General features: G+C 34.0%; 3 protein-coding genes across 4 annotated transcripts; 1 reads left to right on the forward strand and 2 right to left on the reverse strand.

Moving 5' to 3' along the window:
- The first annotated feature begins 32,172 nt into the window (after window positions 1–32,172).
- LOC141718616 (agamous-like MADS-box protein FUL-L) lies at window positions 32,173–45,867 on the forward strand. Its single transcript, XM_074520995.1, has 8 exons — window positions 32,173–32,666; window positions 41,794–41,875; window positions 42,060–42,124; window positions 42,758–42,857; window positions 43,022–43,063; window positions 44,997–45,038; window positions 45,125–45,237; window positions 45,552–45,867. The coding sequence occupies exons 1-8, from the start codon at window positions 32,482–32,484 to the stop codon at window positions 45,655–45,657; spliced, it is 735 nt and encodes a 244-aa protein (XP_074377096.1). The 5' UTR covers window positions 32,173–32,481; the 3' UTR covers window positions 45,658–45,867.
- Window positions 45,868–46,179: 312 nt separating this feature from the next.
- LOC141718615 (ultraviolet-B receptor UVR8) lies at window positions 46,180–51,725 on the reverse strand. Its single transcript, XM_074520994.1, has 9 exons — window positions 51,591–51,725; window positions 51,095–51,384; window positions 50,350–50,543; window positions 50,208–50,255; window positions 49,596–49,668; window positions 49,160–49,331; window positions 47,725–48,156; window positions 47,452–47,643; window positions 46,180–46,501 (listed from the first exon to the last, which is right to left on the reverse strand). Exons 2-9 carry the CDS (start codon window positions 51,345–51,347, stop codon window positions 46,444–46,446), a joined length of 1,422 nt encoding a protein of 473 aa, XP_074377095.1. The 5' UTR covers window positions 51,348–51,384; window positions 51,591–51,725; the 3' UTR covers window positions 46,180–46,443.
- A 904-nt stretch (window positions 51,726–52,629) lies between these two features.
- LOC141718619 (E3 ubiquitin-protein ligase At3g02290) lies at window positions 52,630–58,485 on the reverse strand. Of its 2 annotated transcripts, none has more exons than XM_074520997.1 (5): window positions 58,330–58,485; window positions 57,447–57,818; window positions 55,724–56,147; window positions 54,701–54,810; window positions 52,630–52,959 (listed from the first exon to the last, which is right to left on the reverse strand). In XM_074520997.1, exons 2-5 carry the CDS (start codon window positions 57,561–57,563, stop codon window positions 52,933–52,935), a joined length of 678 nt encoding a protein of 225 aa, XP_074377098.1. In that variant the 5' UTR covers window positions 57,564–57,818; window positions 58,330–58,485; the 3' UTR covers window positions 52,630–52,932. The 2 variants fall into 2 exon arrangements, with proteins under 2 accessions (XP_074377098.1, XP_074377099.1); XM_074520998.1 differs by lacking the exon at window positions 58,330–58,485 and adding an exon at window positions 58,199–58,327.
- Between the last annotated feature and the right edge of the window lie 13,604 nt (window positions 58,486–72,089).

Consider the following 72,089-nt stretch of genomic DNA (forward strand, 5'->3'; position numbering starts at 1 on the left):
AGGAATTCATCCATCTACAGTAGAAAAGGTTACTTATTGATATCTTTGCCTGATCAACAAGATATCGGGTTTATGCCACAATTCTTTTCCTTTCCAAAAATTTATTGGATGTTACAAACTCTGTTCATACTTTACATGATAGAGGTTTTCAGGAAATGTATAAAGAGATATATATGCGGCTATATATATCGGGACTTAATGAAGTATCTCATAACTTCATTTCATTCAATAATATTTCAAAGATTTAATCTATTCAAATCTTGTCTTGTAGTCTCATCTATGTGATGAACTGTTGAAACTGATTATAACTTGAACGGAGGTAGTTCAAGTAGTATTCAGATATAGATATATTGGAGTATCTTGTAACTTCATCTTTTAAACTTGTATCTAGTAAATGATTATCTTGTGCATGTCAAAGATTTTCGGAAAAATGTTGAGACAAGGTTAGATATATGAGATCACCTTGCAACGATATTTTATACAGTTATAAACGGGAACTCTGTGTATATTATACATGACAAAGGATTTCAAAGATTGTGAAAAGTATATATGTACATATATACTGAATATTTTGCGACTTTGTCGCGGTAAGATATCAACTTGGTTCATTTCTTCTTGACCAAGACTTTCATGAGTACTATGAGAATGCTCATATATTGTAAATCATTATACATATTATTTTGGTTCGCTTGTTGCTCACCCTTGCTTTCTTCTTTCATCACACAACATCAGCTAGACAAGATGAACAGGACCAAGCTTCCAATTCGCAAGCGGTTAGAAAATATTCCGCAGTTTTCTGGAAGCGTTGATGCCGCCGTAGCTGAGGTAGGAGCTACCAATAGGCTAGGTTTTCTACTATTGATGAACCAGATTTATGTATATTTATGAATTGTAATAATGGCAAAGAAATGTAAATTTATTCAGAAACCCTTTTAAGGTGTATTGGCATATAATTGTGGAATAAAACGACTTGTGATTATTTTTGGATATTCATCTCTGAGACTATAACTTGTGGTGCGTGTGTTTATGGTGGGGTCACAATACAGAATAGTTGATTAATTATTAAGATTGGGTGTTATTAAGGGAAATGGAACTCGTGACAACCCGGGTCCCCGACCCCGGATTTGGGGGTGTTACAGAAATGGTATCAGAGTTAAGCGTTATAAACCTCAGAGATGATATGACGTTAAAATAATAAGTTCACTAAGATAATAAGAACGCTTGCCAAGTTCATAGTCGGACTACCTAACGTAGTACTGACAGTTAAAACCCTTATGGGAACTCTTATAAATATCGTGATAGAAGCGTAGTTCGTTATCGTATATGGTAGCGGGACTCCGAACCTTGAGGTTGAGGAGCAACAACGCGATGATGTTTTATTACTTATTGGAGATCAGATTATGGATCCGATAGAGCGTCCTAACACGGGACCGGATGATGTTCATATTGAGGATGTAGCGGTTGAGGATGTTGTCCTAGAAGGGATTGTTGTTGAGAAGAATCTCGTGGAGGATCCTGACAAAAATGAATAAAGGACCACTGAGGAATTGATGACCATGGTTAGGGGAATTACCAGAGGCAGGATTGGCTGGTCACTACCGGAGGTTCGTTCAAGTTTGTAAAGATAGTAGCCCCTTTAACATGACTAACTCGTAAGACTCAGAAGTTCGAATGGACAGAGAAATGCGAGAACAACTTTTAAGAACTAAAGCAAAGGTTGGCGACGGCTACTATGTTGGCGTTGCCGGATGGAAAAGGAGATTTTGTGATGTGTAATGATGCTTCGAATAAAGAATTAGGCTACTTCTTATACAGCACAGCAAGGTAATCGTGTACGCATCAAGACAATTAAGGGAATATAAAATTTGATGTCCCCACCCATGAGCTTGGGCTCGGGGCAATAGTTTTGCCCTAAAGATTGGAGGCACTACTTGTATGGAGAGAAGTGCGAGATTTACACAAGCCATAAGTGCTCTAGTGCATTTTTACGCAGAAAGAGCTCAACATGCGCCAGAGGAGGTGGATAGAGCTAATCGAGGATAACGATTATGAGATTCTTTATCATCCAGGGAAAGCCAAAATGGTGGCTAATGCCCTTAGTATAAAAGAGAGACTCAAGATGAAACTGTCATTGGGAGAGTTGATAAGAGATTTTGAGAAAATGGAAATAGAAGTGAAGGTAACCGGAGCCGGTACCGAAAAACTGTTGAGATTGCAATACAGCCCGAATTATTGGAAAAGAACATATTGTGCCAGAAAAAGTGATGAATGAAGGCAGAGAGCCAACAAATAGATAAGAGATTAATACCGAGAAAGATGATAAGGGAATAATGAGGTATTCCTACAGAATTTGGGTTCCAAATGTTCAAGAGCTTAAAGATGAGATCTTAGATGAAAGCTAGTTTGAGGAATAAGATTTAGAGCAAACCCTGAACGTGATAGTCAGGGAGGTCGCCATCAAGATAGAAGGAACCCATAACATAATGGAGTGGAAAATGAGGATTTAAAACATGTAGGATGACCCCGATTATGGGGAGAAGGAGGGAACGTTCAGACTAAGGAAACGGAAGTCGAGTAAGGAAAGGAGACCCGAGACGGTACTCCTATACGGCAATTCATGGACCTGTCTAAAAAGAACTTAGACTATTATCCTCAACCACCACCTTGAGGAGACAGTGCGGTGGGAAATTCTTTCAGGACATTTAAGTCGCTAAGCTCTCAGAGTTCCAAAGAACAAGCAAACCCAGTAGAGTAGAGAGCCTGGCTAAAGGAAATATACGAATCATTTGAGATTCTAAATGATGAACGAATCACAAAAGTCTGTTTTTGTCACTTACCCTCCTAAGAGAGAGGCCACCCGCTGGTAAAATGCCAATGAAGGCACGGAGCCAGATGTTATGATAAACTGATTAAAGTTCAGTCAATTGTTTTCGAGAAAGTAATTCCCAAGGTTATGGAGATAGTGTAAAAGCTTTAGAGCCAGAGCAAAGGCGGACGGGTATGATGAATTATGAAGCTAAGTTGTAAAAGTTGTCAAGATTTGTTCTGAGGACTAGAATCCCAGAACGACGTGATGTTTGAAGTCAATGATTAGTGGGTTCATGAAATGATTGTAATATAAAGGATTATAAAGGCAATAGAGTTCGAGGAATAATAAGGGAGTTGGGTATGAGGAAACCCTAAAGACTCGTAGCAATAGAAGTAGAAAAGTATGTAATCGTCAGGATAAGAGTGATTCACCATGAGTTAAAGCTGATGGATTGAAGGAATAAGAGATACATATATTTTATCCCCTATAAGTTGGGAGGATTCGAGGAAACCTTGAGATAGTTCGAAGGATAAATAATGAGACGCGGATAGACTGAGGAGACAAGGAAGTAAGAAATTAGGAAAAATTGGATGAAGGAAGTGACCTTCAAGAATGTGAAGTGTAAGACCGGTGGCTTGATACCCAGAAAGGTAGACGCCAGGTATGAAAGATATCCCAACATTGAGATGACTGTTAAGATAAACAACAAAAGTAAATAAGGAATTATTAAGAAAAAGTTCACGTTGAACACGACCAATATCTTCCAGAACATCCTTGTTATCGTTCCCAAATTAGACAAGAAAAGCGGATAACCGTTGTTATCTTTTGGAGGCCATATTGATTGACCTCATTTTGAATACAGATGTTATTGTGAAATTAGGCATATACTATTGAGGTGGGAATGATTGAATAAGACACCCTTATCAGGGATATATGACTTGATTTATCCATGGAAGGATGCATGTACCTTTTTAAAGGTGGAATCAAGGATAGAACATCGGTAACTTAAAATGAATCCTAGGGGAATGCATAAAGGTTGGCATTTCACCCTTAATAGGGATAGTATGAGTTTTGACAGTATGAATTGGAAAGGATTAAGGTAATAACAATATTTAAGAATCAGTGGAGAAATTTTTCAGAAGTATATAGACAATGATTCTGGTATTAATAAATGGTATCTTGATATGCCCTTTATCTAGGGAATACAGGAGGAACGATTCAAGGATAGCCTTAGAGGTTTTACAAGGAGAAAGGTAATATTCAAAATTCTCAAGAATAGAAATGTTGATAAAGGAAATATGACGTAATTATAATGATGCCAAGTGGGGCACGTGTTAAACCACGAGAAAGTATGGATCGAACCAGCAAAGGTCGAAATTGTTCAGGGCAATTAGGACCTAAGATAAAAGATGTTCTAAGTATGATTGAGAGTCAGTCGTGACAGTGATTAACCTCTAAAGACTGAGGTAATAACTTATGGAAAAATGGTGATATTTTTTTTTACTCATCAGATTTTAAGGAAAATATCTTCACATAAGCAGTGATAGAAATGAGGTAGAAAATTTATTTGGAGGTGGTTAAAATGACATTGACTGTAAGGAAATTTTACTATTAGGAAAGACCAAAGAGGTGGCCTACACTTTAAAGGTAAGAGAATAATTATAGGCGCTTGTGCCAAAGGAATACAGTGATGATGGTTAAAGCTGTGAAGGTTGTATTATGGTTTAGAAGATTGACATTTCTTCTGATGACGGTGCAATACCCAACCGTAATAGTAGTTGGTAAAGGTTTAATTCGTGTAATCGCCATGAGCGGGCTATCTATCTCAGAAGGTACTATCTTGAGATAAGCCAGGACCATGTTTCAAAAAGGACTAGACGAACCTTTGAGTTAAGTCTTCTATTTAAGGCATATGATTAAGAATGGTATTAACCTGCTATAGTTGCTTTGATTGAAACTCTTCTGCAATTTTATCTGCTTCATATCATGAAAGTACGTCAGAATTTGGAGTGTTCTTCATGAATTATGAATGGTGATTATGTTAACTCCTTAGAAGAATTCTATACGACATGTATGGACTCCGTATGGTTAGATATTAAGATTTCATGGAAAGTGAATAACGACAGTATGTCAGTGGTGGACCACAGTAATGCAGCAATGATTTTGCGAGTAATGAGCTGATTACAACCGTGAGAGTTGTATTGGAATGGATGTTGAGATTGAGTACCACTAATCGAGTCGTGTTGACGTATAAGTTATCTTTGATAGAAAAACTAGGTTGATTATTTACCTAGTGAATATTTATTCCTTCTTATCAATAGAGAGTCGTATTACTATACGAGGAAGGTTGCGATGCAAGCATAGAATTCTAGTAACGATGATGTCTAGAATGAGATCCCAGATTCGATTTTCGATATCGAGGGAGTTTCAAAGGTGATTGTGTATAAGCTCGAGGAAGAGCATGGGTCCATAGAATGATGGACGGAATAGCAAAAATATTTAGGCATGTGAAATATGATACTATAATACTTGATGTTGATATAAATACATATATGTTTTGTTCTCCTATGACAAACCTCTATAGTTCAGAGGTAGATTCCAAGCCAGATATTTTATGGCAATAAATTTTTTTACATATATACAATTCTCTTCAGTTCGTTCTTTTCTCTTCTTTTTATTTCATGTAAGCTGAGAAGAACAACTCTTCCAGAAGGGGAGGTATTGCCGAATGACTATCTATCTATGTGATAGAAGCCTAGTAGGATACCACATGTTATTTAATTGCTTGTCAAGTACTAAAGGCTGACCACCTTCTGTATTAACTATGCAATAGAACAAGTGTTCATGATCATAGTGATCTCTCAACAAATTCCTTTACTTCTATATGATTGATCAAATTTTGGAAAATAGAAACAGCTGAAAAAGGAGTAGTAAAGTTATGGTGGTATTCGGAATGGAAACACATTCGTGATACTAAGGTTGACGTGGTTATTAAAAGTTATTGAACGCTAACGAGCAAAAGTATAACCAGTATAATATTAGGAACGGAAGGTAGTAGCGATTATGAACTGGAAAAGAATGGGTATTGAGAAGCAAAAGCTCTAATGCTAAAAGCTATAATGAGAGTCTGTGCAAAAGACTTAAAAGAATTTGGAATGATCACTTAACACGGATTGAGTTTTCTTACGACAATAGATCATATGTCAGTATTGAGATATCGCCTTACGAGATCCTTGAGGGAAGACAATGTCGATCTCCCTTATGTTCGGATGAAGTTGTAGAGCGCAAGATGCTCGGACCCACAGTAGTCCAAAGGACCAAGGATATAATAGATCTAATCAGAGGACGGCTGGTAGTAGCCCAAGATGGACATAAGAAGTATGTTGATTTGACACGAAAGGACAAAGAATAGGAAGTAGGGGACCTAGTGTTTTTAAAGGTATCCCCTTCAAAACCCTTGGAAAGGATTGATGAGATTCGGAAAGAAAGGAAAGCTAAGTCCACAATTTGTCGGACCCTTGGATATACTAAAACATATTGGGAAGTTAGCATATGAGCTAGCCCTACCCACGAACCTGTAGCAAGTTCATAACGTGTTCCACGTATCAATGTTAAGGAAGTGTAATTCGGATGCTAGATAAATAGGGGCATATGAGCGCATAGACATGCAACCCGACGTAACCTATATGGGCAACTAGGAAGGGTTATAGAGTGAAAATGAACTAGTGCTTAGGAGAAGGGTTATCAAACTAGTCAAAGTTTGATGGTAGAACCACAATGAGGGAAAATTAAGTGAAAGTTAGAAAGTGCAATGCTAAGAGAGTATCCCTATTCATTTTCTATCTGATTCCGGGACGGAATCCTTTTAAGGAGGGGAGACTATAATAACCCCAAAATTTGGAAATTTTTTTGTAACCCTTATGAATAGTGTTTTTGCTGATTATGCTGAATGAGAAAACTTTTCATGCCACACTATGTAGGGGTTCTGTTATTGATATTCTGAGATTTTATTAGTACTCTATATGGTATATAAGTGTATGTAAAGATCGTCAGAATCCAATTCCGAACACTTTGATTTTTCCCGGAAATCCACTAGATACGGAAAGAATTGAGTATAAGGTAACAGGATAAAAAGGATTTAAATTAAAGGATTATAAGAGAGGATCATAAAAGGATTATAATGTATTGAGAAAGGTTAAGGAAACCCAAGTAATAAGATCCTGGGTATGATCCCTCAAACGAGAAACGAGAACGAAAGTTAAGCGAACCGTATAACAGATCAACGGTCATTAGGCAAACAATTAGGAGTTAATCAAGGAGGTTAGGGATGATGAGGTCATCAAACCAATAAGAAGAGGGCAAGTAAGGGGTGATGACATAGCAAAGGTGACATAAGCATGACATAGGGGGGGAGGAGGTGTGGTTGGTTTTTAACCACACAATTTTCAAGGTTAATAAGGTAATTAACCAAAATCAAATCAAAAGCAACCAAGCTAAGCTAAACAAATCACAAACACAAAAATCATTTCCTTTCTTCTTCAACATTTGCTCTCGGCTTTTCTTCATTTCAAGAAGAAGAAATTTCAAAGTTCAAGTTCCAAGCTTCCTTAATTAGTAAGGTAATTATCTAGTACTCCTTATGCATAGATATAGCTATCCTATAAGTTTGAGCTCCAAAATCATTCACAATCTCTTCCAAGAAATCAATGAAGAAGATAATGAATAGTGATTTCAAGATTTTTAACTTGATTTTTCTTGTTTTTCCTTTAAGATCCAAGCATCCCTAAGACATCTCAAGGCTTCTTAAGGCTTCCTAGCTACTCACATCACTTCAAGGAAGGTATAACATCTCCAAACCCTAACTTTAATTTGTATATTAGGATGATTTTGATTGTTATGGTAAAAGAGTAGCTTGATGCTTGCATGTTTAGAGTTTGGGTTGGAGTTGTAGTAAATTGGATGTTGAAATCTTATTGATTAGTTAAAGGACTTAAGTATAGTTTTAAATTCATGTTTGAAAATAACATAAATTGGAGAACTTGAGGTGTTGGGGCTATTGTATTATGGTATGGATGGATTTTGGTTGTATGAATGAATTGGGGTTGATTGGTGGTTGATTTGGAATGGTATAAATTTGGGAAATCGCGTAAATATAGCCATCGTAATGCCCGATTTACTTTAGACTATTTTTGCTCTTAAAATTAGGACCCGTGAACTCACTGCTAGGTTTTGACCATTGCCATGTTTAGATATTTCATGTTACGAGCTTCGTTTTGATATGTGGTTCATTTGATTCCGATGTACGGTTTAGGAGAAACGGCCGTTTTAAGTAAAAACGTTTCGCGAACAAACCATTACCCCTCGCCTTACTTTGAAACATAGGTTAAAGACCTTAAAGGACTAATTGGAGTATGAAACATTTATGTAAATTGTAATAGGCAGTTGATAATACACTCGCGAAAGAATTGCCTTAAAACTCGTAACGGTTAATTTATTAAAAACGGTGGATCCGAGGGTACTCGAGCGACGTAAGTGAATCGTTAAGCGCAAAAGCAAGCGTTAGAGTCTAATGGGTTAAAGTCTAGATTCTTAAGCGACTTTGGTTTAATTCCAACTTATATGTTGTTTATAGGTTACCAGACTCGTCCCAGGCCTTTTATCACCCCCAGTCGCTCAGGCAAGTTTTCTACCCGTATAACTGTTGTTGTGATGTATATGTGTATATGCATGATCTTGTGATAAATGCATATTTGTTATTAGCAATTTCTTGCGATATATTGGAGCATGTGATATGGTATATATGCATGCCTGTTTCGTATTCTTGATTTATATATCTGTTGGTTCAAATGCTTATTAGTTGCATAATACCTATGCTAGAGATAAGCAGTAGTTACGTATACCCTGAGTATAGGGGACCCAAAGGTGAACCCTTTTCTAAAACCGGGAGTAGATGTTCCCGAGTATATGATATATATATATATATATATTGATATGGTTTTTAAAAACTATTAATCGAATAAGGTTTATTCGATAACTTTATATTATTTAATGAATATTACTTGAATATTCATTCGAGGACTTATGACTCACTTTATATTATTTAATGAATATTACTTGAATATTCATTCGAGGACTTATGACTCACTTTATATTATTTATTGAATATTATTTGAATATTCATTTGAGGACCTATGACTCCGATTATTTACTGAAATATATTCTTTATTTTATTAAAGAATAAGGCATCGATAATCAAACTTATTTTTGATTATTCAAATAAAGATAGTACTTTCGTATAAGTATATCTTTGGTTATTTAATACTCATTTCAATTGTAAGTTTTACAACTTCTACTTTAAGTTATTTATATAGAGATTATCCTTATGGGAATATTATTTAATAATATTCAGATATTTTCTAATATATCGGGACTGATTTATTTCATTAAATCAGCATTTCTCCAAACATTCTTAAAAATGTTTTCGAGTCTTCAAAATGATTTTTAAAGGTTAGAGCGGATCCCAAAAACTCATTTTTATATTTAAGATCTTCCTTTCAAGGGGATTTAAATACTCGCTCAAAACCTGAGGGATCCGGCTCTGTGGTGTATTTTATATTCGCAACGTGGTTGCTGTTTTGAGACAACAATTTGATTACTTGCCCAATGTTCGGGAAGTAAGTCCATCTGATTGAGTCTGCATAAGCGACAGGCCGGGGTACGGTCTATGAAGGTGTAAGAGGCTGGGTGACAGTCCATCCACGCGTGAGTGGCCGGGTAACGGTCTAGCGCGAGGTCCGAATGCGGCCAGGGTGATGACCGGCGAGGAATTCATCCATCTATAGTAGAAAAGGTTACTTATTGGTATCTTTGCCTGATCAGCAAGATATCGGGTTTATGCCACAATTCTTTTCCTTTCTAAAAATTCATTGGATGTTACAAACTCTGTTCATACTTTACATGATAGAGGTTTTCAGGAAATGTATAAAGAGATATATATGCGGATATATATATATCGGGACTTAATGAAGTATCTCATAACTTCATTTCATTCAATAATATTTCAAAGATTTAATCTATTCAAATCTTGTCTTGTAGTCTCATCTATGTGATGAACTGTTGAAACTGATTATAACTTGAACGAAGGTAGTTCAAGTAGTATTCGGATATAAGTATATTGGAGTATCTTGTAACTTCATCTTTTAAACTTGTATCTAGTAAATGATTATCTTGTGCATGTCAAAGATTTTCGGAAAAATGTTGAGACAAGGTTAGATATATGAGATCACCTTGCAACGATATTTTATACAGTTATAAACGGGAACTCTGTGTATATTATACATGACAGAGGATTTCAAAGATTGTGAAAAGTATATATGTACATATATACTGAATATTTTGCGACTTGGTCGCGGTAAGATATCAACTTAGTTCATTTGTTCTTGACCAAGACTTTCATGAGTACTATGAGAATGCTCATATATTGTAAATCATTATACATATTATTTTGGTGGGCTTGTTGCTCACCCTTGCTTTCTTCTTTCATCACACAACATCAGCTAGACAAGATGAACATGACCAAGCTTCCAATTCGCAAGCGGTTAGAAAATGTTCCGCAGTTTTCTGGAAGCGTTGATGCCGCCGTAGCTGAGGTAGGAGATACCAATAGGCTAGGATTTCAACTATTGATGAACCAGATTTATGTATATTTATGAATTATAATAATGGCAAAGAAATGTAAATTTATTCAGAAACCCTTTTAAGGTGTATTGGCATATAATTGTGGAATAAAACGACTTGTGATTATTTTTGGATATTCATCTCTGAGACTATAACTTGTGGTGCGTGTGTTTATGGTGGGGTCACAGTACAGAATAGTTGATTAATTATTAAGATTGGGTGTTATTAAGGGAAATGGAACTCGTGACAACCCGGGTCCCCGATCCCGGATTTGGGGGTGTTACAATTACTCTCATTATTTATGACCAAACCTTCAGCAACATGGTTAGCCAATAACATAAAGAATCTATCATAGTAGATGTTATGAGGTCTATTAGCCTTGTTACCTAACTTAGTACCCAATTCTAGCATAACATAATTGCTAAAATTAAAGTACCTATCAAAAACCAGCATATAGAGCATATTAGCAAGAGATGAAGTTATTGCATCAAAATTACTAATTTTCCCAGAGAAAACCTTGATAAAGGCATCACTAAGAAAACTTCATTCTTTCCTAAAGCCTTTTCTCTTAATACTGCCTAAACTAGTAGAATTAAGGGAATAGCCTATGGAATCTAACATGCTAGATACATCATTATCAGTGTGTGGTGTCATGGCATTGTTTTCAGGTAATTTAAAACAGGACTATATATCATCACAGTTAATACAGTAATCCTTACCTTTGAGAGAGAAAGAGATGGTCATATCAGTGGGGTTGAACTCAGCAGTTGTCCACATTTCCTCAACTACCTCACAATAAATCATTGGGGCTTCCAATATTGCATAGCTCAGTTTACAGTTTTTGATGAAGTTCATCATCTTGTGATAATCTGAGTGGGCTTCATTCTTTTCCACCAAAGCTACGAAATTGTTTTTCTAATAGACAAATCCAGATTGGGACATTATCTTTACTACTGGTGCCATTGTTGTGGGTAGAAGTTGCAGAGAAAAGTTGAGAGTTTTGGGAGAGAAAGAGTGTAAAAACTTTTGAAAATTGCAAAAAAGCGTAAAGTGAAAATAAGAATTCAAAGGGGCTTTTATACTTTCTCAAATTAAAACATAAAGAGAATGATTAAACAATATTTTTAAGTGAATTACAGCCGTTTGAGAATAAAAGAAAAATAATATGTATTCTAAAAACCGCCTTTAATACAAATACATACAACTGTGTACATATATATGTTTCAACGGTTAAGTAAATAGAATCAACGGCTGTGACTCACTCAAACCGACTAATGTGACACTTCAACGGATGAGGTAAACAGTTATCCGTTGAAGATTAACACAGTTTTATCCGTTGAAGGATAAAATTACCAGAAATGTATTTGTCTTTCAACGGATAATGAACATCCGTTGATAGAACAATTTTGGCTTTCAACGGATAGGGAATATTCATTGATAGAATAAACTTTACTTAAAGATAACTTTGTTCTTGCAACAAATTCATTTCAGGCTACAAGACAAATTACAAATAGGACATGAATTTAGGAATAATTAAGCATACCTAGATCACTTACTAATCTTGTGAATGTTGATTCATCAAGTGGCTTGGTAAATATGTCTGCAATCTATTTTTCACTTGGAACAAAATGAAGTTCCACTGTACCATTCATCATATGTTCCCTTATGAAGTGGTACTTGATGTCAATGTGCTTGGTTCTTGAATGTTGCACTGGATTTTCAGTAATGGCAATGGCACTTGTGTTGTCACAGAATATTGGAATTTTGTCAACATTTAGCCCATAGTCAAATAGTTGATTCCTCATCCATAATATATGTGCACAGCAACTATCAGCAGCAATGTACTCAGCCTCAGCTGTTGATATAGAAACAGAATTTTGCTTCTTACTGAACCATGACACAAGCTTATTCCCTAGAAATTGACAGGTGCCAGTTGTACTTTTCCTGTCTATTTTATAACCTGCATAATCTGCATCTGAGTAGCCAATTAGATCAAAACCAGACTCTCTAGGGTACCAAATTCCTAGATTTGGAGTCCCTTTGAGATATCTGAAAATTCTTTTAATAGCAACTAAGTGAGATTCTCTAGGATCAGCTTGAAATCTAGCACAAAGACATGTAGAAAATATTATATCAGGTCTACTGGAAGTTAAATATAGAAGTGAACCAACCATGCCTCTATAGCTTGTAATGTCCACAGACTTTTCAACCTTGTTCAATTCAAGCTTAGTAGCAGTGGCTATGAGAGTTTTTGCAGATGAACATTCCATTAAGTCAAACTTCTTTAAAAGATCATAAATATATTTAGTTTGACTAATGAAAATTCCACCACTAGCTTGTTTAACTTGTAAACCAAAAAAATAAGTTAGCTCTCCCATCATGCTCATTTCATATTTACTTTGCATTAACTTAGCAAACTTTTTACAAAGTTTATCATCTGTAGAACCAAATATAATATCATCTACATAAATTTGAACAAGTATTGTAGAGCCATTAACATTTCTAAAGAAAAGAGTTTTATCAACAGTACCTCTTGTGAAGGAATTATCTAGGAGAAATTTTGACAAAGTCTCAACCAGGCTCTAGGTGCTTGCTTTAGTCCATAGAGTGCTTTCAACAGATAATACACATGGTCTGGAAAATTTGGATCTTCAAACCCTGGAGGTTGGCTCACATAAACTTCTTCCTCCAACTCTCCATTCAGAAATGAACTCTTGACATGCATTTGATAGACTTTGAAATTGGCATGGGCTGCATAGGCTAGAAAAATTCTGATGGCTTCAAGTCTTGCAACAGGAGCAAATGTCTCATCAAAGTCTATTCCCTCTTGTTGAGAGTAGCCCTTGGCAACCAATCTAGCTTTATTCCTTATGACAATGCCATTTTCATCCATCTTATTTCTGAATACCCATTTTGTGTCAATAGAACTCTTGTTCTTTGGCTTGGGTACCAGCTTCCATACTGTGTTCCTCTCAAATTGGTTTAGCTCCTCTTGCATTGCTAAAATCCAATATGGATCCAATAGAGCTTCTTCCACTCTCTTAGGTTCCTCCTGTGATAGAAAACTACTGTATAGACATTCATCTTGAGTAGCCCTTCTAGTTTGCACCTTAGATGTGCATCACCAATGATTAGTTCAAAAGGATGATTCTTGGTCCATTTCCTTTGAGGTGGTAGATTAGCTCTAGATGAGGTTGCCTCAGTATTGTCATGATGTGAGATAAAGTGTTGATTGGTTGAAACTCCCCCCGAGTTATTGGTCCTTTGCAAGGAATTGGGAGTTCTATCAACTGATGATGTAAATTGATTATCCGTTAATGAACTATGATCAACGGATGCTCCATTATGTACTTCAACGGATGATGCACTTTGTTTTTCAACGGATGCTGCATTACTTCTGTCAACGGATGCTGAATTATGACTTTCAATTGATGCAGCATTTTGTACATTATCCAAAGGCAGATTTTGAATCCTTTTTGAAGTGTCTTCTCCATCATTCTCATCTTCACTATCATCACAATACATCTCAATGTTGTCAAATTTGAGTCCTTCATGATGTCCCTCATCTGTTAGTCCATCAATCTTTTTATCATCAAACACAACATGCACAGATTCCATAACAATGTTGGTTCTTAGATTGTAGACCCTATATGATTTTCCAGCAGAATAACCAACAAATATTCCTTCATCAGCCTTTGCATCAAACTTGCCTTTGTGATCAGGTTAGTTCCTTAGAATGTAGCATTTGCAACCAAAGACATGAATGAAGTTTAAGGTTGGTTTTCTTCTCTTGAACAATTGATAGGGAGTCGTGCCTTTTGCCTGATTGATTAGAGAAATATTCTGAGTGTAACATGCACAGTTAACAGCCTCAGCCCAAAAATATGTTGGGAGTTTTGACTCTTCAAGCATTGTTCTTGCAGCTTCAATTAGTGATATTTTCTTCCTTTCCACCACACCATTCTGTTGTGGAGTCCTTGGAGCTGAGAAATCATGCATGATCCCATTTTCTTCACAGAACAACCTCATGGTAGAATTCCTGAACTCAGTTCCATTGTCACTCCTGATATTCCTTACCTTGAAATTTGGATGGTTGTTGACTTACTTGATATGATTGATAATGATTTTACTAGCCTCATCCTTTGATCCAAGAAAATAGGTCCATTAAAACTTTGAGAAATCATCTACAATCACTAGGCAATATCTTTTCCTTGAAATTGGCAATACATTGACTGGTCCAAAAAGATCCATATGTAGCAGTTGTAATGCTTCATCAATTGTTGATCAAGCTTTTTACTGAATGATGCTCTCTTTTTCTTTCCTTTCTGACAAGCATCACACAGTCCATCCCTTGGGAATTCCACTAGAGGCATTCCTCTAACTAAGTCCTTTTTGACTAGATCATTCATTGTCTTGAAATTCAAATGGGACAGCTTTTTGTGCCATAGCCAACTTTCATCTTGACTAGCTTTGCTGAAAAGACAATTGATTGATTCTGCATCTGTAGAGTTGAAGTCAGCCAAGTACACATTCCCTTTTCTAACTCCAGTTAGAACCACTTTGTTGTCCTTTTTACTGGTGACAACACAGGCTTCAGAATTGAAGGAAACAATATTCCCTCTGTCACATAGTTGACTGATGCTCAATAGATTGTGTTTGAGACCATCAACTAATGCAACTTCATCAATGATGACATTTTCCTTTGAAATCAAGCCATATCCCATAGTGAACCCTTTGCTGTCATCTCCAAAGGTTATGTTAGGGCCAGCTCTCTCCTTGAACTCTGTGAGCAGGGTGAAATCTCCTGTTATGTGCCTTGAACAACCAATGTCCAAGTACCATAGATTCCTTCTTTTTCCCTGCACACAACAAAATCAAATCAAGTTGATTTTGGTACCCAAGTTTCCTTGGGTCCAGCCTTGTTAGTCTTTTTCCTAGACTTCACACTTCCTGCACCTTTTGACTTAGGTAACTTTGAGTCAACCTTGATCTCACATGTAGTTGGTTGAAGTGTAGGGTTAGCCATAGAATCATTTAGCACATTTGATTGAATTTGATAAGGCATAGATTGTGCAAACATATTATTCCACATAGGCATGTTGTATGACATTTGAGGCATACTAAATGTAGTAAAATAAGGATTATTAACATATGGCATGTTTGCAAAATGTGCATGTGGATTCTGTTGAGATATAACAGGCATAACATGCAGTGGTGACATAGACATGTTAGGCATGGAATGAGTTAAAGGCATGGGAGCATTCTTAACAGATTTGCAGTTAGCAGATAGATGATTAACACTACTACAATGCACATAACTTTTTCTAGGAGCATACTTATCAGGTGTGTAGTTGTTGTGTTTGTTAATCCCTACCTTCCCATTTCTATTGGATTTTCTTTTCGTTTTCTTTTTATCCTCATCCAACTTAAGCCTATTTTTCAACTGATCTAAAGTCATGTGTCCTATATTCACCTTACTGGCATCTTTGGATGTGCTAGCTTCTTCTTTGACAAAGTTCTTGGAAGTTGAACCAAACTTTTTACTGTGATTTTTCAAATTATTCCTTTTAGAATCATTTGCCTGTTTCAATTGATAAGCCTTCAACGGATGCTCCTTTTCTTCCTTCAACGGATGACTTTCATCATCCGTTGATTCCACATCCGTTAACAGTCCATCAATTAATTCCATTTCTTTTTTGTTTTTCTTCCAGGCATTCTCACAGAGTGATTCAATTCCTTGAACCTTGACAATTTGAGCACTAACATCCCTAGATGTTTTCCAGGCCTTGATTACCTCTTGCTCACGTTCTAGTTGTTTAGAAAGAACTTCTACTTTCTTAACAGATTCTTCTAGTTCACTCTCAACAGATAAGCATTTAATTTTAATCTTTTCAAGCTCAATTACCTTACCCTCTAACACAGCATTCCTATCACTTAAAAACAAATTATTCTCTTTAATTCTCGTGTTTTCTTTAGCCAGTGATTTAAGGGAAACACGTAAATGATATAATTAATTGGACATATCATTTATAGCTTCATTGCATTCATTTTTAGAAAGCTGAGAGAGGTCAGTAGTGATTACCTGGTTGCTTGAAGAACTAGTTTCATTTTCATCAGAATTAGGCATCAGGGCTAAGTTGACATACTCCATATCATCATCTTCATTGGCTTCATCAGCTGCCCAATCATTTTCCTGAGTCAGAAAAGCCCTTTCCTTTTGTTTGAGCAATTCGAAATATTTCTTTTTGTAATCCACTTGCTCAAATTTCTTCTTTTCAGAAGTTGGCTTTCTGTACTCACTTGCAAAGTGTCCACTTGTGCCACAGTTATAACACTTGAACTTAGATTTATCCACCATGTTCTTGTTTGGTTTAGTGGCTCTAGTGTTTTTCTTCAATTTCATATTTGCAAACCTTCTGGACAGAAAAGCCAGATGTTCATCAACATCATCAGAGTCATCTTGACTGGAATTGTCTTCAACCTCAGCTGCTTGCTCATTTCCCTTGCTTGATTCTGATTTGTTTGTGCCAATTTTGAGACTTGGCATTATCTTTTCTTCATTCCTGGCTTCAGTTCTCTCATTTTCAGCTACAAGTGCAACTGATCCAGCTTTTCTCTTTTCCTTCTCCAACAACTCATCTTGCTCCATCTCAAGTTCATAGGTCTTCAAAATTCCATATAATCTTTCAAGTGTGAAGTCCTTATAATCTTGAGAATTCTTTAGTGAAACAGTCATAGGCTTCCATTCCTTTGGTAGAGACCTCAGAAATTTTAAGTTGAAATCCTTGACTTGGTACACTCTGCCATACAGCTTCAATCCATTCAACAGTTTCTAAAATCTATTGAAGGTATCATTCAATGATTCTCCTTCTTCAGAATGAAAATATTCATATTGTTGAATGAGAAGCTGCATTTTGTTTTCTCTAAATTGTTCAGTACCTTCACAGATAAGTTGTACAGTATCCCAAATTTCCTTAGCAGTTTGGCTGTTAATGACATTATTAAACATATATTTGTCTAGGCCATTAAACATAATGTTCATGGCCTTCTTGTCCTTATGAACCTCTTCAATATCTTCATCAGTCCATTCTGCTTTTGGCTTGGGAATAGACTGTCCAACAGCAACTATGGCAGTGGCAGCTGTGGCCACTTTGTGAGGGATGTGAGGACCATTCTCAATACAGTTGATATAGCTTTCATCTTGAGAGAGAAGATGTAGATGCATCTTCAATTTCCAGTGATGATAGTTATCTCTTTCCAGGATTGGAATCTTCACTCCAATATCCTTCTTACTCATGATGTTAGTAGAATAGATCTTTAAACTATTTGTATGTCAAGAGCTTGCTCTGATACCAATTGTTATTCCCAAGGAACTAACAATGAGATTTACAGAAGGGGGGTTGAATGTAAATCTCAAAACTTTTTCAAGTTTTGAGCAGTTTCAAAAGCTAAGTGTATGATGAACAGATGTGTGTGAATTGCTTTAAGCAAGTGCAGATAGATGTATATTCAAAACACAAATGTAAAGAACACAAAGGCTTTAAAAACTTTTCTGGTGGATTTGTTGTTCCACCAGAGATGTGTATTTCAGAAAATCTATGATACAAAGAATTGATCACAGCTGCTTCCTAGTACAAACTAGATGATTTTCTCTCTATGTTTTCTAAACAGCTCTGGAAAATTCACATCTAATTACTAGCTGCAACTTGGTTTACATATCACCAAGTTTATAAGAGATAAAATACAATTATAAAATAGTTCTTCACATGTTTCTTCTTCATTTCTCTATCCAATGCAATCTAAGATAATCTGTGAATCTTTGAATACTTCCTTGTTTGCACCAGAATGGAAATGCTGCTTTTTCTTGATTCCTCCAAGAGGCTACCACATTCCAATTGTCTCTGTCAACCCATGTGCCTCTGTCAGCTTATGAATTGTCACTATCAACTGCTATGGAACTGAGCATCCGTTGAAGCTTTCATCCGTTGATGCTTTAGTGTCGATGCTTTAACGGTTGAAGCTTTATCCGTTGATGCACTTATCCGTTGATGGATGTTATCCGTTGAAGCTTTGTTTCTCATCCGTTGAAGGCCTTTAATCTATCAGTTGATACTACTTCATTTACACAAAATTACAAGGCATGAAATATTTACAATTAGCCCTCCTATTTGCATATCCACTAGTAGTCAACATGACTTATAATTTCCCATAACTTCTAAGAATTATAACTTAAATACAGAGACTGAAATGTGCTACAATACTAAACTTATTTCTAAGTAAAGCTACTCCATCAACGGATAGCCAAGATGGTCTTATCCGTTGAGGCTACAAAAACTAAATTTCTACTTAAGTGTTTTGTTTAACTTATTATCAAACTAATACATATATTCCTAACAACGGATAACCCTTTTTGTTATCCGACGGATGATCCTCATCATCCGTCGAGTCTACATCTGTTAGCACTCCATCCACCAAATTTGGTTCTAGTTTCTCCTTGTTCTTTTTCCAGGCTGTATCACAAAAGGACTTGATTCCTTGAACTTTGGTGATTTGAGCATGGACATCTCTAGATATTTTCCATGCCTTAATCACCTCCTGTTCACGCTCAAGCTGCTTCTTCAAAATTTCTTCTTTCTTTAAGGACTCGGTTAATTCCTCCTTGGCAATCTTACATTCAATTCTTAATTTTTCAAAATCAATGAACTGAGACTCTAGCACATTATTTCTCTCACTCAAAAATAAATTGTTTTCTTTGATTTTAGCATTTTCTTTAGTAAGAGACTTAAGTATAACACGCAAATGATATAACTCTATAGACATATCATTTATAGCATCACTACACTCAGCTTTAGATAAATGTGCAAGGTTTGTAGTAATTACCTGATTACTTGAAGAACTTGTTTCTTTTTCATCAGACTTGGCCATTAGGGCTAGATTGACATAGCTGACATCTTCATCTTCATCCAGACCATCTGCTGCCCAGTCGTTTTCTTGTGTAATAAAAGCCATTTCCTTTTGTTTGAGCAGTTCAAAGTATTTTTGCTTATAATCCACAGGCTCAAACTTTTTCTTACTGGAATATGACTTTCTACACTCATATTTGAAACATTTGAATTTTGATTTATCCACCGTGTTTCTATTTGGCTTGGCTGCTCCAAAGTTCTTTTTGAACTTGAGCTTGGCAAATCTTCTGGAAAGAAATGCTAAATGTTCATCAATGTCTTCCATGTCATCTTGGCTCAAAGAATCTTCACTTTCTACTGCAAACCCCTTGCCCTTGCTTTCACAGACCCTTGAAGTTGACTCAACAGTTTCCATCTTCATCTCCTTCTCTTTCTCTAACTCAGCAACTAGTGCAATGGACCCTCCTTTCTTCTTTCCTCTCTCCATCCTCTCATATTGCTCTATTTCAAGCTCATAAGTTTTCAGGATGCCATACAGTCTCTCCAAAGTAAATTCCTTATAATCTTGTGAGTTTCTCAATGAGACTGTCATCGGTTTTCATTCCTTTGGAAGAGATCTAAGGAATTTCATATTGGAGTCTTTAGTCTGATAGACCCTTCCAAGCAAATTTAAAGCATTTAGCAGTTTTTGAAACCTACTAAAAATGTCAGTGAGAGACTCACTTTTTCATTATGAAAATGCTCATATTGCTGAATCAGTAGCTGCATCTTGTTTTCTCTAACTTTCTTAGTGCCATCACAGATGATCTGTATTATATCCCAAACATCCTTGGCAGTTTTGTAGTTGATAATGTTGTCAAACATATCACCATCAACTCCATTAAACAGGATATTCATGGCCTTCTTATCCTTCCTGACTTGTTCAATGTCAGGATCAGACCATTCGTGCCTTGGCTTGGGGACAGATGGCTCATTTCCAGTTGCAGCTCTCATTGGAACATGAGGGCCTCTTTCTATGCAGTCCACATAGGCCTCATCTTGAGAAAGCAAATGAAGATGCATCTTTACCTTTCAGTGATGGTAATTATCTTTATCCAAAAAAGGAATCTTGACTCCAACATCCTTCTTGTTCATCTTGCTGTATTGTTTTGATCTTTAAACTCTTTGTTCTTCAAGAGCTTGCTCTGCTACCAATTGTTAATCCTTTAACAATATAACAAGAATTACAGAAGGGGGGTTGAATGGAATTCTTGAAACTTTTTCTTGAATAAAAATGTTCTAACTCAAATATATATATAAGTGTGAATTGATTAGCAGAATGCGGAATAGTTACTTGAAATGAATCAAAACACAAGTAATTAAAAACAAGAGTCTTTAAAAACTTTCTGGTGGATTTGAATGATTCCACCAGAGATATATAATATATATCGAGAGAACTTGTGCAAAAAGCTCACAGCTGCTTACAAAATGATAACAACTAAGAACGAGAGAAATGCTAAGAATACAGCTTATAAATGTTTCTCTCTTGGTTGCTTAGTTTCTTAGTTACTATTCTATTTGCTGCTTCTTAGTTTATATATCACCAAGATTACAAAGTAATAAGACAGGATAATAAAACAAAAACTATCAAGTCTAATACAATGCTATTTCATTACTCTATTCCAGCATCTTTGAATATCTTCATAATAGCATGGAAATGGCAATGCTTCTTTGTTCTCGAAAACCCAGTTGAATAGGCTACCACATTCCATTTGCATACACTCGACGCATGTGACTGTGTTGTCACTGTCAACAAATATTTGAATTCTTTATCCGTTGGGTTTATGATCATCCGTCGAGTTAATAATCATCCTTCGGGTTGTTGATCATCCGTCGAATTCATTGTTGTTTATCCGTCGGGTAGCAATCAGGCACTAGACTTCATTTCATCTATGCAGAATTACAAGACATCATCTATGTACAATTAATTAACCTATTCTGCATATCTAGTTAAAGTCAACATGACTTAAGTACTACTACAGATTCTAAACAATGTGTATGCAGAAATGTGCTACAGACTTATTGTTACATAAGCTACTCACTCGAAGGATAATAAGTCATCATCCGTCAGGACTAAAGTGAGTTATCCGTCGGGACTATAATCCTTATCCGTCGAGTGCTACATTTTCACTAAGTAAAATCTACCAAGGTGTTTTGTTAATAAAATCATCAAGTACACAACATATACACAACATGTTTAATTCAAGTTTAGTTGCAGTGGCCATGGGAGTTTTTGCAGATGTGCAATCCATGAGATCAAACTTCCTTAAAAGATCATAAATCTATTTAGTTTGACTAATGAATATTCCATCACCAACTTGTTTAACTTGTAAACCAAGAAAGTAAGTTAGTTCTCTCATCATGCTCATTTCATAATTACTTTGCATCAATTTGGCAAACTTTTTGCAAAGTTTTTCATCTGTAGAGCCAAATATAATATCATCTACATACATTTGAACAAGTATACTAGATCCATTAACATTTCTAAAGAATAAATTTTTATCAACAGTACCTCTTGTGAAGTGATTTTCCAAAAGAAACTTTGATAAAGTGTCATATCAGGCTCTAGGTGCTTGCTTCAGTCCATAAAGTGCTTTCAAAAGATAGTAGACATATTCTAGAAATTTAGATCTTTAAAACCAGAAGGTTGACTAACATAGACTTTCTCCTCCAAATCTTCATTCAGAGAGGCACTTTTGACATCCATTTGATAGACCTTGAAATTGGTATGAGTTGCATAGGCTAAGAAAATTCTGATGGCTTCAAGTCTTGCAACAGGAGCAAAAGTTTCATCAAAATCTATTCCTTCTTGTTGACAATAGCCCTTAGCAACCAATCTAGCTTTGTTCTTGACCACTATGCCATTTTCATCCATCTTGTTTCTGAATACCCACTTGGTGTCAATAGGATTCTTTCCTTTAGGTTTGGGTACCAGCTTCCATACCTTATTCCTTTCAAATTGGTTTAGCTCCTCCTGCATAGCTAAAATCCAATCAGGATCCAACAAAGTTTCTTCTACCTTCTTTGGTTCTTCCTTAGAAAGGAAGTTGTTATATAGACATTCTTCTTAAGTTGCTTTCCTTGTTTGAACTCTAGAAGATGCATCACCAATGATGAGCTCAAAAGGGTTATCTTTAGTCCATTTTCTTTGTTGAGTAGATTAGCTCTAGATGAAGAGGCCTCATTGTTGTCTCGATGTGTGACTGAGTTTTGATTATGAGAAACTCCCCCTGAGTTTGTGAATATTTGATTTGAGAAAGGGGTACTTTTTGTAGGTGATCCATTCTGACTCTCAGCTTCTCTCCTTGTTCCGATGGATGATGCACTTTGTATCTCGACGGATGAAGCTGATTGTCTCCCGATGGATAAGGCAGATTATCTCCCGATGGATGAAGCATTTTGTAACTCTACAGATGTTGAATTATGTGCTTCATTAGTTGTAGATTTTTATGTATTATCCTTAGTCACTGTTTCTTGATCATATTCATCATCACAGTCATCACTAACCATCTCCACATTATCAAACTTGAGGCTTTCATGGAAATCTCCATCTTGCAATCCTTCAATATTTTTATCATCAAACACAACATGTACTGATTTCATAACAATAATGGTTCTTAGATTGTAGACTCTATATGCTTTTCCCACAGTATATCCAACAAAAATTCCTTCATCTTCTTTAGCATCAAACTTTCCATGTTGATCAGTTTGATTCCTTAAAATGTAATGTTTGCAGCCAAAGACATGAAGAAAATTTAGAGTTGGCTTCCTATTCTTGAATAATTGGTAGGGTGTCATGCACTTTGCTTGATTAACCAAAAAGATATTGAGTGTAGCAGGCAATATTCATAGCTTCAGCCCAAAAATATGTTGGTAACTTTGATTCTTCAAACATTGTCCTTGCAGCTTCAATAAGAGATATGTTCTTTCTTTCCACTACTCCATTTTGTTGTGGAGTTCTTGCTGCATAAAAATTCATGCATAATCCCATTCTCTTCATAAAATAATCTCATCACAAAATTCTTAAACTCAGTTCCATTGTCACTCCTGATTCTTCTTACTTTTAAGTCAGGATGATTGTTGACTTGCCTTATGTGATTGATGATGATTTTACTAGCTTCATCTTTGGACTTTAGAAAATATGTCCAAGAGAACTTTGAGAAATCATCCACGATTACTAGGCAAAATCTTTTTCTTGAGATGGACAACACATTGACTGGTCCAAACAAATCCATGTGCAATAATTACAAAGGTTCTTCAATTGTTGAATCAAGCTTATTTCTGAATGATGTTTTGATCTGCTTTTCTTTCTGGCAGGCATCACACAATCCATCCTTAGTAAACTCCACTTGAGGAATACCTCTAACCAGTTCTTTCTTGACAAGCTCATTCATGGTCTTGAAGTTTAGATGGGACAGCTTTTTATGCCAAAGTCAACTTTCATCTTGACTTGCTTTACTGAGAAGACAAGTTACTGATTCTGCATTTGATGAGTTGAAATCAGCTAAGTACACATTTCCTTTTCTCACTCCAGTGAGAACCACTTTGTTGCTCTTTTTGTTTGTCACAACACATGCTTCTGAATTGAAAGTAACTGAGTTGCCCTTATCACAAAGCTGGCTAATACTCAACAAATTATGCTTGAGACCATCCACTAGGGCAACTTCTTAAATGATGACATTATCTTTTGAAATCAATCCATATCCCACAGTATAACCTTTGCTGTCATTTCCAAAAGTAATACTTGGGCCAGCTATTTCCTTGAACTCAGTGAGCAGGGTAGAATCTCCAGTCATGTGCCTTGAGCAACCACTATCCAGATACCAAAGATTTTTTCTGTTTCCTTGCACACATCAAAATCAAATCAAGTTGATTTTGGTACCCAAGTTTCCTTGGGTCCTGCCTTGTTAGCTTTCTTCTTTGGTTTCTTAGGTTTGATCTTATTTGACTTGGGAATTTCTGATTCATCCTTAGTCATTTGAGTTGGACCTTTGAAACCAGTCATTAGAACATAATTATCATGCATATTTTGATTAACAGGAAAAGACATGCTATTTGCAAATATGTTATTCCAGTAAGGCATGCTAAATGGCATTTGAGGCATATTAAATGAAGCATAATAAGGATTAGGTGCAAATGGCATATTAGCAAATTGTGCAATCATATTCTGAGTAGACATAGCATTCATAGGCATGGTACGCATGGCAGTCATGTTGGGAAAAGAAGAAAGTGCAGACATGGAAGTAGGCATAGCAAGTTTGCAATTAACAGACAAGTGATTAACACTACCACACTTAACACAGATTTTTCTTAGTGTATATTTATCAGGTATGTAGTTATGTTTGTTAATTCCTACTTTCCCATTTCTATTATTTTTCTATTTAGTTTCTATTTTAACCTCAATCTTTTCAAATCTGTCATTCAATTGCTTGATAGACAAATGACCAATATTTACTTTCTTTTCTTTTCTGGCTTGACTTGATTCTCCTGGAATGAAGTTCTTAGAAACTGATCCATATTTCTCATTCAACTTAGCTAGCTTGGCTTTGCTAACTGGTTTACTCACAGCCGACGAATGTGACTCCTTGTCACTCGACGGATAATCCTTTTGATTATCCAACAGATGATTTTCATCATCCGTCGAGTCCACATCTGTAAACAATCCTTCAACAAAATTGGGCTCAAGCTTCTCTTTACTCTTCTTCCAGGCTGCATCACAAAAGGACTCAATACCTTGAACTTTAGTGATTTGAGCATGGACATCTCTGGATGATTTCCATGCCTTAATCACTTCTTGTTCTCCTTTAAGATGCTTCTTTAAAATCTCTTCTTTCTTTAAGGACTCAATTAATTCATCCTTATCAATCTTACACTCAATTCTCAATTTCTCGAATTCAATAAACTGAGATTCTAGCACATTATTCCTCTCACTTAAAAACAAATTATTTTCTTTAGTTTTAGCATTTTCCTTAGTGAGGGACTTAAGTGTAACACACAGGTGATATAATTCTGTGGACATGTCTTTTATTGCATTATTACACTCAGCTTTAGATAAATGTGCTAGGTTAGTGGTGATTACCTTATTATTTGAAGAACTTGTTTCTGTTTCATCAGATTTGGCCATTAGGGCTAGATTGACATAGTTTGTTTCTTCATCTTCATCCAATCCATCTGCAGCCCAGTCATTCACTTGTGTGATGAAAGCCCTTTCCTTTTGTTTGAGCAACTCAAAGTATTTCTGTTTATAATCAACAGGCTCAAGCTTCTTTTTGCTGGAATCGGACTTTCTACATTCACTAGCAAAATGACCCGCCAAGCCACATTTGAAACACTTGAATTTTGACTTATCAACCATATTTCTATTTGGCTTAGCTGCTCCAAAATTCTTCGTGAATTTGAGCTTGGAAAATGTTCTGGATAAGAATGCTAGATGTTCATCAATATCATCCATGTCATCTTGGCTCAAGTGATCTTCATTTTCATCAACTAGCCCTTTACCCTTACTTTCACAGACCTTTAACGTAGACTCAACAGCTTCTACCTTCATATTTTTCTCATTCTCTAACTCAGCAACCAGTGCTATGGACCTTCCTTTCTTCCTTCTTTTCTCCATCCTTTCATCTTGCTCTATTTCAAGCTCATAGGTTTTTAGGATGCCATACAGTCTCTCCAAGGCGAACTCCTTGTAATCCTGTGAATTTCTCAATGAGACTGTCATTGGCTTCCACTCCTTTGAAAGATATCTAAGGAACTTGAGGTTAGAGTCTTTTGTTTGATAGACTCTTCCATGCAACTTCAGAGCATTTAGTAGCTTTTGAAATCTACTAAAAAAGTCAGTGAGAGACTCACTTTCTTCACAGTGGAAATGCTCATATTGCTGAATCAATAGCTGCATCTTGTTCTCCCTTACTTGCTCAGTACCATCACAAATAATCTGGATTCTGTCCCAAATCTCGTTGGCTGTTTTACAGTTAATGATGTTATCAAACATATCACCATCAACTCCATTGAACAATATATTCATGGCCTTCTTATCCTTCCTGACTTGCTCAATATCAGGGTCTAACCATTCATGCCTAGGTTTTGGAACAGATGGCTCATTGCCAGTTGCAGCTCTCATTGGTATATGAGGACCTCTCTCTATGCAGTCCACATAAGCCTCATCTTTGGAAATAAGATGTAGGTGCACCTTCACCTTCTAGTGGTGATAGTTGTCTTTGTCCAGGAATGGAATCTTTACTCCAACATCCTTTTTGTTCATCTTGTTGTTTGTTGTGATCTTTATACTCTTTGTTCTTCAAGAGCTTACTCTGATACCAATTGTTATTCCCTAACAATACAACAAGAATTACAGAAGTGGGGGTTGAATGTAATTCTGTCTACTTTTTTAAATTTAAAGAATGTTCTAACTTGATATATATAACAGTGTTTGATTAGCAATGGTGCGAGATAAAAGAGTGATAGAAATCAAAACACTAAGTAATAAAAATACAAGATTTTAAAACTTTCTGGTGGATTTGAAAGTATCCACCAGATATATATATATATATATATATATATATATATATATATCAAATTGAGAAGTCTGTGAAGCTTTGAATAGCTCACAGCTGCTTACAAGTTTGAACAACTAAACTACAGAGAAATGCTTACAGAATACAGCTTGATATGTTTCTCTGAAAATAAGCTTGCTTAGTTAATTATTCTACTTGCTACACTTGGTTTATATATCACCAAGTTTATATGACAATAAGACATGATAATAAAATAAAACATATCTAGTCTAATTCCATGCTACTTCACTACTTTATTTCAGCATCTTTGAATATCTTCACAATTGCATGGAAATGGTAATGCTTCTTTGTTCTCAAATTCCTGCTAAACAGGCTGCCACATTCCTTTTGTAAACACCCAACGCATATGACTGTGTTGTCACTGTCAACAACTATTTAAATTTGATCATCCATTTTGCAAACACCCAACGCATATGACTGTGTTGTCACTGTCAACAGCTATTTGAATTTGATCATCCGTCGGGACTATATTTTTCTTCCGTCGGGAGCTTTGTTGAACATCCATCGGGAGTCTTGTAGATCATCCGTCAGAAGTCTATCTGCCACTTGACTCTATTTCACTTATACAGAATTGTAAGACATCTCATATTTACAATTAATCAACCTATTCTGCATATCAATCTAGTAGTCAACATGATTTACAGAACCCTAAGCAATCTACTTGACTAATACATGTTGTTTGCAGACATGTGCTACAGTACTTATTTGTTATATAAGCTACTCACTCGATGGATGTCAATTTGTCATCCGTCGGGACTATAAAGTTCATCCGTCGGGACTATATTAGATCATCCGTCGAGTGCTACAAAATTCACTAAGTTAAATCTACTAAGGTGTTTTGTTTAACTTATCATCAAGTTCACAACATATTCCTAATATGCTTTTCTTTGGTTTAGCCATAAAATCCTCATATTGTGAAACCAATATCTTTCTTTGATTAGATATCACCTCTTCTATTCCTTCACACAAGATATCTATCTTCTCCCAGATCTATTTAGCTAACTCACAATTATTAATGTTGTTGTAAATTACATTATTAAGAGACTCAATTAATATGAGTTGTAAGTCATGTCAAGTGCAACCTTCTCTTTCTGTGGACCAGTGTAGGTAGATGGATATTTAGGTGCAAAGTGTGTAGGAGTGACCATATCTCCATTTGTTGATTCAGGAACCCTTTCCATAGGATTAACGGGTCCATATCTGAGAATTTCAATGTACATTGGATTGGCAATCCATAAGAACATCATCACTTTCTTTTTTCATAGGGCGTAATTTTTCTTGTTAAAGACATGAATCTTGATACTGCTGATTTTTTGTGAACTCATACTTCCAACATTTTTATCTGTTTACTTTCAGATTTTGCTCTGATACCATTTGTTAGTTATGAAATACAACAGGGGGTGAATGTATTTTCTTGGATTTTAATAAATCTTGTGAAAATGTTTGGCTATTTGGAACAAGACTTATGTATGAATTTTGTAGTGATAAATTACTAATGAAGACACACAAGCAAATATCAAAAACTCACTTGATTGTATTAATCAAATTAGTTTTACTACAAATTTGGGTTCTTAAAGATAAGAACTCAGCTACAATTCTTGAGAGAGAATTCAAGGTTTTTTCTAAATGTGTTTGTTACTTCTAAACAAAGGACCCGTGAATGCTTTATAGATCAACATGCACGGGATTACAAAACTTGCAATAAAATGGACTAACATAGTTTCTAAAGCTACTTTATATATTTTCCATTTTCGGTGTTAGCAAATTTATGCAAAATCTAATATGTTTGTTACCCTCCTTTGTCCAGTGAATCTTGGCCCTTGATCTTGAATTCTTCAAACTGATTTTGTAGTCTTTCCAATTTAGTGATAAATTGTTTGTTGACTGAAAATCTTGAATCTTTAACTTGTGTGCATTCTGAATTATGGAGTTTCTTGTCGAGATCTCTTTTTTGTTCTGTAGAGATGTCACATATCGATAAGTAAAATGAATTATCGAAATCTTGAGTTCTCTACATGTATATTTGACTTGTCGAGGTCTCCAGTTCTCTTCAAGTCGAATGACTTGTCGATATCTCTAGTTCTCTACATAGAATTTTGACTTGTCGATATCACTAGTTCTCTACATGTAGATTTGACTTGTCGATATATTTAGATCTCTACATGAAGAAATGACTTGTCGATATTTTCAATTCTTTACATGGACTTTTTGACTTATCGATATCTGAGATCTCTACATGCATATTGACTTGTCGATATCTCTTGGAACTTTTCTACAAGTCATTTTGGACTTCTCGATATTCCTTGATCTGTGACTTGTCGATATCTGACTTAGAATATTTTTCCTAGAACAGTATTATTCAAATCCAAGCTGCTATATTTCTCTCTGAAGCATGATCATGATTTGATCTTCTTCTGGAGTTTATTCCTTAGCTTGAAGGTTGTTCATAGAAAAATTCTCTAGTCTAATCTACTTAACATTTATACAGACTCAAGAAATACAATTACATAATACAAATTTAGATTATCATACAATTATCTTTAGAGTTGTCAAGATGGCTTAGTCTTGTTATGTACAGGAATGTTTTGCACAACACAAATAATCCAAATTACGAGATCAACAACGATGAAAAGAATGAACTAAAAGTAAATAATAACATGTTGAAACCATCAAAAAATTGATTTCTGAAACTCCAGATACGATCTCCACCGTTCAAAATTTAGATACTGATGCAAAGAAGACGTGGTTAAAATTTCAGGATGATTAAACGGTTGAAACTTCGGGAATCGTAAAAACAAGTTGGCTGATCTGGGCAGAAAATTTCCTGCGAATTTTCCAAAAAACTTTTGTTATTGTAATGTAACTCTATCTATTTAATGATTCAACTAAATTTCCACGATCATCCCTAAATTTGATATGCAAATCGCTCAAAACGTAACTCTTGATACCATGTTAAGTAATCACTACGTCTTAAACCTTAAGGTGGTAGAGTAAGGCCTCAACATAATCTTATACTCTTTAACACCCCCTAAATTGTACGATACTTTTTTCGTACGGATTGATCAAGACAACATACATAACCAAAAATATACCAATACCAATAACAAATATTTAAATTAACTAAATGGGGTTTGAGAGGATTCGAACCCAAGTCCCTCCCCAAACCGCGCTCTGATAACATGATAGTTTTAAATACATAACACGAATGTAAAACTTTATTACAATAAATTTAGAATTTATAATACACATCTGAACTTATTTAAAATAATAAATATAAGCTAAATACAAAAAATAGGCTAATAAATATAATATAATACTGAATATAAATATATATTATGATAGTAACCTAGACAGTCGTCTTGGATGCCTGAGCTACGGGACTACCCTGCCGAATTATGGGCCCGTTTGGGGTTCCTTAAAAAATGTAACTTATAACTTAAAGTCGAAAAGTGCCACATAAGTGATATGAATATCGTAACTTATAAGTTATTTAACTATTTGGATAATCTTACGTATAAGTTATGTATAAGTCGATGATGTGTTTGGTTAATTATAACTTATAATTTATATAATTTTTTTGAAACCAACTTAAAATATAAATTACTAATTACATGAATTAAAATTTTTAATACATGAATATAAAATAAAAGCGGAAAATATTAAAAATAAATATTATGACATCGGAATAAACTATAAAATATACATAATTTATCTCGACGAAACTAAGATTATACTAATTCGGGTTAAAGAAACAAAACTAAATATAATTAAATATAAATAAAATTCGGAGGAAATGATATGCAACCGTATAATATTTTTAAAGTATAACTTTATAAATATAACACAAAAATATAATATTTTAATATATTTTTATTAATAATTTGCTTAATTTCTAATTTACTTTCTTGACTATTTAAATTTATACTACAAATAATAGGCTAATCTTCCCAAAATGGGGATACTTGACAAGAAAGTACATCATCCCTAAATTTCAGATTTTGAGCATATAAATCGGAAATGATCAGGTAAATGCATGTTGCCAAACGGGTGCAAGAATATGATTGGATTCATAACTCATATATGGAGCATATGTGAAGCGCCAAACATGCATTATAATGGGGAAAAGAAAAAGAAAAAGAAATTAAGCATTCTCTTCTCACAAAAGAGAGAGAAATGCCACTCACCCGTCCCTTTTAAACCCATTGCTCTTGATCTTTAAATAGTATCCCTTTTACTTTTAATTGATTTTTAGTAAATAAATTAACCAATTAATCAGCGAATAGCTTTGATACTCTTTACAAACTTGTTCTATACTTAAAAAATTAATTTATCGTTAACCTAGAATATAATAAATTACATTCTAAGCTCATTTTCGTGGCAACTAAGACGAGCAATATACTAGGTCGGAATCTAGTAGGAGAAGGCAGGGGGGCAATAGAATTAAAGCTGCACAAAATATTACAACCTCCTCCTACGAGTATTGGTTGAGGAAGTGAGCAGTAGGAGACGTTGATTAAATAGGTGGGTGGACCCACTACTATTAATAGAGTACTGGTACTGGAATACATTTTACACGGGGAGCATTGTACGGCCCAGTTTTATTTTAATATTTTTTCTTGTGGACAAAACTTGGACTACCTAGTACTGTCTCTTATCATAACTCGACAACGCATCCCCCCAATACCACTCCGGTTTTCTGATCCCATCCCCCCCACTCCCTTCATTTATTCTCTCATTCATTCTTCTATATTTTCTATCCTCCCCTTTTCAATTTTTAATATCACATATTTCTAACTTTATGCCCTTTTAATTCCCTCTATGTTATACATAACCATCAGATTTAAATTTTAATACAAGTTTGATTTTCGAGTTCGGCGAACCAAATATCTCAACTTTTACTAAATAATATTCATCTTCCACGATCAAAACACACATATATTTGACCTTTAGGCGATATGAAATTCTAAAAAAATAAAGTACAGAGATGCGTATTTTGGTGGTTGTTATAAAAAATATTTATTTGAAATATAACATATTGTTATGAAATTATAAGAAAATAGAATAAAAGTGAGGTTGGGGGGCAGTGTCTAAATAAGGGATAGAAGCAGTTAGTGAGCATAAAAAAGAAGCTTAAAAATAGAGACCATATGTTGAAAAGAAGATAAAATATATATAAAAGACACACACATACCTTTTCTTGTATGTTGCTGCTGCACACTACAATTTCTTTTGATCCAAAATGGAAAGCAACACAAAAATTATGAGACAAGTTTTACAGATAGATATATAGATAAAATAGATAGATGCTTTGCTTAATGAATCACACCTCTGTCACTGCCTCACTTTGAATTTGTTCCATACCATAACCCCCATATAGGAGTATTATTTATCTATATATATATATATAGCTACAACTAAGCTTAGTAAAGTAATCCTCACTAGGGTTAAGAAACAAGGGAGAAAAGAAAGAAAGAAATCGATGGGAAGAGGTAGGGTTCAGTTACGACGGATCGAGAACAAGATAAGCCGGCAAGTAACGTTTTCGAAACGACGATCGGGATTGCTGAAGAAGGCTCATGAGATCTCTGTTCTGTGTGATGCTGAGGTGGCTCTCATTGTCTTCTCCACTAAAGGAAAGCTCTTTGAGTACTCTACTGATTCAAGGTACTACTATCACTATACCTGTCTGTTTTTTCCCTTTTTTCTTTTTCTGAATTTAAATTATGTATGTGTTACTTACTTTATATCTACCAACAACTAGCATGTACTACTGCTACTCCTATATATAGATGAAACAGTTATTTCATGTCTTGTTTGGTCTTTCACAATTTTGGGCGTTTACGTTCTTCTCCCCACTTTTTTTTTTTTTTTTTACTTTTCTGGAAATTTAGTTTCATATCTACTTGAATCACTAAATTAGTACTCCATCAAACATACATATGTATCTATCTGCTGCATCAGCTCTCATGTTTTAGATTATAGTCGCGCCAGAAAGCCTCATGGCCAAGAGGGGACTGTTATCTACGCTGCGAATCAATATAAGATTATTAACATTTCTTGATTGAAAAATGAGTTTAATAATTAATATTATAGACATAAGGTTTACTTACAAATTAGGAGTATCTACTTTATGATTGAGTATTTTATTAATATATGAGTAGTAGTGTTATATCTAGACTAGATGACCTATACATACAAACATACATAGCTGGCACTGGGCAGCTGCTGGTTGAAAGGGGGTCAAGGATAACTTGAAATGGTGGATCTGGGGGCGCGTGAATGTGCAAAGAGTAGTGCAGTAGGCAGTAGTAGAGGTGCTAGGTGTTACATATACAGGAGACTGCATGTGTTGATCTTTCCTTGGTTTGGTTGACACATCATAAGTATAGTACGGATGGATGTATCATGTATGGGAGGTGAAAACTCAGATTTTTTTCAATATATATATATATATATATATATATATATAATCCTTACCACTTACTGATAAACCTCGTATCACCAGCTGTCTCCTTTAAGGTTGCGTAACACTTCTAACTACTTCTAAGGGTATTTCTATTCCTATGCCCATTGGCTTTGCGACTAAACCTAACTGTTAGTTTCATAATCTATGTAATGTGTTTCTTTATAAATAGGGGTAATTAGGTCTTCCAATAGATTCACCGGAAGGAAAATGATGAGTGCACCTAGCATCTTACTTCAGAGTCCTAGATTATTATTATTATTATTATTCTTATTATAAGTTATTAGTAGTTGGGTACTTTAATATATTTATTCTGATTTTGTCACTTAAACAAGTTAGTAGTTGTACTAGATTTTACCATATAATTCAATATTTTGATGACCTCATGACTTGAACCTGACTCATATTATCATTACATGTTAACCTTATCTTTCTTGTTACACATGGAATATGGAAGGCATTCTAATATTGCGCAAGGTAATGTGTAGCCGGGCAAGTGCTTATTTTTTGTTGTCAGGTTTCTTATAAGTGTAGTAGGTTAAAAAATTATGATTGTAATTGTTTTTTAATGCTTAATCAATAAGACTACAGCTCACTGCACGTAGTTCCAATTTAAAGACTTCTATGGACGCCCACCAAATTGAGGTACTACAAATTTCACGAACATAATAAAAATCCAACCTAAAATAATTTACTTAGTAATGTTAGATTTGCTAAAGATAAATGTAATAATCTGATTCAACTCGGTAAAATTAAATACTGATTATTAACGCTAGAATTAACAGCATAAAATCTTAAGTTTAGATTTTATTTTCTGAATGAACAATAACTAATTATTTACTTAACAGATGCAACTCGGTTATGAAATCAATATTCTGAAACAGGAGATTTGTTAATAAAAAGTTGAAACTCGCATCTTTTTTATATAAGCAGGTAGTTTAAAGATCAAGTCCAATACAAATATGCATATATACATCCTTGATTCTAAATTTGAAACTAAGGATATATCTATTAATCTAGCCACATCACCAAACTATTATAAATGATATGAATGTTGTGTTTTAACTGAAATTTCGGGGAAAGTGACAAAATTTAAATAAACTAGAAAATATTTAGTTTCAAAATACATATAACATTGGAGTTGAAATTTTATTTTACCATCAAAAAATACTTTTTGATGTTGGACTTGCTCCAAGGGCTTAACTTCTGTGTACTAAAGTTTGAGAATACAGTAGCAGTAAAGCTCCCGTTTCCCTTCTATTGACCATGTTAATTTAATATAAATAAATTCAATAATTCAATATGTGGAAATTTTAATAGTACTATCATTATACACACTTAAGCTTTGAGCAAGATTACATATTTCTAAATTAGTAAGTTTGAAGTTTAACCTCGACTAATCGGTAAACTTATCATACATTTTCAAACAGGCTAGAGAACATGAATTTCAATTATGAAACTAATCATTTAACCTTGATGTCATTAAGTAGGTTAGCACATCCATCAACTTGTTTTGGCAAGGGAGTACTCATCACGTTATTGTTTGACCTCAATTAACTATGTTATAATCACATATTCAATATTTATACCATATGAGAAATTTCTAATAAATGTCATTAGTTTATAGCACGATAAAATCTCAATTAATTTTCCTTCTAACCATGGTACAAACATTTAAAACTTGGGTTAGAGCATATTAGAAACTAGAGTTTTAAGTTTCCCAGAATTCTGCCTAAATTAAAACCCCATTTTCAATTTTTATCATTTGGATATTGATCTTTGGTGTGCAAATAGTACTCATTAAAAGCAAACTAATTTTTAAGAATGTACAAAAGGACAAAAACTTTATAGCAACCCACACAGAAAACACATCTAGTCCAGATTGACATTGATTTGATCACCAACAAAACAAACACAATTAATAGAAGAAGATAACTTAGAATATACGCCTTGACTAAGACTTCAAATTGCATGCATATTTAACATGAAAAAGTATGCCTTTCACATAAAATTTTAGAAAAAACTTATCAATTGAAAATTAGTAGTGCCTAGAGATAGATAATTATAGAATTTAATTTAAGAATGCAAAATTGTGTGACTCCACCTTTCTAACATGTGTGAGATTTTTTCAAAATTAGTGAGTTGTGTAGAAAGATATCACAGTGTTTTTATGTTTAGATTTAGAAGTGTAAGTTGAAAATCAGCTTACTAAATTCATTAGACAGTAAATAGGTGAGTTTAATGGCCTCATTAGATTTTAACTTAAAAAGTCTTTTACAGTAATACTTGTTATTATGTTTTATATAATTAAGTTGTTTGTTAGCTACCAGGTTGCATTGATTGAGGAGAACGTGTTGAAGATTTTACCAGCCAAAGGTGTTAGACTTTTTGCTCAAAACTTAAATGTACAAATGTCTGACAAAAAAAAAGTTTAAATAAGTGTAGAAAGGGTCATACTTCCTACATAATTATTATTTTTATGTATATATAGTTATTTTTAAATTATGTTATTAATTAATTAAATCCTACCTTACTTATCAAAGTAGTACTATTTTTCATGGAATTCATCCTTTTTTAGTTAATGTCCTGATAACATCTATATACTTCTAAATTAAAGATATTTATATATTTTTAAAAATTAAATTTTTAAAGATAATTTATGAATTATATTTAAATTTAATTAATTAAGATTAAAATAACATCTATTTACTTTTAAATTGAAAAACAAATTTTATCAATAATTAGTAATATTAAATTAAACTACTTTAACAAAACCGAGAATATTGCATATTCATAAAAAAAAATTAATAGGTAAAATCACATGATAAAAATCAAAGTACCAAAAGTATCAAAATATCAATTTTTTGTAATCATTAAATAAATATATAATTATATTTTAAATTTTAAATTATTAAATCTCAATATATAAATTGACTTCTATACTTTGTAAATAAAAGTTTTATATTAGTTAATAATAATATCCATCTAAGTGTAAATTTACTTTTAAATCGGAAAGTAAGGTTTTAGCAATAATTAAGTAATTAAAAGTGACTTTACTAATCTTATTTAATTTAAACTAAAATAATTGGTTTGAGTATTTGTTAGTATCCATTCCATTATCTATTTACTTTTAAATTTTAAAGAAAATAATAATGACGAATTAATGAGCTGTATTTAGATTTTTTTAAGTAATATTAAACTAAGTTAAATGACATCGATTTACCTTTAATTGAAAAAATAAATTTATAAATAATTAAGTAATATTAAATAAACTATATTAAAAAATAATTATCAAGTAATATTAAGTAATATTAAATTATCTACACTAATTCCATTCTTTTAACTACATAATATAATAGTAATAAAGATAAGGTAATTATCAAAAGTGGACAAGATAATAATACAATTTTTTTCACAAAATAATAATAATAAGGTGTAATTTCATAAATACACTGTATTTGATCTTTTTAACTACATAATATAATATCTTAATTAAATATTTGATTTTAATATTTTGATTTCGATCATTATTTCGCATGATTTATTCAATTATCTATAAATAGTAATTATCAACTAGTATAAAATAATAACTCCACTAAGGTTTAATTTTATTAATATCATTATATTAATAGAAATCCATAAAATTAGTTGTAGGTGGTCATCCCACAAAATTTATAAACAATATAAACAAATGGTAAAAATACCAATTACTCTTTTAAAGTAAAACATGTTAGATTTTTTATTTTTCTCAATTAAAATATCTACTTCTCTAATCATGTCACAACAATAATAACTAACTAATTATCATTTTCAATTATAATGTTATCTTTTGTATTTATTCCAGCTCAAACATCTCTTTCTCTAACTATTTTACAATATTATTCTAACTAAAAATAAAAATAATTATTTTATCTATTGATTACTTGGTATTACTTAGTATCTTATTACTTGGGCACAAAATTGAATATAAACACATTGATAGTTCCCATTTTCTAATATACATTTGAAAAATCTTATTATTTATAGCTTATTGCCACATAGCCTAATAATTTACAAATTTATTCTAACTAAAGCACAGGAAATCACATTTTATCAACCCATCTATCTATTATCAATCAATTAATAACATAAAATTACCCATCAATGTTCACAATAATAAACACTAAGTTACAAGACATTTTTGATATTAAAGCTAAAATTGTTAATTATGTGCAGGAGAACACATGAATTATATTTTGTTTATATATTTAATATGAAATTATCAATGTAGTTTCTATTTTTAAAAATTAAATGTATAATTATATATAAAATTATTTCTAATAAATAAAATATTGAATATGGGGTTCACTAACATATATATATTCTAAAAATTCATTTCTAGAAAAAAGCATATGACATGTAAAAATTTGTGTGATTACAATATAATGCATAAGATAATATATATTATATACAAAATATAGCATTGACATGTTTATAAAATATAATATTTACAAAATCGCATATTTGTGAATATATAGATTGTATTAGAATTTATAATAATTAATACCTAATCGGGTTAAATTGTATGATTATACATAAAATAATATATATTTTATAAAATATGCGAGAGTAGAAAAAAATTAGGAAAACTATATTCAAAGCATACTAGATAGTTTAAATGAATATATATAGGAGTTATTCAAATAGAAATTGACTTAAAATAAAAACTGAACTAAAATAAAAACTAAAAATAAGACTTAGTCCATTAAAATTTATGTCAGCACGAGCATCCTAGTCGTGACATAATATATACAATATATATACACAAAAATAATCAGCTACATCTTCATTTTTCTACCACCAAATTCATCACAATTAAAAGCATAACCACTAAAACTTTATCATATATTGTCAATTTATACAAATTTTTCATAAACTTTTGTGAGATAAATCACTATTTTGTATTACACAAATTACTAAAATATAAACGCTAAAATAACTAGTTTATCTTACAGAAATTACCAACTTTAACTAATAATAGAATGATTAATATGTGTAGAGAGAGGTCCATCAAAAAAGAAAAGTTTAGAGAATATGAAGGGAGGAATATGTGGGGTAAATGAAGAGGAACACTGATGTCATTGGCGATTAGGGGCTGATGGTGGTGGTGGTGGAGGTGACGGCGATGGTAGGGGGTGGGATAATGAGGTAAGTTGAACTTTGTGATTTTGGGGGAAGAGTCGGGGTTGAGGGTGGGTGGATAGTACTAAATAAGGGTATTTTTAATTTTTATTTTAAGGTCGGTTTCTATCTGAACATCTATCTCCTTCTATATATATATAGGCTTATGGTCAAATAGAAATGAACGTTAAAATAAAAATTAGAAACCACTAATATAAGTCACGAAACAGCCGCCTCTTTCCCAACTGTCAACCTCTTTTCCCAATCATCCAATATTTATCTTTGATCACTAATCGAAACAGATCAATGGTGTATCCACTGTAGATCTGGTGGTTTATCTAATACGAATTGGTATATGTACTCATATATAATGTTCAAATTTCAGATCGAGCGATTTTTACTGGAACTTAGTGGTGATCGTTGATTGTTTAATGATTTTTATTTTTCATTCACATATATCCCCCTATTTCACATTAACCGTTCAAACTCCAACACTTTTTTTCTCGTACATTTAACTTTAATCATGTTCATAATTTTTCAATTATAAAATTTAGTGATTTATGTAATATAAACAATGATTCAAGGCGGTGATTATGAGAATCGTAAAGTTTACGGGTAGTTAATGCTTGTGGACGGAGGTAGATCGGAGACGACGACAGACGTATATAAATTGGAGATGGTGACGTAGATAGATTGGAGATGAACGAGAGTGATTAGAGAGATGACACTTATTTGAGATGGTGGTTGGCTGGTTGTAATAGAAGATGGAGAAAGTGATAAAAAATAGCTAGTTTTTGTTGGTGATAAGTGGGTTGGGTGCTAATTGGGTTGGGCTATTATTTAATTAAGCTAATTTCTAATTTTTATTATAAAATTGTTTATATTTGATCATGACCATATATATATATATACAAAATCAAATATTATGATTGCTAAAACATGAATTTTAAAAATAAATTATAATAAAGCACCATAAGTTCTATGTAAAAATTATTTACAATCTTTAAACAAAAATATAAATTTTAAAATTAGGACTATATTTAATACACATTCACACACAAATACATAACTACTCTACTTAAAACATTAGTCATTTACCATATTATATTGTCTGTTTATTGTCTTTATTGTCTGTTTTGGATCAGGTTTGGACAAATTTATTTTCGGATAAATTCTCAAAATCTTAAAATTTTTAAGGTGATTCTTCCTTTGAGTTTACATATATTCAACAAAAAGAATTAATTTGAATATAAGAAAATTAATTAATACCATTAGTATGAATTTTTTTTGAAAGTGTTCAAAGAGAAAGTTAAGCGGACTAGTCAATATCATACTATTATGAAATTATAGAAATAAGACTTACTTACAACCCGGGGTGTCAAACAAGTATTATATCATGGAGTTATGAGATAATTTTCTTTTATATAGAATAAAGAGTTAACTCCATTAATATGAATTTTTTTGGGATCTAACTTAAAACATATTTGTGCGAGCTCGGTCTAAACCGGACATATCATATTATATTATTGTGGAGTTATGATTTGATTGCAACCCAACAAGTGAGTGATATTATAGCCTAAAGTTCGGACTTGAATCTTGAAGAATACGGAATTATAATTTTAATATGTGGGAGTTTCCTTTCATTCTTTCAATGTTAACGCCATTGGAGATCTTGGTTTGAGTATAGGATTGTTGGATAGTGTCAAATCCAAGTAACACAATGAAGAGATAATTCTCTTGTATATAGAACAAATAATTAATTCCATTAATTTGAAGCCTTTTGAAATGTATTCAAAATTAATTTTTTGTGGGCTTAATGTAGAGCAGACAATATCAGAATATTGTGTGAAGTTATGGTTTGATTACATCCCAACACCAACAAATGTTATCGGAACGAAAAGGTTAAAACAAATTTTGGGGGGAGGGTGATGGTTTGCAGTTGTACGATAGAGTAAGCCCTTACGATTAGAGTGTAGTTGCAGTCAAAAATCAGTTAGGATGCTTATATCCAACATTGATGATAATAGGCTAAGAGGGGAGTTTTGCGTGCATATATCCAACATCAATTAGGCGCCTTATGTCCAACATCTTTGACGGACTTCTGAGATGATTCTTTACTAAACGAAAATCGGCAACATAGCCCTTCATTTCTATTACTTACAGGTCAGGAGATGTTCAATTCCTAATTGCATGGGTAAGAGCAGAAGACTCTGCCATCTCTTAAATTTTTGTACAAGATAATATCTATCAGGTTAAGACAAGAATAAGGGGGCGTCTTAACAATGGCAAGGGATAAAAGCAGAATCTTTTCTAGGATTAAGCGGTGTGTATACAAATAAACATAAAAAAGGGTTGTCCCATCAAAAATCTTGTTGCTTCATCTTATGTGATGTTCAAAAACAGAAAAAAGCATCATCTGAAAACTCTTATTAGCTTGTTTTTTGGACCACCTACTTTTGAATCAGTTATCAACCCCAAGCGTGAGCAACTCAAATATCTACTCAAAAACTAATCCGGAGTAGATACTCTATTATCGGTGATAAACAAATATTACATTCGCATATTAGCAGGTGATTTAACAAAAAAAATTCATGTAGGTTTTTCCCTGTTTACCCTGAAACAATTAATCAATATGTCTGTAAATTTACCTTTTAAATTTTCTATTCATTTGAAAATTGCAAAACTTGTTTTAAAATCTTATTTGAATTTAAATTAGTTTCAGATTATTTTTGGACAATTTGCAATAAAGAGAAAAATTAGAGTCCTAAAAACTATTCTAGAAATTATTTTCGAATAATAAGCTGTCAGTTATTGGATGTTTGTTATTTAAAGAAATAAACCCCCCACATGTATTAATACTAATATCACAGATAAAAGAAGCAGTGTACTATGGTATCACCAAGTCTGCTAATCAAAACATGCATATAGTACATGCAGCTTATAATTACCTTTACAGATGCAATACATTGAGGATGGCTAGATTGCTTTCGTTTGTACTCTGGTGTTTCTTGTTGTTCTCCTTTGGTATGAGGCTAGGAATGAATGAATTGACCTGGGCTTCCTCTCCATAAATAAAGATCATTATTTAAGATTGCTGGCTGCATGCATCTTATGAGTACTTGCTGAGTCACATTGTTAACCAATTTTCTGTAAATTTGAATGTGCTAGTATGAACTCAATTTTGGAGAGGTATGAGAGGTACTCTTCTGCAGAGAGACAGCTTACTGCACCAGGTGATGAAGTAACTCAGGTGAGTCTTGCTTACTCTCGTATATCGAACGATTAACTAAAGTCTAAGTTGTGTATCATCTCCCATGCCACTTTATTTTACCGCAGTAGAAAGAGAATTGAGTTGCTTTTATTTCATCAGAATATAATATGAATGTACAGCCAGCAAAAGCTCTTTAATCTCAAGAATTTTGTAACCTCGACAGGAAAATTGGACTCTTGAGTTCCCTAAGCTCACAGCTAAGATAGAAGTCCTGCAACGGAACATAAGGTATCTAAATGTGCATGTTTAGTTAATGTTTACCAAAGATTTAATCTTAAAAAGTCTTTTTGTTGCTATCACTTTAAACCTTGTTTTCCTTGGCTCTCAGTAACATAGAAAATTCAAATCTTGCAAGGGACAACTGAGCATCTTTTCTTCATACTTTTTGGTATATTACAAATGTTTTAATGCATCTGATACACAGAGGGAAAGGGGGACTTGGAATTTGTAATCATAAACTTCGGTCATGGGCAGAGATCAGAAGATTGGTTACTGAGCCATCAAAAAGCCCTCATTTAACCTTTGTTTTTATGTGTCTCTTTCGCTGGGATCAAATTCTGGTTTTATTTGGATTAGTACTAGAGCTCGACAAACCCCTACCTAGGGTTTGAGTAACAGTAACATAAATCTAGTGCCTTCAAATTGGTGACCAGATTACCATCAGTTTGCAAGTTCGGCACTTCAGTCAGCCAGGGATTCACTAAATCTCTCTGTCCTTAAAGTAAAGTTCATTGCCTATTACAACATCATGTTTTAGGCTGAAGTTCTTCAAATAGTGTTTCTCATCTACTCATAATTGACATTATTCTTCTAAAATATTCAAAAGATGATACATAATTAAATAACAAACCATATTATCAGGCATTATATGGGAGAAGAGTTGGATCCTCTAAGCCTCCGAGAGCTTCAAAGTTTAGAGCAACAGCTTGATACCGCTCTTAAACGTATACGCACTAAAAAGGTAAAAAGTAGAAAGCTTCCTAGTTTTAAATTCTCTGTAGTTCTTAGGCATAAATTTTTACATTGCTTCTTCTTTTTGTGCACACCCATCTTGTGGATTGAATAATTAGTGCATAAGTCCTCCTTGACAGTTTAATAACCAAAGGTACACCATTGTTCATGCAGAACCAACTTATGCAAGAATCTATCTCAGAGCTTCAGAAAAAGGTAACACTGTTCTAGGAACTGCCTTTTTGTTAGTCCTCTCTTCGCTTTCTCAAATTATGCTTTTGTGATGATGTATCTTGTTTCATGAAGATATGTACACTATTGGTTGTAACAGCCCGTACTTCCGCACTATTAAATCTAAATCAAAAACTAATACAAAATAAAATTTACTAATCCAAAATTCTATTACAAAGGTCACTATTACAAAAGCGCAGCTAACGGAAGCCCAAAATTTAACATACTCCAATCTTAAGTCCTCGAGCTTTAATGCTATCCATCTTGAACTCTTAGACGAAACCTGAAATTCTAAGTAATGAGCTAAACATGCCAGCAAGAAACCAATACTGTAACAGCCCGTATTTTTCGGATTATTAAATCTAAATCAAAAACTAATATAAAATACAATTTACTAATCCAAAATTTTATTACAAAGGTCACTATTACAAAAGCGCAGCTAACGGAAGCCCAAAATTTAACATACGACAATCCTAAGTCCTCGAACTTGAATGCTATCCATCTTGAACTGTTAGACGAAACCTGAAATTGTAATCAATGAGCTAAACAGTCCAGCAAGAAACCATTCGATCCAACTAGTAGGCCAAGTAACACATACATATATAACAAAATACGATAACCTATACGATATGATATACGAAACAAACACTTTCGATACACATTCTTATTCTTATTCTTATTCAATACACACAATACACATAACACATAAATAACAATAATTTCAAATCCATAATTAATGCCACGACCACTACAACCCGGTGATAACGGTCCTAAATTTTCACAAAATTGTCACTACAATCCGGTGACTACGGCTCTAAGTTCTTATTCGATATTTTCACAAAACATGGCACAAATCAGAGATTCGGAATTATCATCTAGACACCACGGAGATACAACAATACGTATACTTGTAACACATAATACTTTCAAAAATATCATCACTTAGCCCATTTTTTGATAATCAAATATACACGCATAATACACAATTTTGAAAACACTAGTAAGATCGATCGAAAACTTACCTCTAAAACTGACCAGATCTGAATATAGCCTTTTTGACCCTCTAAACGACGTTTTATTGGAAAATACGAAACACGAAAGTTGTAGAGAACGAAAAGACCTCTCAGAAAAGTCCAGAATCACTGAATTTTGACTTACGATGAATTTTCTACGAATTTTACAAGACTGTTGATTTATGAAGAAAAACCCCTACGAATTTTGATATTAAAAACGAGGAAAACGAATAGGATATATTTATAACGATACAAAACCCTATATCTTAACCTACAAGTTTAGGCCCAAAGAGTTAGTCGCCCAAAAAGTTAGTCAATTTGTACTTGCTGAGCTTTGTAGCTCACCCCATTTTAATATTTCAGGTTTGGAATTTGGAGGATATTAAGAATATGGATTGAGAACTATGTGGAGATATGTGCTTCTTAATTTCGTACTATTTGAATTAGAGTAAAGACTTTATTTTTAGAGAATAAATTTGATTATCTATTTAGACAATTAATATCGGATTTGTGGAGCTGCGTCTCTATTGTTATGGTTTTGATTTAATAAGTTTGACCGCTGCTTTGAACTTCATTATATATTTTGAATTATCGTTTAAAAATCTATTTTATTTAAGTTTTGTATTTAGAATTAATAATCCGGAAGTGCGGGCTGTTACATTGGTACAACTGTAGATCTCTCGTAACAGCCTTCAGTCATGGTAGGCCAGCAGGATATTTACTTAGTTACAAATAATCTATGGTACCCTGGTTGTGCCCATTCATAATTTCATATCATTGCTCCAACACATAAAACATTAGGCTATACAAGATTCACCGATGACTCGTGCTATATTTTTTTAAAAATAATAATGAATATAGAATGTGTGCGAATTATGAACTTATGATGTATCCTGCTGATGCAGGAGAGAGCTCTGCAGGGGCAGAACAACCAACTGGCCAAAAAGGTAAGTGTGTATGGTTTTACTTATTTGATGGCATGATCCACAAACAGGAGGTCATGATTAATCAGAAAAAGTTTAAATGTAAACAGCTGAAGGAGAACGAGAAGACACCAACGCCTGAGCATGAGCAGGGAAATCCCGGCCATAATTCATCCCAGCTTCTCCCTCTCCCTCCTCCACCGCCATTTCCTCCTTTCTCAAGGTATTTGTTTATTTTGAAAAACATAGAACAACATAATTTGCAGCATTATTCAAATGCGTTTCATCTGTCTCTTTATCTGACAATGGGTGAATAGTATCAGTATCAGACACATCTAACATAAGTGAACAATATTGAACCATGCGATTATAGCATCGCATTGCATGCTGCATGATACAGTTACATTTTTTTTTTGAAAGTGGCTTATGCATTTACTAATTTTCTTGGTACTAAAATCATTTCCTTGTTATACAAACTGCACAAGGGAAGGCCAAAATGTTTGTTTTACTTTTAATGCTTGCAATTGAACTATGCAGCGGGACGTTTCAGGCATCAGAGTCCGTCAAACAAACTGGATTTCAAGCTTCTCCGAGCACCAGTTCACTCATGCCACCATGGATGCTTAGCCATCTTAACCGATAACGGAAGTTGGACCACATTTGCCCTTACCCATGAATATAATATAAGTAATAATAGAATCAAAGGCCAACGCCATTTATCCTTAGCCATGGACATAATCGAGATATATAAATGTTGATGAGCTTTAAACTGATGTATAGCATTGAATTTCTACTAGATAATCAAGCATATGCACTTAATTTTACCGTATATTAACAACAGTTTCTACTGGCTTCTACTTCTGGAATATAAACCCCATCAATTACAAGAGTTGTTGTAGCTGCTTCAATAGGTCGGTTATACGCATGCCTATACTTCTGTTACAATTTGAGCATGCATGATCAAGCTTATGATTCTTAAGAGCTATGCTCTACGCAGTCAGTTGCTACCGAGTTGCTATGGTATCCGTATCAATTGCCGGAACAACGCACATTTTTAATCACACAATACACAACTTTCACAATAGCACTTTGTTATAGCGCCAACTTATAAAAACTAATAGGAAAATTTTTGCCCATCAAATTTAGTGGGCAACTGGGCATTGGATCTATAATGTCACAAGTGTGTTTAATCACTTTACAATTTACACAATATTCAATTTAAATACAACTTTGAGCAGTTTTTTCCTAAACAATAATTTTGCTCAAGGAATCAATTCTGACATATACAAGAGGCTCCCCATTCTACTTACTACAACGCACTTCAATAGGTTCGCCTAGCTACTTTAAATTTATATAGTGCAACTGAACTACAGATACACAAGTGCCAACAATTGGATGATATCAATTTGCATTTTACCAGCAACTTCAGTCAGTCACCAAAGTCATCATCTTCATAAATGCAGTCACCGCCATCAAGCATATGTTCCCTGTAGGCATGTAGATAGTTGGCATGACTTTTTGTATTAGACATTCACGCAACATACATGCATACATGTGTCAGGTTGGGGAAATTGTAAATAAAAAGTGCACACAGACACTGAAAGTAATCAGATGTTTACTAGAAAACTGCCATTATTGTACAATACGATCTAGATAAAAGACTAGTCAAAATGCAAAAGAGGGCTTAAGCAGTTCCCAAGTGGTTGTACATAGAAAGATACAGCAACCATGGGTTATTGAGGGCCTTCTAATCCTCAGTGCTCACTATTGGTCTTGTTGTTAGGAACAAGTAACAAACCTAATATATACTCTTTATAAACAAGGAAAACACCTTTTAAATGGAACACAATAATACCAAAGTACCTAATTTTGGTGCTTGCCTTAACTTTTGACTAGTCTATGGTCAACTTTATCCTATTTTGACCGCAAATCACACTTAGTATATAATTAAAAAAATTTCAAAACTTGTATCAATAGAAAATATATATAATCCTCTTTAAAATGCATATTTAAATTTTTTTAAAATAATATATAAATTTGTCTTAAATTTCGGTCAAAATTTAATCATTTTGACTACATAATAGTCAAAACAGGGCACATAGGATGAGATGGAGGGAGTATTTATATAAGTCAGCTTATTTTAATTTCATAATAGTTCAAATCTCTATAACTATGTAATCATACAAGATTTTTTTGTAATGTAGCTTCGATAATTTTCACTTGGGTTCAATTTGCTATGACTACATATAAATAAATTTTATTTATTTTTTATACACTCATTTAACAAACTTAATAGTATTTGATATTACTAATTTAATCTGAGTATGTGCTTCGCACGGGTTACCAACTAGTGCAATATAATAATAAGAATGATTCAAAATGGCCTGGTACGATTACAGTTTGAGAAAATAATTGCATCAGGAAAACAGAATCAGACCTTAATCTTTCACAAAGACGTGCCAAAGCATCAGATCCAGTTCTTGATGCCACGTCCACTATCTGTGAAGCATTCGATAAAGTCACACCTTCTGCAAGCCTAAATTCACACAACTCCTTTAAGGAACATGCATCAGTCAAAACTGCTGAATGACCACCACCAGCTGCTAGTTTCCGGATTTCCCCAACACACCTAAATCACTATGTTCCCTTTAGAATGCTAAAACTATAGAAATTAAAGATCAAGTATAGTGGGAACGCTTGTTTTCCATACCAATCAACTGGTGACGGATACCAAGAATATGTACATTTCTCATTAGCAGCTTGGCCATAACTGTTGTAACCCCAACCATGAATTTTTCCATCTCTAGTAGAAATAAGTGTGTGAGAATGTCCACATGCTACATGTTCCACTCCGGATGGAATAGCCAATACAGGTATGTTGCGGAGTAGAGTTGGAGAATCATTAGCGACACATGAAAATAATCCATTTTGAGGGCCAAGGCCTAGTTGGCCAGCCCGACTACTACCCCAAACGTAGAGAGCACCTTTCCAACTCAAAGCACAGGTATGTACACCACCACATGCAATAGTGTTTATAAATATTCCATCAAGTGCAACCACACGCCTTGGCAGTAACTCTTTGTCCCCGGACTGAAGAGAACAATGCCCAAGCTGACCCATATTTCCTAGACCCCATGTATAACTGTCAAAACAAATATCATTGTTGTGATTTGTGAGTGTATAACATATGAGAATGACACATGATTCAGTACAGGAAAGCGCAAAAGACAATTAATTAATTGATCAAGAACCAACAACAGAAATAAATGATAGAGGGTGTGGGAGCATGGGAGCTCAGTATTTCTTACTACACTACGAGTATGGGCTTCTGAGCTATGTTACCCAGGCTGGGTATGGGTTTCGGACACGGGTACAGATCCAACCAAATGTCAGATACTTAATTTTCAAAAATTTAGGACTCATGGATATGAATCAGAAATCGGACACGGATCCGGGAATATGGCATATAATTTTAACATAATTGAAAGTTTGAAAATATACATATCTTCTATATATTCTACATTTATAAAGACAGTGTCTTCTACCAAGAAAAGACACATACTTTAAATGTCAGATCCGTCACATAAATCAAAAGGATAACAATGAAATAGTCATCCATGGACATTACTATCGAAAAACAAGCTGTTTTGAGGGCCTTGTAAATCATTTTTGAACTATGATTGCTTCAAGGTGAATTGTCCAGGTTCATATATAAAAGATCCTCACAGATCCCATACCCACAAGCACGTCATCCCCGGTCGATACAGGTGTGAGGGTGAAACTGAAGAGTCCCAGTAGTGGAGCTTCCAAAGACTTTACATAATGAAGCACTGCCACTTCATGTGTATAAATTCCCAGAAGTAAGTGGGATGCACAAGTATATATCAATAAAAAAAATTAGGACACACAACACATGCTAGGAAAATATGGCTAATAATCGAGGACCCCTATATTTTTTTGCATATGCGTGTGGCAGGAAAGAACATGGGCAAACTAAACAATCAATTCCTTCCCATTTTTTCACTAATAACTACTCCAATTTCCAAAACTTCATCCAATTTCACTAGTGTCATACAAATAAAGCACATATCTCAGTCTTAATACAGAACCTAATCTCCAGATAAAAGATCCTCTGGAACACTTACACTTCGCCTTTATCAGATATAGCTGCAGTGTGATACTCGCCGCATGACACTTGGGAAATCTTCACAAGCTCAGGGGCTTCATCAAGGAATTTTGCATATGCCTTTATAACACGAGCCCCTTGAAGGCCTTCGCAAGTAATACCTCTGCCAAGCTGACCAAATTCATTATAGCCTGCTTTTCCAGAACAGTGATGAAATTTTAATCATCAATACATGGGCCATCACTAATGTGTGACACTAAGTTCCTTCTCGAATATGAATGACTTCTGTGATGTTTAACTTAAAAGTTATGAGTAAATGCAATACACATGTCCATATATATATATCTACTATATGCGTTTATGATGAGAATATGATAAAACAAGTGATCAACTATGAGGATAAAGGTTTTTCTTTAAGACAGTTGAATATAAGATATACGAAACGGCAACATTACCCCAAGCCTGTAGTAGGCCATCCTCAGATAAAGCCACGGCATGAACAGCCCCGCAAGATACTTGACGGATCACCTATAGAAAATCAATATTTGTCAGTAATGTGGCTTCATGTTATAGATTTTAAGTAAAAGATACAGCATAAGAGTTAAATTGTAACAAACCCTAAAGAATTTCAATTTTACTTCCCCTTAATTTATGACAACATTTGCAATTCATAGTGGAACCCACCAACACTTACAAAACAAGATGACAACAAGAATGTACAAATCACAACAGCCTAACAAAGTAGGCTGAGTAGTAAGTTTGCAAATTAGATGGTTATTTAGACACATAGAAGAAAAAGATGATTTTTTTGTTTACAGGGGGGCGCAGAGAGCACAAAGTACATATTAAATCAAGTGCTTTGTATTCCTGACCTGTGATACAAACCACAACAACAAAAAACTTTTCATACCAAATATCAATAGATTTTTATTTGCAACGAGTGAAATTCAACACAAGTTGCTGTTTGTTGTTATTTTGATTATCATTAGAAGTCCAGCTACCCAACAATGTTTTAAAATTATAAAGGAAATATTCTGATAAATTATAAGTAGAGGAATGCTTGATACCGTGTCTGGAGTAAATGCTCCCCAATATATACGTGGATAATTAGAACCCTGTAGAGAAGGAATAATGACAGTGTAAACAACAAACCTGGTGTGCCAAAAATCAATAAGAATCATCATGAAGTAAGCTTATAACATGTATAACCTGATTTTGCCCCCAAACCCAAAGTCGTCTAGTTGAAATGGTCCCATCGTTATCCCTGGGCTCTGCAATAGCAGCAGTACAATGTGCGCCACATGATACAGATTTTACAAATTCAGTCCGCAAATGTTTCACCTTCTTAGGGTGCTTTCTGCGGTTCTCGGTTCCGTCCCCCAACTGACCAAAGTCATTTCCTCCTGTTTAGAACCATGATTATATATCATAATGTGGACACCAACTAGAAATCAAAATTTTCATTGTTTTGCACATAACAATCAAATATCTATTAAACCACAAACCCCGCAAGATGATCTCCATTATTCTCGTTATATAGACACGTCGACATAAAAGCTTAAAGTTTTAATGGTTACATATGTTTAACACCAATTGACAATGTCAAGCAATATCTTTTACCCTTTTACCGTGGCACACGGAAAATGGAATTTTATCAAAACAATAAACAGAACTGGAGTAGAATTTGCAGATAACGTAATATGGAAATTAACAATAATTGCCACCTGCTAGCTTGTGTTGATAATTGATCCAACTAAAGTACTAAACATACCAACCACTCAAAATGCAAGAACAGAAGTAAAAACACCTATAGAAGGGAATGGTTATACAAGCAGCAACCGCTCAAGTAGCAAAAATACATAAAAGGGCAAACTACCAATCTACAAACATTACCATTAAAAACTAAATACATTTCTAAAATGTTGTATACAAGAGCTATCGAAAGAAGACTAACCCCAAGTATAAAGAGAGCCATCGGAAGCCACAGCGGCGGTATGCTCTCGACCACAAGAAACATCAAGCCATCTAGAATGAACACCAGAAGGACACCCAAAAAGCTTGGGAGGCAGTTGCTTAGGAATCCTCAAATTCCTTTCTTTACCATTACGCCCTGTTTGGCCAGATTGGTTATATCCCCAAACATAAATTGCACTCTTTGTTGGATGAATTACAGGTCTTGATTCTCCAAATATTTCATCAACACCCATTTTTTTATAAATATAATTCAATTATATATTTTCACCCCTATCAATCAAATATCAAGAACAATACAAATTTAACATCAATTAGTGATCAGAATCAAGAAAGATGATCATAATGAGGTTCTTAATAAGAAAGGTACAAACTTTAATTAGTTACTTAATTAGAACCAACAAGATTGTTAATGATGATGATTAAAAAAGTGTAAAGAAATTATCTTTAAATGTTGAAAAAGAAAGGTATGTATGTACCTGTGATTGTTTGAAGAGGAAATGAGAACAAGGGCTTGATTTCCGGGGACAATTTTTGTGGAGTAAAGATACTTACATTACAACGTGTCTAAATCAAATTTCATGGATTGCCCAGAACTTTCTAGATTATCAAACTAGCCCAGGCTATTTTCTTTTTTTCTTTTTTTTTTATTGATGGTTCAAAAAAATACATCACTTTTAAATTGGTTCTAATATAATTACAAGTTTATAGTTCCAAATTAATATTCCCTACTGTTCAATGTATAAGGTGCTTAGTTGTTTCCACACATTTTCATAAATTTCAAATATATAATAGATTAATATTTCTCGTACTTTTTTTTATATAAACTACTAATTTTTTATGCCTTTCAACTTATGCGCCCGTTTGAAATTCTTTTAAACTAAATAACTTAAAATGAATAAGTGATTTATAAGTGATAGATAGACGAATGATTATAATTTATATAAGTGTTTTAATAATTTTACTTATAAATGATTTTTTTACTTAAATAAATTAAAATAATAATTTTTAAATATATTTATTTTAATTCCTGAATTTTAAATTAGAAAATATAATTAAAAACATGTATTTTAAAACTAAAGTTAATAAAAAAAACAAAATATCAAAATAAGTTAAAAAAATATATGTCAACATTCTATTTATCAGTTTATAAATATAAATATAAATTGAACTTGTAAGTTAGCCGATCAACTCACTGTGAATTATGAGAGATTATTATTTACTACTACATTTATATTTAACGATATAATTATTTAAATACTTTTTTAATACTTTGGACTTTTTTTTTGTAATGGGATCTTGGATACTTAAACAACACTTTTGATAACTATCTTTTACACATATCTTTAAGGATTTTGTGTGACAATACAGAGTTCAGGCGATGATTTAAGAAAACAATGACATTTATAATTCAAAGTAGGTAGATATACTACTGTTCCTTTGTTAAATTGTTTTATACGGGGGAAAACTAAGCAAATTGTTACTATTCCTTGGCTACAGTGCGGAAGAAATATAGCGGATGGCAATATATACAAGTGATTGTGCAAAGCTGAAAAATGAAAACAATGCAGGAAGTCATTTTACACAACCGGGCAATGCCCTTCTTAAGTTCACTCTTGCTTGAACACAATTTTCCCTCCTAGCATGAAACCGAACAAGACCAAATTACTTTTGGTGTATTTACTTTTCTTTGCATATATTTTATGAAAGAAGTCACTTAACAGTTACAAGGTATTCACAAGAACTTTACAAATTTGTGATCAGCTTCTTCACCATTTACAACGGTTGGTTTCATCCACGACTGGATCTATCTTTGAAGTATCAAGTCGTCTCATCGAATGCCATCACCTGAACAATTAAAGCCAGATAGAAGTCATTTCCAAATTTGACAATGAGACTTACTGCTACAACCCATTGTGCAAAATAATGAAGCGCAGATCACATAATTGCTTCATCATGGACAACTTTATTTCTCTCACATAAGCGTTCAATCCAGACACCATATGAAGCTCGTGCATTATTAATGCAACCAGAAAGTGGCACCCCTAAATAAAAAGTACTCTTTTCTACTAAGAAAAAATCATGCTACACCTGTAGTTTAATTGTTAACCAGACCCATAACCTGGCCCTAAACCTAAAATTGCACTTTGTTTAAAAAATTATAACTTGCACCCGAAGGTAACATGCTCCAAAAGAAAGGTGCAATGTATTTAGTCAAGGTAAGTAAGGTACAGACTGTCAATGGTGATTGAGTAGTTAATCACAATGCTGTCTTAAACAAATTAATGTGGATTGTACTTTTGGTCTTATATAACGTCCAGACTTGAAGGGAAATGTTAAGAGTACGAAGCATCGCACATTAAATAGGTCCAACCTTTGCATGTTGCAGTTTGGCATAAGCAGCCAGACACCAATGTAAATTCGTCTTTACCAGTCAAGGTTATTATCTAATTATCCTTCAAAACTACAGAGCCTTGTCAATGGATATCCAACAATGCATCATTGAGATTGGGTTGACCTTTATAAAATGCACAAGTACTATTTAATATTGTTCAACTTAAGAGTTCTAAGAAAAAGAAAACACACAAAGTGTCTTTTCACTTTCATCCTGTTGGTTCTATATTGTTGCATGACTTGCATCTATAAGACTATCACCCTGATTAAGTTTTGAAGACTGAAAAGTTCTTGGGCCAAAAAGTTGTGAAATTGTATTCTAATAATGATAAGACAAACTAAAACAAAAAAGATTACAAGATATCTAGGAATACGATCGTGTAAAGGTCGGTTCTAAGATCTTGAAAGGAAGGGATAATTAATTCTAAGGCCCCTGAACTATAGGCACTTTTTTTCTAGGTCCCTGAACTATAAATATAAATTTATAAGTAAATCAACTTTTGATTTTTTCTCATCAGAGTCCTGTTAAAATCAGATTGAAACATTCTTAAAGGTCCGAAGAATCAAAGACAATTTTGAAGATGATTCCAGTTTCCAAACTTAAAGCTTGAGTAACCAAATCGCTCGTTTTTCAATACTCTATCCATCAACATCGTCAACATCACTGACAAATTAATCGAATCAAAGCCATAATTCCATTCAAAGATTGAAAGTTTCCCAAACTGAATTTTGATGGTGTAGATGGGTAGAGGATTGAAAAATAAGCGTATTGGTTACTTAAGCTTCGAATTTGGACATCGGAATCACCTTCAAAGTTGCCTTCGATTCTCTGGAACTTTAAAAATGTTCTTAAGAGATTTGCCACATCACTGAAAAACTAACGGCGTTACTCGGATTTTAACAGAAGGCCCGCGATAGGAAAAAATCAAAAGTTGAATTACTTGTGAATTTACATTTATCGTTCATGGACCTAGAAAAAAAAGTGCCTATAGTTTAGGGACTTTATAATTAATTTTCCCTTAAAAAAAAGGCATGCATCGATATCATTTGAAACAGCAACCCCGGAAAGGAGAACTTTTGAAACTCATAAAAAAAAGAAGAAGATAACAATCCAAAGCATAAGGAATTAAGAGTTGAAGAATAATCTATTCCACATGATAAACAAACACTAAATACTTGAAATATGTATTATTACCTTGCCACAAACTGGGCAGTTCTCGCTTCTCTCCATCCACTCATAAATGCAGCCAAGGTGGAAATGGTGAGAGCATTTTGTAACAATCTTGGGGTCTTCAGAATTATACTCTGGACAGAAAAGTGAAGATGTTAAAACTATCATACTTATAATTGGAAAATATATCATAGTGAAATATGTCAACACTAATATAATTGCAAAATAAATTAAGAAAATTTATTACACCAAATATGGGGACATCTACTTACTCGTATACTTTTGAATAACAAATTCAAATTAAAAAATTGCATAATGTTGAGTCAAACTTTTGGGTTAATAACTAGCAAAAAGAAACTTTTGAGTTAGCTTCAGACACAAGCCCTCAATAAGGTTCCTTCATCAATGCAAATTGTCAACATTATGGTCGAGTTCTGCAGTTTGGCATCAAATATTTGAGCATGTATATCCTTCGTTTAATGCAATGGAAAGGGCAATTCAGAAAAAAGGAAATGCACAATAGAACTGAATTATCAATATATTATACAATGGAGTACAAGGAAGCCTTCGTGAGGGTAACAAGGACTAACACATCCTAGCACAATATACCATTTCTATTTGTTGTTGGAGTTGTTCTTATTATTATTGAAGTTCATACCCATTAGATAAATAAGTGCTCAAGACAAGATCGCCAATTCTAACTTAATGCATTATATCACCTGCTTCCATTGAGAAGTAAACAGACTAAAGAAGTGGCAAAATGAATCCACCACATTGAGCATAAAGAATTCTAAGATACCTTTGTCTACATGCATGGTTATAGGAAACAAAATATGGATCTGCCGAAACATCTTAGAATCTAATACCACGCCTCTGAAAGAATATGTGCAAGAAATGTCTGCTATATCCATAACTCATTGTAGACAAATGTTAGCACAAATACAAGTGGTAAAACACTTATTTTAATATTTGAGCGAATAGCAGTATTACGAATATAAAAAATGACCTACACTGACATGAATGAAGGGCTTCAGTGTTGCACTTTACCTTCAAGACATGTGGGGCAAACATCTTCATCTTCTGAAGAAGAAGAATAAATGTGTGCATATCCAGTTGCCGATTTCCCTGTTGAGAGCTTAATTTTAGACTTGCAATCTGGTTCTTTTGATCCATCTTCACGTGTAGACTCATTCCATTTGCTGGAAACAATTAAAGGTTCTGAATCTGCATCAGTATCACTTCTTATTGAATCAGGTTCATCTTGTGAGTGACAAGAGCCTTTCTCCCGTCTCGAGACTAATCCATCCCGCTGGGAGCGGAAGTACCTTGTGTCAGCATCATAAGGCAATGGCCTTGGAGGCGAACGGTACATATTAGAAAGAGAGTTGTCAGATGAAGTTGGACTAAAAGATGATGTCCCCTGAATGGCTAAAGGGTTGTTTTGTTCTTCTCTTCGAAATAATGATGTGTACTGCACATATAAAAAAAGCTTATGGATCAATGTGCTTTTAACTTGATAAATTATAAACCAAATTCCGTTTCAAGTTCTATTCATGTTTTAATAAGCATAAATTGAAAACATTAGAAGTTACTTTCCTCCATCATGACAAACAGATCATCGGTGTGTACACAGACAAACTTTTACGCAATGTCAAAATAAGTAAGTATCCTCAAGTAGAAGCTATGAAAAAATGAAATGCCCACATTCCTGCCGAATACTTACAACACCTCATCAGTCATCACTTTAATTTATTCATTTTTTAGTTCAAGTGAAAGTTGTGGAGGGGGGAAACACTGAAAATCTATAAGGTCTTTCTGTTTCTGGACTGCTGACGAGTGAGCTTGGAACATTTGTAAGTCGTTTGAAGCTTTATACATCTGTTGCACACTTGCACTAAATAAACAAAGTTGCATTACAAGGTGATAAGGTATACATTTCAAATAAACAAACTTCTCAGATCCATTAAGCCTCCAAACACCAAAAAAGGCTTCAAAGCGCTTGAAAAATTTACCAGGAAAAACTTGTTATAACCAAAATGACAGAATATCAAAATATAAAGGCAAAAGAACATAATTTGAACTTCCAAAATACACACTGCCTGAGATGCCTAATTATATACTCAACTAATTGCTTCAGGGAGACGTGGGGCTTCTGTGCAGAATTCTCATACAACTCTCTTTTAGCACCAAAGAAAGTCCACCATTAACTGTTAAGTATATATCCAAGTCCTCGGTAACTTGTTTTTCAATTACATCAAGGCTCAAGCTGATAACAAGATTTACTTGTTATAACTGTTTACTTTGACCCAAAAAAGAAGCATATACTGATGTGTCGTAAATTCTGTTTTGTTTGGCCCCCCAGGTCAATACCTAACACAATCCTTTTATTCCAAATTTGTTTAATTTAATATAAACCATGAGGAAAACCTAAACTGCTATTGGATATAACTTTCACTAAAACAAAGCTAGAGGTCCCAAATTGTATTTATCTCCGATATATTAAACAATCTAACCTGACTATCACAGTGAGTGTCGAATAGCAACAATGATTTCCAGTCATCAATAAACCACATTCATAAGGCATTGCCTATAAACTAATCAGCTGTCATGTACCCAAAGATAGAAATTATGTAATGGCCATAGGCCTTAAAATTGGTTTAAAGTAAGAGCTAATACGAGGAGTACACATATCAATTTCTTAAGCTGTCACAGAAAACAAAATAGAAAACTCAACAATATAACAATAATCAATGATTAAGATAAGACATACCACACACATGAACTGATGCACAAAGCAACGAACGCATAAGCAGTTCCTATAAACCGAAGTGCGTAGGTTAGAAAACTCTTCTGGTTCGTCGCACATACAGCAACAAACAGCCCCCATGTTGTCAATCCAATCAGTAAATCAATTTTAGGAATCCACTAAGTCTCTCCAATCTCACTGACAAAACCGGAATGCAGAAAGCATATAAATTAGCCAAATGACTTTGGCAGCACAAGATACCCGTAGATTACAGGGATAATGAGAGAGGCGTCTGGGACAAAAGGACTTCAAAGGTATCTCCACGAACCAGTACCCTCTCCCCCTCTCCTTCCGGCGTGTCTCAGACACAAAGATGAAAACTTTATTGTATCAATCCTGAATAAATCAATAAATAATTAATCATCAGCCGGAAATACCATATAAAACATCAAGATAAGTTTCCACCTTACATAAAGACAATCAAAAACCCATCCATCGTGCCTAAAAAGGAACCATGTCATATAAACTACACAGATACCCTTTGATTCTCTAATTAAACATATTACACTCAACAAATACAATTACCATACCTATACGTGTGATCACTAATCACAAACTTAAAACAAAGATATACACATAACAAATACAAATATCCAAATTGACAATGAATAAAATTAACAGCTCAAGTAATAAAGTAACCTAAAAGAACTGATCTTTTTCACTAATTCCTTGAGAATCAGGCAAAGAATCAACAATAAAGAAGAAAGAAATTGAACCTTTAAACTGATCAAGAAACACTGTAAATCAAAATACAATACAATTGGGAATTTGAAGAGAATGATGGTGATGATGATAAAATAGCATGTAATTCTAGTTAAGGAGGAGTCTGCAAGTATAGGGGACTGACCTAAAGAGAACACTAGAAAACCCAAGTCAGATGATGCTTTGAAATCTCCGGAACGAACGAGGTGTGTTGTTGTCTTTTTTGTTAGCAAAGGTTGAAATTGACTAGACACCTTCTTCTCTCTCTCATAAAAGTCACTCACTGAACACCTGTATTGCTCGACAAAATAACTCATTCCCTTCTTTATTTATTGTCCTCAACTTTATCTCTTATAATTACGTCATTATTCTTTTTGAGGGATATTATAACGTCATTATTCATTATACCCACTATTTATTTTTTAATGTGTGTATTTTGCTTATTTACAAATCAAAAATGGTTGAAATCAACCGACTTTCGATTAGGAGATTGAATTTACAGGTTTCTAATTAAGTGAACTTATTTGGTGAAGAGATTTTGAATTTTAATTAAATAAATATAAATCAAACCAGATCAAACATATTTGCTATCACTCGTTTAGAGCGAGGTCCGAGAAGTGTAAGATATGCGCAGTCATGATCTATCCTCGAAGTATGGCAAATTATTTTCGTGAATACCCCAAGTTTAGTAAATATACATAAATACCTTTTGTCTGTGACTTTATTCACACGGGACTTATCTCGAATTGAATACATTATCACGATCGAAAACCACTTATTTTATGGGTAATAAAAACCAGTGACGATATCAATGGACGCCGGCAACAGAAAAAGTTATGATCGAACCCTTTGATAATCACGAGACTCGGCCTCTAAGATTCTAATATGTCGTCTACAAGCAGTCATGTCTAATGTTATATCACATGCGAGATTTAAAGCCATCATCTCCAAACTCAACTGGCATTACCACATCATACGCAGTCTACCTCTTTTCCTCTTCCCCTAATCGAAATATTGTCAACCCTTCGAATCGAGGATGAATTACATCGTCAAATTATATGCGCATACCAACGTAAACGTCCCTCTCTTAGTTTCTTAAAAATAGACTCAATATCTAGAACTCTTCTGAAATCCTCATTTGCTATATGATCAGACATGGCACATCCATAAATTCACCGCAATATACGCATTTTCACCATTTCTAACCTACGCTCTCGAGCCTTTCTCAATGTGTTAGCTATTGAGTACAACACATAGGGAGCTGAATGTGTTTTCTGGATTTTTTTAGTCTTTTTAAAGTTTGGATATTGTGTGAACAAAGCAGTTCTACAGCATATATATTAATAACTTATGATCGTTTTTCACAAGAAGACATACCAGAGCTTAAGGAGAAGGCGTAAGAAGACCGTATAACACAAATCAACCAAGGCGAGAGGATCTAGTTTATTCTTGCGATTCTTTGTTTTAAGTTGTAAATTTGGATGCTAGTTTTCTTATTTGTTGAACCTATACTATTATGTAACGTACTTGGTTTTATTATTTATTCAGTATAAAGACTACGTTTGTTATACCATGCTTTCATCGGAACCCACGTTGATGATGAGTCCGATTATAGGCTAATCGTTGTCGTGGGGTTCTAGCGGATTTACTTATGGATTTATTTAGTTAATTTGTTTCGATGCCTTAGTATGTGGTGATTGTATGATATCCTAGTATTGGTTGTGCTTATTCGTCTTATGAGCGTCGCAAACGTATAAGATAACGTGTCAATCTCTAATGAAGCGAAAGTGAATTTAGGGGTTTAGAACTTGTCATGCTAACATAGGTTCATGTATTTGATATGCATGATTCGTAGGTAATTTTAACCATCTTACTTACCCTATGTAATTATGATAGATAACTTGTGCATTAAACCGTTATGTTATCAAATTCTATAGACATATAGGGTCTCAATATAATTGGTGTCTATTCAACTTCTATCTATTTTGTGGATGTCTGGTAGTAGGGTATTCGTACAATGAAAGTTGGCGTTTACTAGTTTCGTGTTATCTGATTAGTGTCATCACCATTGCATGCTAAAGTTAAGAACAAAAAGGCTATTGAATGAAGTAGTAATGAAGTTATAATCCCATGTTTGTGTCATATAGTAATCAATCCTTTTAAATCTCTTAGTTAATGTTCTTTAGTATAATCTTTTAGTTAATCGTAGTTATAAAAATCTCAATTTGTTGATCGTCTTAGCATTGAATAGTAACCATATCATTGTTGCATAAGTGCATTGATTGAAATTAACCTAAACCTGTCTCTATGGGAACGAACTAGAAATAGTTCTATATTACTTGCGATCGCGTATACTTGTATGAATATTAGCGCGTGTTTTCGTTCTAACACTTGTAATTGTTTAACCTCAAATGTAACTCGAGTTTTCTTATGTAAGTACATTCGTATAGTTTTTTTCAATGTAATGTACTTCTATAAGGGGTGGTCCAAGAAGAGGAGCAACTATGAAGACAAGAAAAATGAAGACTTGTAATTGTATTTATATTTTTCACCATAGATTGACCTTGATTCTTTCATTAGCTTGAAAGGATCACATAGGATAAAGTCCATAACCAAGCATGTTTACATACCGCAGTTTACATATTGATGTATGAATGTATGTGTAGAATAGTTAATGATGCATGCTTTAATTAGATTAATCATGCACGAATGTATGTATTAAATACGTCACCCATGATATTCCTGCTTAAACAAGATAAAATCTGTAACAATTCAAGATTTTAAAATTTAACAAACGATCATGAGATTCTTGTGTTTCATAAATACGGAATAAAATACGAATTTTCTTTATTTCTGATGTGGGGCGATTTTGTCAAAAGCGGGTTCATTGAACTTGTATAGTTGTGGATTTTAAGCGAGATCGTTGTGACTCCCTCACTACCTGGAAATCAAATCATTGATGAATATTGATTTGAAGGATTTCATTCTAGGAAAAATTAGGAATCTCTTTATGATGGGATCATAATCGTTTTAATATTAACAAAACCCTAAAGTTTATATTAAGTTTTTTAGATGCCTTCCAATATGTCCAACACGTTAACCCCTAGATCGATAAGGAGTGGGTTCTCCAGAGAGAAGTACCCCCATCTATCGTGGGAGATGCGTTGAAGTATATTGATACTTTCTAACTATTGGGTTTGACTTAACTAAGTTACCACAATAAGATTGTGAACTTAAAGGCATGGAGTTTGGCGAGATTTATTAGATAAATATGAACAAATGTTGTTCCACCGAACTATCTAAGAGTTACATAGTTGATATAATTGACAAATGTTGTCTACTTTATTGAATCGTGTTTAGAGTAAATCCAAAACTGAACTAAAATGTTGTGAAATTTGGATCTTGGCTCATTGGAAAGGATATAGAAGATATTCTTTCCGAATTAATAGTTAAGGCTATTAATTTGATAAAAATAGTGGGAGATATATATTGTGAATATATATGAATAATCACTTGAATATAATTTAATGATCATCTGTAGACTTATTCATTTTACGCATTTTAATATTATAGATATTAAATGGCGAACAACTCAAACAACTTCTCTGTGGGATCAGTCATTGAGAAGGACAAGCTGACATGAACAAACTTCCTTGATTGACAAAGGAACTTGAGGATAGTCCTCAGGAAGGAGCGAAAGCTCCATGTCATTGATGTTCCTCGCTCTGGATCTTTTCCTGAAGGTGCAACGCGTGTTCAACAGGCTGCTTATCAGAAGCATATAGATGATGACACGGATCTCACATGTTTGATGCTAGCGACTATGAGTCCTGAGCTTCAGAAACAACATGAGAATATGGATGTTTATGTCATGATTGAGCACCTTAAACGTATATTTGAAGGACAGGCTCGTCAAGAGAGGTTTGATACAAGCAAAGCTTTATTTGAAGGGTGATCGTGATCCGTTTGGACCGCATGTTCTGAAGATGATTGAATATATAGAGTACCTTGCTACTCTGGGTTTCGCGATTGGTCCAGAAGCCCAGATAGATTTGATCTTACAATCTTTGAACAACAACTATATACTGTTTGTAATGAATTACAACATGAATGAGATAGACAAGACACCTACCAATTGTTGGCTATGTTAAAAACTGCTGAGACCAACATTCAGAAGGCGTCCCCTACTCCCATAATGATGGTGAACAAAGGGAGTGCCAAAGAGAAAGGTAAATGGAAAGTGTTAGTAATATATCATAGGCTTGATGATAAGTTTACCAAAACACCTTAGTAGATTTAATTCAGTGTTTTTGAAGCCCTTAGCAGATGATCACCTTAACATCCGTTGAGAGAGTAGCTTATGTATTACTAAATCTTGTAACACATATCTGCATACTACAATACCTTGGAGATCTAGAAGTTGTAGGATATTCAAAGTCATGTTGACTACTAGATTAATATGTAAAATAGGTTGGCTAAATGTAAATATTAGATGTCTTGTAATTTTGCATAAGTCAAATGGAGTTAACTGCTATAGAATACTTTTAACGGATGATTCTACAAGGTTTTGACGGACGATCCAAGTCACATTCAATGGATGATCTAATGAAGCTTCGACGGATGATTCAACACAATTTTAATGGATGATCCAATAAAGTTTCAACGGATGTTCAAATTCAAATTGCAGTTAATAGTGACTTGACAATCACATGCGTTGATTGTATGCAAATAGAATGTGGTAGCCTATTTACAGGTTTTAGAGAATAAAGAAGCATTTCCATTTCCATGCTAACTTGAAGATATTCAAAGATGCTGGATAGAGAAATGAAGAAGCATGTAATTAGACTAATATACTTTTGTCTTATTAGTTTATCTTTTTACCATGTAACTTGGTGATATATAAACCAAGAGCAGCAAGTAGAATAGAAAGAAGAAGTAAGCAAGTAATTAACTCGAGAAATAGATAAAACTATATCTGTGAAGAATTTCTCAGTTCTTTGTAATTCTACTTGTAAGCAGCTGTGTATAATTCTTGTATCACAGAGTTCTCGATCTTATATATATCTGGTGGAAAAATTCAATCCACCAGAAATTTTTTAAATACCTGTGTTTGATTACTTCAATATTTTCATTCCGCACTTTTTGATTAATCAAACACTTTTATATATTTGAGGTAGAATAGTTCTTGAAATCGAAAAGAAACCAGAATTACATTCAAACCCCCCTTCTGTAATTCTTTGCTAGATTGTCTGGGAATAACAATTGGTATCAGAGCAAGCTCTTGAAGAACAAAGAGTTTAAAGATCACAACAACTAACAAGATGAGCAAAAAAGATATTAGAGTAAAAATTCCATTTCTGGACAAAGACAACTATCACCACTGGAAGGTGAAAATGCACCTACATCTCCTCTCTCAAGATGAAGAATATGTGGACTGTATTGAGAAAGGTCCTCATCTCCCTTTGAGATCTGATACAGAAAATGAGCCATCAATCCCAAAGCCTAGAGCAGAATGGTCTAATCCAGATATTGAGCAAGTTCATAAGGATAAGAAGCCCATGAATATTTTGTTTAATGGTGTTGATGGTGACATGTTTGGCAACATCATCAATTGTAAAACTGCTAAGGATGTATGGGATACAATTCAAGTTATATGTGATGGAACTGAGCAAGTAATGGAAAAAAATGCAACTCTTGATTCAGCAGTGAGCATTTTCATAGTGAATAAATTGAGTCACTCACTGGTATTTTTAGTAGGTTTCAAAAACTACTAAATGCTCTAAAGCTGCATGGAAGAGTCTAAAGGATTCAAACTTGAAATTCCTTAGATCTCTATCAAAGGAATGGAAACCTATGACAGTCTCACTTATAAATTCCCAAGATTACAAGGAATTTACTTTAGACAGACTGTATGGGATCTTAAAGACCTATGAGCTTGAAATAGAGCAAGATGAGCAGCTGAAGAAAAGAAGGAAGAAGGGAGGATCCATTATATTGGTTGCTGAGCAAGAGAGAGAGAAAGAAATGAAGGTAGAAGATGTGGAATTTGCACCAAACCCTAGAGTTTGTGAAGGCAAAGGAAAAGGGCTAGTAGCTGAACATGAAGACCATCTTAGTCAAGATGATATGGATGATATAGATGAACATTTGGCTTTTCTATCCAGAAGGTTTTCCAAGCTCAAATTCAAGAAGAATTTTGGAGCATCCAAGCCAAACAGAAACCTGGTTGACAAGTCAAAATTCAAATGTTTCAAATGTGGCATGAGTGGTCATTTTGCAAGTGAGTGCAGAAAACCTGATTCTGATAGAAAGAATTTTGAGTCTGTGGATTACAAGAAGAAATATTTTGAGTTGCTCAAACAGAAGGAAAGGGCTTTTCTAACTCAGTATAATGACTGGGCTACTGATGGATTAGATGATGATGAGGATACAAGCTATTCCAATCTAGCCCTGATGGCCAAATCAGATGATGCAGAAGTTAGTTCTTCAAACAATCAGGTAATCACCACTAATCTAGCACATTTATCTAATACTGAGTGTAATGATGCTATAAATGACATGTCAACAGAATTATATCATTTGCATGTTACACTCAAATCACTCTCTAAAGAGAACACTAAGATTAAAGAGAACAATTTGTTTTTGAGTGAAAGAAACAATGTGTTAGAAACTCAATTTATTGAGTTTGAGAAACTGAAGATAGAATGCAAAATTTCTAAAGATGAACTAACTGAATTTGTAAAGAAAGAGGAGATTTTAAGAAAGCAGCTTGAACGAGAATAGGAAGTAATTAAGGCTTGGAAATCATCTAGAGAAGTCCATGCTCAAATTACTAAAGTTCAACGTATAGAGTCTTTCTGTGAGGAAGCTTGGAAAAAGAGTAAGGAGAAACTAGATCCCAGTTTGGTAGAAGGACTCTCAACGGATAATAAAGATTATCCATCAAATGATCAAAAAATTTATCCGTCGAAGGACAAAGAAACACATCCGTCGAGTGATATAAAGCCAGTTAGCAAATCCAAGCTAGCTAAGTTAAATGAAAAATATGGATCAGTTTCTAAGAACTTTGTTACAAGAGAAACAAGTCAAGTCAAGGGAAATAAGAGAGTAAATGTAGGGCATCTGTTAATCAAGCAATTGAATGACAGATTGGAAAAAAATTGAGGTTAAAGCAGAATCATAAAAATAATAAGAATGGAAACTAGGAATTAACAAACATAACAACTACACACCTGATAAATATGCACCTAGAAAAATCTGTGTGAAGTGTGGTAGTGTTAATCATTTGTCTGTTAATTGCAAACTTGCTATGTATGCACCCATGTTTGCACCTCCTTCATTTCCTAGCATGCCTACAATGCTTGTGAATGTTATGCCTGCACATAATTTGAATGCACAATTTTCTAACATGCTATTTGTGCAAAATCCTTACTATGCTGTATTCAGTATGCCTCAAATGACATTTAGTATGTCTTACTGGGATAACAAGTTTGCACAGAATATGCCTCTCAATGTTAACCAACCTGTGCATGATAACACTGCAATGATGAATGGTTTTAAAGGTTCTACTCAAATGACTAAGGATGAATCTCAGATACCTAAGTCAAATGAGGACAAGCCTAAGAAACCTAAGAAAAAGGCTAACAAAGCAGGACCTAAGGAAACTTGGGTACCAAAATCAACTTGATTTGATTTTGATGTGTGCAGGGAAACATAAGGAATCTCTGGTATTTGGATAGTGGGTGCTCAAGGCACATGACTGGTGATTCCATCCTGCACTGAGTTCAAGGAGAGAGCTGGCCCAAGTATTACTTTTGGAGATGACATCAAGGGTTATACTGTGGAATATGGCTTGATTTCTAAAGACAATTTCATCATTGAGAAAGTTGCCCTAGTGGATGGACTCGAGCATAATCTTTTGAGTATCAGCCAGCTTTGTGATAAAGGCAACTCAATAACATTCAACTCTGAAGACTGTGTTGTGACAAACAATAAAAGCAACAAATTGGTTCTCACTGGAGTGAGAAAAGGAAATGTGTATCTATCTGACTTCAACTCATCAAATACAGAATCTGTCACTTGCCTTTTCAGCAAGGCAAGTCAAGATGAAAGTTGGCTATGGCACAAGAAGTTGTCCCATCTTAACTTCAAGACTATGATTGAACTAGTCAGGAAAGATTTGGTAAGAGGCATTCCTCAAGTGGAATTCTCAAAGGATGGATTGTGTGATGCCTGTCAGAAAGGAAAGTAGATCAAGGTATCATTCAAAAAGAAGCTTGAGTCAACAATCGAAGAACCTCTACAATTACTGTACATGGATTTATTTGGACCAGTCAATGTGTTGTCCATCTCAAGGAAAAGATATTGCCTAGTAATTGTGGATAATTTCTCAAAGTTCTCTTGGACATATTTTCTCAAAGCTAAAGATGAAACTAGTGAAATCATCATCAATCATATAAGGCAAGTTAACAATCATCCTGATATCAAAGTTTTAAGAATTTTGAGTGACAATGGAACTGAGTTCAAGAATTTTGTGATGAGATAATTTTGTGAAGAAAATGGGATCATGCATGAGTTTTCAGAAGCAATAAATCCATAACAAAATGGAGTGGTGGAAAGAATAGATATCTTATTGAAGTTGCAAGAACAATGCTAGAAGAATCAAAGTTACCAACATATTATTGGGCAAAAGCTGTAAATACTGCATGCTACACTCAGAATATCTCTTTGGTCAATCAAGGGAAATGCATGACTCCCTACCAATTATTCAAGAATAGGAAGCCAACACTAAACTTTCTTCATGTCTTTGGTCGTAAATGCTATATTCTAAGAAATCAAACTGAGCAACATGGAAAGGTTGATGCTAAAGCAGATGAAGGTATTTTTGTTGGGTATGCAGTTGGAAAAGCATACATAGTCTACAATATCAGAACCAACAGTGTCATGGAATCTGTACATGTGGTGTTTGATGATAAGAAGATTGAAGGACTGCAAGATGAAGGTTTTCATGAAAGCCTCAAATTTGACAATGCTGTGATGATTTGTGATGATAGTGAAGATGAAAGTGATCAAGAAATAATCTCTAAGAATAATGCAAAAAAGATAGTAACAAATGAAGCACATAATTCAACATCCGTCGAAAGACCAAGTGCATCATCCGTCGAGAGACAATCTGCATCATCCGTTGAAAGGCAAAGATCAACATCCGTTGAGCCATCAATAGGAGTTGAAAATCATTTTGGATCACACAGTGAAACTGCCCCAACTTCAAGTCAAAGATCCACAAACTCAGGGGGAGTTTCTTCTAATCAAAACTCAGTCACTCATCAAGATAACAATGAGGCCTCTTCATCTAGAGCTAATCTACCTCAACAGAGAAAATGGACTAGAGATCACCCATTTGAGTTAATTATTGGTGATGCATCTTCAAGAGTGCAAACAAGAAAAGTAACTCAAGAAGAATGTTTATATAGCATCTTTCTGTCATAAGTAGAACCTAAAAAGGTAAAGGAAGCTCTTTGGATCCTGAATGGGTTTTAGCTATGCAGGAGGAGCTAGACCAATTTAAAAGGAATAAAGTTTGGAAGATGGTACCCAAGCCTAAAGGAAAGAATCATATTAACACCAAGTGGGTATTCATAAACATGATGGATGCAAATGGTATAGTAGTCAGGAACAAAGCTAGATTGGTTGCTAAGGGATATTGTCAACAAGAAGGAATAGATTTTGATGAGACATTTGCTCATGTTGCAAGATTAGAAGCCATCAGAATTTTTCTAGCCTATGCAGCTCATGCCAATTTCAAGGTCTATCAAATGAATGTTAAAAGTGCATTTCTGAATGGAGATTTAGAGGAGGAAGTTTATGCCAGTCAGCCTCCTGGTTTTGAAGATCCCAACTTTCCAGTATATGTCAACTATCTTTTGAAAGCACTTTATGGATTGAAGCAAGCACCTAGAGCCTAGTATGACACTTTGTCAAAGTTTCTCTTAGAAAATCATTTCATAAGAGATATTGTTGATAAAACTTTATTCTTTAGAAATGTTAATGGCTCTAGTATACTTGTTCAAATTTATGTAGATGATATTATATTTGGCTCTACAGAGGAGAAACTTTGCAAAAAGTTTGCCAAATTGATGTAGAGTAAATATGAAATGAGCATGATGGGAGAACTAACTTACTTTCTTGGTTTACAAGTTAAGCAAGTTAGTGATGGAATATTCATTAGTCAAACCAAATATATTTATGATCTTTTAAAAAAGTTTGACTTAATGGATTGCACATCTGCAAAAACTCCCATGGCCACTGCCACTAAACTTGAATTAAACACTACTGAAAAGTCTATGGATATTTTAAGTTACAGAGGCATGGTTTGCTCACTTATATATTTAACAGCCAGTAGACTAGATATAATATTTGCTACCTGTCTTTGTGCTAGATTTCAGGCTGATCCTAGAGAATCTCACTTAGTAGCTATTGAGAGAATTTTTAGATATCTCAAAGGAACACCAAAAATTGGCATTTGGTATCCTAGAGATTCTGGTTTTGCTCTAACTGGCTAACAGATGCAGATTATACAGTTTGTAAAATTGATAGAAAAAGTATAACATGAACCTGTCAATTTCTAGGAAACAAGCTAGTATCCTGGTTCAGTAAAAAGCAAAATTCAGTCTCTACTTCTACAACTGAGGCTGAATATATTGTTGTTATCAGTTGTTGTGCACATATATTATGGATGAAAAACCAACTGTTGGACTATGGTCTACAAGAGGATAAAATACCTATTTTCTGTGATAACACAAGTGCCATCGCTATTACTGAAAATCCAGTACAACATTCAAGGACAAAGCACATTGACATCAAGTACCACTTCATTAGAGAACATGTTATGAATGTTATTATGGAACTATATTTTTTTCTAAGTGAGAAGCAGCTTGTAGACATCTTTACCAAGCCACTTGATGAATCAACCTTTACTAGGTTGATAAGTGAGTTAGGTATGCTCAATTATTCTTAAATTACCGTTGATGTCTTTGCTAGTTGTAATGTAGCCAGAATATAATTTGATGTTTCTTGTCAAAGATGAAATTTTGGCTAGGTCAGAATTTACATCTCGACGGATGTTCATTATCATGAATATCCGTTGAATTTTTATCATCCATTGAAATATCAAATATTATTCTGGGTACTTTTATCTCGATGGATAATTGTTTAATCCCTATCCGTCAAATTGATTTCAGTCTTAGCCGTTAATTCTATGTATTATCCGTCGAATTTGCTTACACCCTGTAAGTATATTTCAATGGATATTCATTAGAATTTCAACAATTTTTTTTTAAACGGCTATTTTGGGCAAATTTCATTGGTTACTTTATTTTTTTTACTTTTTACATTTTAACCATTTTTTCCTGAGAGAGTATAAAAGTCTATTTCATTTTCTCTATTTTACTTATATCTTTCTCAAGCAATTTCTACTAATTCTCTTCATTTCCAAAGCAAAAAACCCTCTTTCTGTAATTACTTTCAATCACAGCTAATGAATTTCAACAGTTTATTTATTTTTTTTAAACGGCTATTTTGGGCAAATTTCATTGGTTACTTTATTTTTTTTACTTTTTACATTTTAACCATTTTTTCCTGAGAGAGTATAAAAGTCTATTTCATTTTTTTTATTTTACTTTTATCTTTCTCAAGCAATTTCTACTAACTCTCTTCATTTCCAAAGCAAAAAACCCCCTTTCTGCAATTACTTTCAATCACAGCTATGGCACCAGTAGTCAAGATCATGTCTCAAAGTGGGTTTGTATATGAAAAGAACAACTTCGTAGCATTGGTGAACAAGGAGATTGCTGCTTCTAAAGACTATCACAAAATGATGGATTTCATTCGAAGTTGCAAACTGAGTTATGCTATGCTGGAGTCTCCGGTCATCAACTGTGAAGTTGTTGAGGAGATTTGGACTACCGCTGTTTTCAATTGAAAGGACAAAACTATTTCCTTCACTTTGAAAGGTAATAATTACTGCATAAATTGTGATGAAATTTGTTAGGGCGAAAACACGTGCTAATATTCACGCAAGTATACGCGTTCGCAAGTAGTATAAGATATAAATCAGATTCGTTCCCACAGAGACTGGTTTAGGTTAAGTTCAATTTATGCACCTATGCAACAATGTATGGTTATCGCTCAATGCTAAGACAAATAACAAATTGGGTTTTTATTAAACTAAGAGATTATACTAAATAACATTAACTAAGAGAATTGAGGTTGAATTAATATATATGACAAACATGGGATCCTAACTTCATTAAATACTTCATTCAATAGCCTTATTGTTCTTAACCTTAGCATGTGATGGTGATGACACTAATCAGATAACACGAAACTGATAAACACCAACTTTCGTTGCACGAGTACCATTCTACCAGACATCCACAAAAGAGATAGAAGCTGAATAAGCACCAAATATATTGAGACCCTATATGTCTATAGAATTTGACAACATAACGGTTTAAGCACAAGTTATCCATAATGATTACATAGGGCAAGTAAAACGGTTAGAGTTACCTACGAATCATGCATACACATACATGAACCTATGCTAGCATGGAAAGTTCTAAACCTCTATATTTACTGTCGCTTCAACAGAGATTGATACGCTATCTTATATGTTAGCTACGCACATAAGACGAATAAGCACAACCAATACTAGGATATCATACAATCACCACACACCAAGATATCAAAACAATTAACTATTGAAATCCATAAGTAAATCCGCTAGAATCCCATGATAACGATTAGCCCATAATTGAACTCATCATCACAATGGGTTCCAATGAAAGCATAGTATAGAACAAGTTCTTAATAAACTGAATAATAATTAAAGTACGAATAAACAAGATCTAGGTTCAACAAGAACGAAAACGAGCATCCAAAGTTACAACTAATTCAAAGAATCACAAGTTGAAAACAAGATCTTCTTTTTCGGAGTTGTTTTGTGTTTCTAGGTCTTCTCCTTGGTATCCCAATCTTTCCGGATAATGAAAACCCTTTTTTTAAGTATATATACGCCCCTAGTGGACCTGGACCCTTAAAATCATCAAATTCCACTCAAAAAAGGCTTTTTCAGCGAAATCAGCGACCAGTCGCGCCTTGGGCGGCCGCTCAGCTCTCCGGGCGGGCGCCTGGAGCCTGTCTGGAAAAATTTCTGATGAATCTTGTTTTGGCCATAACTTGAGTTCTACTCGTCAGAATTAGACGATTCAACTGCCCACGCGAAGCTAACGAGATTCTATATAACTTGAAAATGGCCTTGGCTTCCAAATCTGATCACTTTTTATCATATTTCCTTTAAAAGCTCTTTTCTTCATATAACTGATACCTGAAATGCAATAACACAAAAATACATCAAAATACCAACAACTTGAGTCCAAAACACCAATTTAAGCTTGTAATAAAGCATTACAAGTGGATATAAAATCCACTTATCAAAATTCAAGCATGTTTTCAATTGCCTGAGATTAATACACTAGTTCCACACACAGACACATATGTAAGTTCTATGCTTATTTCTATGGGTTATCTTCTTGAACCTGCCAAGCTAGGTGAGGTCAGGAGGAAAGGCCTTAGAATGGAGTGGATCTTTCTCTGTGATTCTTTCATTAAAGTCTTTTCTGGAAAAATAAGCAATTTTGATGTTGTAACTTACTCATTTGTTAACATGCTATACATGCTACTTAGTGATAAGTATTATAATTTAGCGAGTCTGTTATATATGAGTTGGGTTACAAATTAGGAGACATTAAGAAGAGAAATAAGAACATCTATTATGCTAGATTCTTTATGATGATAGCTAACCATGTTTCTAAAGATCTCTCAATTGAGAACCCAGCAAACAAGTTA

This window comes from Apium graveolens, chromosome 4 (assembly GCF_009905375.1).
Source record: "Apium graveolens cultivar Ventura chromosome 4, ASM990537v1, whole genome shotgun sequence".
In the NCBI taxonomy this organism is placed as follows: domain Eukaryota; kingdom Viridiplantae; phylum Streptophyta; class Magnoliopsida; order Apiales; family Apiaceae; genus Apium; species Apium graveolens.

Coding starts and splice junctions, on each gene's coding strand:
- LOC141718616 (XM_074520995.1), top strand. CDS start 32,482: ATGGGAAGAGGTAGGGTTCAGTTACGACGGATCGAGAACAAGATAAGC. Junction 42,858..43,021: donor AACGTATACGCACTAAAAAG/GTAAAAAGTAGA, acceptor TTGTTCATGCAG/AACCAACTTATGCAAGAATC. Junction 45,238..45,551: donor CCATTTCCTCCTTTCTCAAG/GTATTTGTTTAT, acceptor TGAACTATGCAG/CGGGACGTTTCAGGCATCAG.
- LOC141718615 (XM_074520994.1), bottom strand. CDS start 51,347: ATGGGTGTTGATGAAATATTTGGAGAATCAAGACCTGTAATTCATCCA. Junction 50,544..51,094: donor TGGCTCTCTTTATACTTGGG/GTTAGTCTTCTT, acceptor GGTTCTAAACAG/GAGGAAATGACTTTGGTCAG. Junction 47,644..47,724: donor TATCCGTCACCAGTTGATTG/GTATGGAAAACA, acceptor ATAGTGATTTAG/GTGTGTTGGGGAAATCCGGA.
- LOC141718619 (XM_074520997.1), bottom strand. CDS start 57,563: ATGGGGGCTGTTTGTTGCTGTATGTGCGACGAACCAGAAGAGTTTTCT. Junction 56,148..57,446: donor TGCATCAGTTCATGTGTGTG/GTATGTCTTATC, acceptor TTATATGTGCAG/TACACATCATTATTTCGAAG. Junction 54,811..55,723: donor TTGCCCCACATGTCTTGAAG/GTAAAGTGCAAC, acceptor TTTTCTGTCCAG/AGTATAATTCTGAAGACCCC.